Genomic DNA, 72089 nt, shown 5'->3' with positions numbered 1-72089 from the left:
ATTACCTGAACATTTTTCTGGTTAAAACAAAGTCTCCTTGTGTGTATATAACTGATTTCCATGTTTTCTTTGTGTTATAAATATAATACTTTCTCTTACCGATGATTACCTTTGTTGCTTCAAACTGTTTCCAGTGTAAAACAAAAAGTACTGTCGCAAAGCACCTTCTTCGCCAAGAAATTCTTCTACCTTAAAGTTATGAGGCATCACCTGTGTCACACTTACCAGATGTCTTGATGACCTGTGACATTCTTCCCTTTCATAAGTAACATACTTTTATTAATATGTGCTAAAGTGTTAGGCCGCTTACCTTTATTATCCCCTCCCTCCACAAGCAACCCACCCTTTTTCCACACTCCTTCCTTGTCTATCCTTCTTCCTCCCCAAATTTGCCAAACTTCTCGTTAAAGAATAACATCATACACTGTTTTGTGGTGATGTCTGGTTTACCGTGCAACGTTGACAGTTTTACCTTAAAAAAAAAAAAAGATTGATCAGGGAGGACCCTTCGATTCACTTCCAGAAAACGAACTTGGCTGAGCTGATGCAATTTATGCAACTTGTAGCCGTACATATTCGTCTGTATGTACGCAGTCTTTCCCTGTCCTGTCTAACGATTCGTGGCTCCTTCCAGCTTCCCTCCCTCTTTACATGTAATCGTGGCTTTCTGCCTTCTCTTTCCCTCGGGGCACCACTCGAATACTTTCACCTGTAACGTACGCTACCTCTATTATGCATAAATTGTGTGACAAGGAAAGCTTAACTGTAGCTTACACCGCACATTTACTCTACCACTTACACTGACACTCCACACTACATTAACACACTTGTGTTTCTTAACAGTCAGGTAGAGAGGTTTATTTCTTCTTTGTCCTTCTCTAGCTGTCAGAAGAAAATGATACTACTCGCCTAATGACCTCTTCATTGGTTACAAGATAGTTACATCAGAAGTGTGTATCTCCGAGTTTATTTTAATCCTTATTTTAAGGATTAACGTATTCTTATCTGGCCTTGAAAAGGTTGCGTGCTGGTTAATTAATGGCCTTAGTGTAGTTGATAGACTTCAACCAACCGAGAGGTATATGCTTTAATGTATATATAGCGAGAGTTTACCATTCTCGACTAGAACAATATACATTATTATTATTATAATCAAGGGGGAAGCGCTAAACCCGGAGGATTATACAGCGCCTGGGGGGGGGGGATGTGGAAGGCATTCAGGCTTAATTCGGGGAACTGGAGCACAGATCTAATTCCCTAAATCAAGAGCCCCTCACCAACATCAAGGAACCTTCCTTGAGGGGAGAACAATATACAAATATTCCTTTTAAAGGGATGAAAATATTTTTGACTAGCACTGACCAGGTAACAAGTGGCCTTAATGGCACCAGAGCCGTGTCGACAGACGTTAAACTATTTGGTTTTGTTGGGTTTCCCCAAAATTTAATCTTTCTACTTTATCAACCACTGTATTCCAATTTTAAATTATGTGCTAATCATAATGAAAGAATTAAGATAGCAGTACATAAAAGAAAGTTCTAATTTTAGCCTGAATAAAACATACTCACATTTTGGTGACTGTCGTGATGTTGGCGCCTGAGACGTGGAAAGTTCACCAGATTCTACAAATGCGCCGTAAACTAATATACGCGACAATTATCGGTCTTCTGCATGTAACGAAAGCTCGCAAGGAGGAACTAAAATCATCAGATTTACATGAAATGTTTGTCTCATATAGTATCCGTACACACTGGCATGTTTTTCATAAGCCTCTCTGCACTAAACGAACACTCCCTTATTTTTCGAATGACTGCCCTGACACACACCCCACCAGCCTTGCTCTAGAATGAGACGTTTCACAGTTAGCTCGTTAGGTTTCAAGTCAGTTGACAGCGCGTGGGGTAACGAAGCCTGCATGTCACCTGTACACTCACATTCAAGGATGATTTAATCCCTAAAAAAACTAATTATATATATACAGGATGGGGTCCACCTCTGGTGTAAATTGTGGGACCCATAGCCTCGGAGAAGTGGAAAAAAAGGCTTCAAGGAAAAATATTTGGATTTCTTCCTGAAGCCGTTTGAATATATATATATATATATATATATATATATATATATATATATATATATATATATATATATATATATATATATATATATATATATAAATATGTCGTGCCGAATATGTAAAACTGGCCAATTAGCAAGAACTCATTTAAAATTTTTTTATATTTTATTTATAACCAATACAGTATACATAAATATAAAAATAAAAGGAAACAGTATGGATCTCAATCCTGAAGGTTCGGCCATTGACATAAGAAAACCAAACACATAATAAACTAACACAAATGGATTGCACCTATATACTTGCAAGATATATCTGTATAACATACAATAATAACTAACGGCAATAACATAGCTGCAAATAAACACCGTAACAGGGTCATGAACTGACAAAAACATTCAATGACTCAAAACCTAACTTCCATATAAATTTTACATTTAACATGACATATGACGAAGACTCATACAATTGAAAATAATATATACAAGAAAATGTAACAGTTACTTCCAGCCTTCTCATTAATCAATAAACCAAAACCTAACATCATAATCCTACTAGAACATCTACATACTTATCCCTAACATTACAGCTTTACATTACCAAAATACAAATAAACATACAAAGAAAAGAGCATAGATCTCAAAACCGACTCATTACATTTACACTTAAACCCGTATACAACAATCTCAGACACAAAAGGAATGCGTCTAAAAAAATTACTTCATATAGTAAAGAACGATACCGTTGTATAATGCTATACAAAGTGCATTGAAATGACAATTGAAACAAAGTAACGAAAGGGAACATACGACAAGCATGTGTTAAATACATATAAACCTACACATCACATACACCACAGTACTATCTTTGTATAACACCTTTGAGGACAAAAGGAGAATCCAGACATACTTAGATCATGCCTTGTGTCACCTCAAACCATCAAACACACAAATACTGTGAGATGTACCCTCTCACACATTATACACACAATCATGTAGTGTAAACACCACTACTTACATATTAAATTCGATACCTTCTGAAAAACAATGTGAATAACATATCTTACACAACTACCCAGACCAAACTCACATCACAACAGAAGCTTATTTATTATATTACCAAACATACCACACACGCTAACATCTATCCACATTTCCATACTCAAAAAACTAGCCCGCCGCAACCCCTTACTTTACACTTAAATCTTTTAAATCCTTCAACCTGAATCTACGATAACCTTCAGTAAATGCTGTCTCCCATCTTCCCCCATAAAGATCCCTATTGCGGCACTTTGTTCTATACATCGTGGCCCCTAACACTCTTATCCTTTCCTCGACTCCCACCTCCCTCATTGCCCAAGATATATAAATAAAATCTGTGACCACATACGCAACCGCATTCACCACCTGCTGACTCCCCCCACCTATATCTAAACTTAACACCCGCAACACCTGTAATCCTTCCCCACCCACTAACCTAACTACTCTACTTAGCCAGACCCTCACATCTTCTAAACAAGTACAAAAGTACACAGCGTGAAATATGGTTTCCGGACATCCACACGCTTTGCACTCCCGACCTTCCCTTAATCTCCTATTAAATAACACAACCCCAGACGGCAAGATCCCATGTAAAAACCTAAACATAACCTCCCTGACACTTGATTTTACACGTAGTTGTTGAAGACATTTCCATACAGAACCCCATGCATACATAGGGTATGCCCCCTCAACTGCCGCCACCACAGACCCACCCCCCACCCTCTCAAGAACCTTCAATTTAAGCTGTTTCGGATCCCTTACCTTCAGTAAAACTCGCAACATAGCCTCCCCAAACATTAAATCCCTACCCCTCCACCACCGTTGCATATCCATGCGCAGTCTTTCAAGGCCTCCCCCCCCCACCCCCTCCCTCACAAACCCCCTTTTCAGAAACACACTCAACATACGCTTCTCAAGAGGTATAAGCCCCAGCCCCCCCTGGCTAACGGGAAGCGACACCACCCCTCTACTTAGCCAGTCACAACCCGATCCCCATATAAATCTGAATACCCGCAGTTGCAACCGTTGCACCTCACACCGTCGTAACGGATATATTGCCACCACGTGCCATAACTTGCTATACAACAGGACATTCGTGACTATAACCCTTTGATGCAACGATAATTGCTCTGCCCTCAAGCCTCCCAATCTTTTCAAAACTCCATCCACGGTGCGCCTCGAATTTGCCTCTTGTGCATCCCTATCATTCCGCATGTACACTATCCCACATATCAACAGCTGATCTACCACACGCCACCCACCCTCAACAGTCTCACCATTATGTACACTATCCCCTAGATCCAAATACTTGGACTTTACTACATTAATTTTCATCCCTGTAGCCTCACCAAAAACGTCTATCACCCTTTCTACCTTATGTAAATCCCTCACATCCCTCACCAAGACAGTCGTATCATCCACGTAACCCACTATACCCGCTTCCCCTTCACGTGCAACACCAACCCTCGCTCTCGCTATACTCCACCTAACTGCCCTATAAAAGGGTTCCTGAAGACATGCAAACAAAATTTGCGACAGAGGGCATCCCTGTCGCAAACCCCTTCCCATCTGAATGCTATCACCTAGTCGTCCATTAACCTGTATTCTCATAACTGCACCCAGATACAAAGTTTTTGCCCAAGAAACAATTTCCCTCCCGAAACCCAACCAACGCATAAAACTCCATAATGCATCCCTTTCTACGCTATCATAAGCAGCTCTCCAATCCAGAGCCAAAACACCCCCTCCCCCCTCCCCCCTATGCTCTATAAAACTCCTAATAGCTCCATGCCCTTCATACATTGATCTACCCGGTATGCCATATTGTCCTCTATCAATTACTTTACCTAAAACCTGTTTGATTCTGTTCCCTAATACCCTTGCAAATAACTTATAATCACCGCACATAAGCGATATTGCACGGTAATCTTCTACCGTGGTCTGTCCACCCTTTGGCACTAATACAACAACAGCAGTTCTTTGCTGCTCACCCATTGCCCCATCTTCCTTCATTACATTGAACAATCTCACTAAAAATCTCCTCAATACTTCCCAGTTCTTAACATAAAAATCATTAGGCAACCCGTCTACACCCGGTGCCTTACCTAAACTTGCACCTACTATAGCTCTCCAAATTTCCCCTTCTGTAATCTGTCCTTCCAAAGTCTCCCTATCTCTACCATCAAGCTCGCATTGCACATAACCACCCATTTCCCTTAAAGCATCATCTCGTATACCCACATGTTGTGCATATGACCTAAACCATGCATCAATATATCCACTCATACCTTCAGTCGACATCAATACCTGCCCTTCCCTATACCCTCCCATCCCCACTTGAACTGTTAATCCCATCATCTCCGTGGCTGCCCTCCTCTTCTGCTGTCCCCTTAACGCACACGCCGAAGGCCGATCCCCGTAGAGAACCTCCTCCAACCCTCCAGCCACACGTGCACCATCAAATCGATCATTATGCAAACCCTTAATACGTTGCTTTAAATCCTCTATTTCCTCCACAGGGTATCTCGCACCATCACCCACATAACAATTGCGTAACTGTCCTTCTAAATACCCCTGTAGCCCATATAAAAGTTGATTACTTTCCCTCCCAAGCCGAACATAGTAATCCCGAATACGTTTCTTAGCCACCACATCCCACCACCTAACCAAGTCTCTATCCCCAGGAGCCCCTGCTAACAAACCCTCCCAAAAACACTCAAAAGATTTCCTATTCTCCTCCCCTTTTAACAATTTAACATTCAATTTCCAATAACTACAACCCCTCTTAGGTAAACCCTCCCACCCTGCGTCCACAAGAACTCCTCTATGATCAGAAAACACCACATCTAAAACACGCACACTATTAACTACGATGGTGCGTGACACGTACACTCTATCAAGTCGCGCCGCATATCCACGACGTACAAAAGTATGCTCAACCTCTCCCCCCCCCACCACGTCCTTTAATCCCACCCCTGACATTAAATCTCCCAATACCCCTGAAAAGTACCCACTTCCCCGAGGTTCTACATCCTTACGCCGGATCACGCAATTCCAATCCCCGCCTACAATAGCTACTTCAGGGAGTGACCTCAAATAATAAATTAACACCTCTTTCACAAAGGTTGCTTTTACACGCCCATCATTCTCAGCTGGACCATACACACACACAAAAGCCACCTTCACCCGTCCCCATAGCCCTTCCACCCTTATTATCCTCCCCTCCCCCCCTTCACTACGTCTCACAACAAACGGGCTAGTCTCCCTGATCATGATGGCAACGCCACCTTTCAACCGAATTGCATTCTCCATGTACACATTATATCCTTCTATCCGCAATTCACTACCACATTTATTATTGTGTTCCTGTATGAACACAACGTCCACATTATTACGCACCAATAAATCACGTAACCATGCACACTTTCGTACAGTTCGTAAACCATTAATGTTTATTGTGAGGCACTTAAAATCGACAATGATGGTTTTCCTTTCGACACTGAATGTTTTTCACTAGATTTTTTGTTTCCAATTTTCCCTTCCCCTCCTTTTGAAGCACTCCTAATCATCCCCTGTGCTTTGGGTACACAGGACCCTTTCTGTGCCACATCCGCCCATGATTTCTTCCCTGATCTTTGGGCTGGCGTTAACACATCATCAGAATCTGAAAGTGTAACAGAGCGCTTTCGTGTTACACTTTCTACCTGCATTTCGTCGTCCACAGTGCAATCCTGGTGAATTTCCACCTCCACCGTTTGTTTCAGCAAGGCGTCAGTGGCGTCCACTACCAGCTGCACGTCGTGATCCACGTCCGCCGTCGCAGCCTGTCCCAAGTCTAGGGATGGTGCCGTCGCAGGACTCATGCTGTCCTCCGTAAATAATTCGTCTAACACAGAGACAATGGATGTCTCCACATCATTGGCCTGCTCTTCTCGCGAAGCCGTTTCCACCTCTGGGGCTGCATCCAAAGGAGGCGACACTTCCGGGAGTGTAGCACACACCGTGTTCAGAGACCTCTCAACCTCTTCGCTCCAAGACAATCTTGAGGGTTGCACAGGCGCTTCAGGCACATCTTGCCTTATACCTTCCTCCCCTAAATCCTTGCTCTGTTGTACAACCCTGGCACCTCGTCTCCTTTCACACTGCACCGCCAAATGATCGTATGCTCCACACAACCTACAAGTGCGGCGTTGCCCTGCATAAGTCACAAAAACTTGAGTCCTGAAGTCTTGCAGGATCACATATGAAGGGATTGGATGTCGTAATGTCATTTTTACCGAAAAAGTTCCCTCAGGTAGTCCTTCATATGGGCCATCAGGCCACCTCCCTGCTGTAGCCATGTGTATGGTGCCGTAATTACTCAGGGCAGCACGTATATCAGTCGCATCAGCCTCAAAGGGTACATTTCTCACTTTTACCCATGTATAATGGCGGGATACATCGTGTAGCTTCACAGACACAGTCTGGTTAACCACCAGATTGACCTCTTGATACTTGTCGACGACATTCTCGTAAACTTGAGCTGAGCTAAACTTTACAAAGATTCTTGTCACACCATTCATCGCTACACCGCACAAATCCTCGTTGGCGATACCATAGGTGTCTCGGATCATCGCTGGCAATAATATCGCCATTGATGGTCCAAGCACTGCCCCACGAGTTAATTCCAAACACACAGTGTTGACGCGGCGTCTGGCTGCCTGCGCCATGTTGAGAAAATGAAACTGCCACCGAACAGCTATAGAGGGCAGCAGTGTAGAACACGTCCTCTCTACTCAATGGCTGAGAGACAACTCATTTAAAATTAAGTCCTTTCTAAAATTTTCTCTTATACGTTTAAAGATATATTTTTTTCATTAATGTTGACGTAAAAATTTTTAATTTTGCACCAAAAGAATCTTAGAGAACATACCTAACCTTATTATAACAAGAACAATTTATTTTAGCATAATCCAACTAAATGTATTTTAGATTTGTTTACAATAATTTAATACTAAACAAACGCAGTGAAATATATTTTTTTCGTTAGGTTCAGAATGATTTTGGCGAAATTATTGCATACACAAATTTTCGCTTGTCCTATATGGCAAGATGAGCGTTGCTATTTAAGCCAAGATCGCAAGTTCTGCCTATTCGGCACGACATATATATATATATATATATATATATATATATATATATATATATATATATATATATATATATATATATATATATATATATATATATATATATATATATATACATACATACAGTCATAGAGTTGTCAGGAAGTAGAATAGTCTGGAGAGTAATGTAGTGGAGGCAGTATGGTAAAGCTGGATCGACACCATGCCTCACCCTTCTAGGGTAGGGTAGGTGCCTGAGCCCGAGCCTTTAGCTCATAAGACTGTCATTCCCATTTGCCCCCTTGGGGCGGGGATGGCAGACCAGAGAGGCCTAGCTTGTGGCTAGGCCTGGGGACAGTTGGTCCCAAAGATGAGGAGGTACTTGTGCCTCCTCCCATGGGAGCCTTAGGTCTCAGACACTCCCTAAAGAGGGAGCCAAGGCCGGGCTACCACTTGGACAAGGCCCGGGCCGGGAGAATACCGGCGAATCTTTAATAATAATAATAATAATAATAATAATGGTAAAGCTCATGGAGCAGGAAAAGAATGGACCTAGTACCGATTAGCGAAGATGCGGGGCCAGGAGCTATGAGTCGACCCCTATAACCACAAATAGGTAAGAACACACACTTACACATTAGTCTTCAGTGTGTCCTCTCTTTAATATAGCGTTTTCTGTGAATCAAATACTCAATGAAATGTTGTGAAGGGAAACTTCTTTATCGTGGGATATTTTCAACATCATTAGATTTACTGTATTTCAAAAATGCCTGTCATCCATCACTTGATTACTTCCTGAGGTCTGGTGTTTTCTTGCACATTAGCATTTGCAGAGAGCGATGCTGAACAGGCAGTTGCCAGAATTCTCTCACCTTCCGGACTCATATAACTGATTTAAAATCATATCTGTATTTGTCATATTTATTTCATACAAGAGTAGCTGTCTAACAGATACTCTTGACTCAGTCTGTTAGGTTTAAGGGTGTAGTCATCTAGTTCGTATCTCTCCTCCTGCTACTGATGCTTCTGGAGTCTCCGCGATTTCCTGTTTCTCTGGTCCTCTCCCCTGCTTTGCTGAAACCGGCCGCTCTCTTTCTGACAGACTTGATGAGCACAAAAGATGTCATGTTAGAGATCACAGTCATCCTATTAGTTGGTCTTATGCCGAAACTGTGTACCCTACTTCTAGCCTTCACGGAATACGTCTTGTTGAAGCATCCCTTATACACAACTTTCCTAATATAAATCTTATATCCTGGCTTTTTCTCTGTAGATGCCTTCCTTTCTCATTGCATTGTCAAATGCTCCAAACTTCAGGACACTCGTGACTTGACCTAATCTTTGTCTCCTCCTTACCTCTTGTCCTTTCTCATTTTTTTCTTTGCCTTTCCTTTAACTGTCTAGGTATGTTGTGTCGTTGAGTTTTTCCCCCTGTGTTTTCATTTCTTCCCTCATGGGCCATTAGCTCTCCTGCAGTGCTCCTTTTTCTTGTCTTTAGACTTCCTACACTACTCATACTACTTCTGCTACTATTGCCTCGCTACACTCCATTCTCTGACTCTTGTCACTATCCTTAACACTACTACTACTACTGCTACTACTACTACTACTACTACTACTACCACCACCACTACCACCACCACCACTTTCTCTACCATTACCTTCCTTTTGTTATTACTTCCTCCTTTCTTGCTCCCGTCCACGTCCTCTTCTCGTGTATTTATTGGCCACATATCTTCACACTCCTGTGTGATCAGTTAATGGTCCAAGTCAGATCGAAACGAAGTCATAAGTTTCTTTCTCTTATATGCTGGATATTTGCGTGTTAAGTCTGCTAGTCACCTACAATGCTTTAAATCCTTAAATAAGACTTATAGAATTATAGAAAGCTGTACCTATACACTGTTTGTAGGTGACTCGTAACTCAGTGATAGTCCTTTATGTCCCAACAAAAAGGTTCCTGGTTCAATTTTGGACAAGTCGATATATTTGGAAATGCCTCCTAACACCTGTTGCTCCTGTTCGTTAACAGTAAATGTGCTCCCCTCAAGACAGCTTCCTAGATGCTGGTGGGGGCTCTTGATTAATGAGATTGGATCTCCCCTCTCCTACCTTTGATCGACCCTAAATGCTCCCCAGTCTCTCAGGCGCTGTATGACCCCATACGGGCTTACCTCTCCCCATGAATATAATAACAAGTATATGCCTGGTTTTAAACTAATGTTGTGAGTCTCAGCCTAGAAGAAAGAACCGGAAAACCCCAACGAAAATAAGATACACAGTTTGGCTTTCTTCATTTATCCTGGGCTACTAACCTCTGGAATTAAAAACCAACTGTGATATATAGCCAGTGAGAGTCGTGTACATGTACTGAAAACTTCACTTTATCCATATTTTATGGATTAACGTACCCCCAGTGACAATTCCTATACATCCCCGGGGAAAGAAGGGAGAAAAATTACGGACTTCGTTGTCGAGGATATGCAGGGTGACTTCAGTTCCTCTTATCGTGGTGACCATGACATACGTAGACCAAACTAAACACTACTCTGTCGTCTACCGTACACGATGTCCCGTAAACGTTGTTTCCACTTTCCTGTAATTTAGCCTGCCCATCGAGCTGCGACCCTCAGGTGAGCAATACGCTCCTTTACTGACGGAAAGAGGTGAAATGGGAGGGTCAACGCTGGGTCTGCTGAATCAATCGGCTTATCTTGCGTTGTTCTCCACTGTCTGGTGCGGTGGTTAATATGGATAGAGGGAAGTGAGAATCAGAGTGTTGTCCTGTGTCTCTGTTGGTCACTTGCTTATACCTCTCTGCTACCCGTGGGGTCGTTTTAGTAAATGTGTAAGCCAGCACTTGTTGAACTCTCTAGAGGGTAGAGGAGTAGAGAATTGATGGTAATTATTATTATTTTATGAGTAATGTTACTGAGTCCCCTTTACCATGGAGAATCGTACTTGCTATCCTCCAAAACACTCCTCATTCTACAGTTGACAAAACTATTGCTCTTTCAGTTTTTGTTCGGGATTCTTCTCGGACTCTTCACTATAATTATAAGAAGACTCCAGGTTCGGTTTCATAACCTTTACATGAAATACCTGGCCCACAAATCTGGTAAAAAAAATTTTGTGTACGATCCTAGTGAAGTTTCGGAAGTGCTGGACGATTACAGAATCAGCCAAGCAATCTTGAGACCCTTGGGACACTTTACATGCCTAGCACGACAGAATATCTGTAGTGCGGATAAATAATGCTACTTAAATTGACAACCTAACAACATTACGAAACGTACATGAAATGGACTAGAAGCTACATGGAAAGAAGGTTTGTCTTGATTTTAGATTGTGTAAGTTTTAATGTGCCTATTTATTAATTAAATTAGTTTCTCTGAAATAGCTGGAGAATGTATCTTCTGAACAGAAATATTTCTTTTTTTACTTTATTGAATTATCTTCAGTTAAATTTACATTTATCATAGGTGTTATGTGCATATGGCATCTATTATACCTAAAGATCATTGTAAAATATTTGCATGTTATGTACCCAGAGTTTAAATAAAAATAAAAGTTATTCAATTATTTACATGCATATTTACTTTATTAAATCTTAAATGCAGGCAAATCTTAGAGAGAAGTTTTGATAGATTCTGGCCCGTGATAATGCCAGTTTGCATTTGTTTCATGTCAGGGACTGGAAACAAATGAAATACTGGTTCTCATGCAATAATTGCTGAGTATGTCATCTAGTTGGCTTCATCCTTCAACGTTGATATCTTTATAATGCAAATTCTGACCAACTTCAAACTTAATATGTTCGAGGAAACATTTTAGGATATTGGTCTCTCTGAAATAATTAGAGAGTACCTCTTCTGTCTGGCTCTAAGGCTGTTGATTTTATTAAAAGGTTTGAATTAATTTAAGGTTGTGAATGCCCTAACTTATAATTTTTGTTGAAGAATTTGAGATATTAGTGTCCATTTGATAACATGTAATCATCTCTTCTGATTTACTTCAAATATTGAAGAGAATCTGCACTATTCTTCTCGTGTGCATCGAGGTAGAGTGAGCTGGGGTTATGCAATACAGGGATACCTTTCTTGCACTGCACAGCCACAGAAATACATCTGGTTATATGTAATAAACAAAGAGAGTTCCACACAGCGCGACATTTTAATTTTAGAATGTCCAATATTTCAACTATTCAAAATTGGGTTAAAAAGCTAAAAAAAAAAAAATGGTAAGACATCCCTTTATTATTAAAATCTAAATTAATGACGCTGCATCAATATTTTACATCTACGTAAAAATAAACTATTATAACGTAAAAGAAAAGAAAATACAAAAATGTAAAGAAAATACACGATAATATGTTAAGTGTCCGACTAACTACCTTGATGTGTTCACTGAGCACTTGTAAGGTTTGGTTATTCAACACTTTGAACATATGCAGTTACTGATATGATTAATTTGATACTTTCATTATCAACTTGCTACTATCATGACCTAGCCACTGTCATCTTGTTATTATTATTATTATTATTATTATTATTATTATTATTATTATTAAAACTGCTACTGTTGTTGTTTTTATGGTTGTTGTTGCGGTTGATGTGGTTGTTGGTGTGATTGCTGATATTGTTGCTGTTGTTGTTGTTGATGTTACTGTAATTGCTGCTGGGGAAGTTATACAGTGCCTGAAGTACTGAAGCATTCAGGATTAATAAAAGGAATAGGAAAGAGACTCCAGTTCCTTTGATCAAGAGCCATTCACCGGCTAAGTACCTTCTTGAAGATTTCACTGTCATATAACATGCTAAAGAATGCAAAATTATAAGAAGGTGGACCTATTCACGTTCCACAAAATTATATCCATTATTTGTTCCAGGTCATTAGCCACAAGTCGCAGAAGATATCGATGGTGAAAATATCCCAACCATTTATGAATTTATGACAACCGAGATGATGGGTTCTTTTCTCATGGGAAGCACCCTGAAGATAACTAAATTTACAGCTAGTGAGCTCGTGACGGTCATTAAGGCTGCCTGAAACCTCGTTTTCAGAGTCAAGCACATTACAACATCTAAAGTAGAGATTAAATTAAACCCTCAGAGCAATTATACTCAGAGACAAACACCTGTCGGTGCACATCCTGTGAAATCTGTGGGAACTGTGACACACTTCACGAACATTATCCTTCATGAACACAAGTCAACCCACACCACGACACTCTGACTTTTATCACAATCTTTTTTTATATATGATATACAATACCTACAAATTCATCACCTTATATTCTTCACCACACGAATAAGGTGAGGTTTGTGACCTCGCGACAAGGGCAGACGGATGGTGGAGGTGTCGGTGGTGTTTCCTGTGTCAGGAAACATATCAAATATCTTTTGACACGTGTCTTTGTAAGACGACCCCTTGGGCTGGTTTTACACCCTTCAAAAAAGATCACTTCCTCAGAATGAGGAATACAAAGGGATATTTCCTTCCTTCCTTATAACATGCTTGTGCAGCGCACACACAGGCAATGTGAGAATGACATAGCAGCGAAACCCAAGTCTGACCCAAAGCTGTTGTACAGCCACATCAGGATGAAAACAACAGTTAAGGACCAGGTAATCAGGCTAAGGAAGGAAGGAGGAGAGATCATAAGAAGCGACAGCGAAGTATGCGAGGAGCTCAACATGAGATTCAAAGAAGTGTTCATAGAGACAGAAGGGACTCCAGAAAGGCAGAGAGGTGGGGTACACCATCAAGTGTTGGACACAATACATACAACCGAGGAAGAAGTGAAGAGGCTGTTAAGCGAGCTAGATACCTCAAAGGCAATAGGGCCGGATAACATCTCTCCATGTGTCCTGAGAGATACAGCAGAGGCGCTTTGTGTACCACTAACAACTATCTTCAAAACATCTATCGAAACAGGACAGCTACTGGAAATAAGGAAGACAGTAAATGTAGTCCCAATTTTTAAAAAAGGAGACAGACAGGAAGCATTAAATTACGGACCAGTGACACTGACGTGTATAGTATGCAAGGTCAAGGAGAAAATTATCAGGAAAAGAGTGGTGGAGAACCTAGAAAGGAATGAGCTTATCAACGACAGCCAGCACGGTTTCAGGGACGGGAAATCCTGCGTCACAAACCTACTGGAGTTCTATGACAGGGTGACGGTAGTAAGGCAAGAGAGAGAGGGGTGGGTAGACTGCACTTTCTTGGACTGTAAGAAGGCGTTTGACACAGTTCCACTCAAGAGATTAGTGCAAAAGCTGGAGGACCAGGCAGGGATAACAAGGAAGGCACTACAATGGATCAGAGAATACCTGTCAGGAAGACAACAGCGAGTCATGGTACGTGGCAAGGTGTCAGAGTGGGCGCCTGTAACGAGCGGGGTGCCACAGGGATGTTTCTGTCATTTGTGAAGGACAATACGGAAGGAATAGAATCCGAAGTGTCCCTGTTTGCAGATAATGTGAAGTTAATGAGAAGAATTCAATCGGACTAGGACCAGGCAGAACTACAAAGGGATCTGGACAGACTGTAGGCCTTGACCAGCAAATGGCTCCTGGAGTTCAACCCCACCAAGTGCAAAGTCATGAAGATTGGGGAAGGGCAAAGAAGACCACAGATGGAGCACAGTCTAGGAGGCCAGAGCCTACAAACCTCACTCAAGTAAAAGGATTTTGGGGTGAGTATAACACCAGGCACATCTCTTGAGGCGCACATCAACCAAATAACCGCTGCAGCATACGGGCGCCTGGCAAACCTAAGACCAGCATTCCGGCATCTAAATAAGGAGTCATTCAGGAGCCTGTACACTGTGTACGTTAGGCCCATATTGGAACATGCAGCGCCAGTTTGGAACCCTCACCTAGCCAAGTACACAAGGAAACTACAGAAAGTGCAAAGGTTTGCAACAACACTAGTCCCGGATTTAAGGGGTATGTCCTACGAGGAGAGGCTAAAGGAAATCGACTTGACGACACTGGAAGACAGGAGAGATATGGAGAATTTGATAACGACATATAAAATACTGAGACAGAATGTTCCAGAGATGGGACACAGAAACAAGGGGTCACAGTTGGAAGTTGAAGACTCAGATGAATCACAGGGACATCAGGAAGTATTTCTTTAGTCACAGAGTTGTCAGGAAGCGGAATAGTCTGGAAAATGATGTAGTAGAGACAGGATTCATATATAGCTTTGAGAAGAGGTATGATAAAGCGCATGGAGCAGGAAAAGTGACCCAGTAGCGACCAGTGAAGAGGCGGGGCCAGAAGCTTCCCAGACTATTCCGCTTCCTGACAACTCTGTGACTAAAGAAATACTTCCTGATGTCCCTGTGATTCATCTGAGTCTTCAACTTCCAACTGTGACCCCTTGTTGCTGTGTCCCATCTCTGGAACATTCTGTCTCAGTATTTTATGTCGTTATCAAATCCTCCATATCTCTCCTGTCTTCCAGTGTCAAGTCGATTTCCTTTAGCTTCTCCTCGTAGGATATACCCATTAAATCCGGGACTACTGTTGTTGCAAACCTTTGCAACAACACTATATATGTGTGTATATATATATATATATATATATATATATATATATATATATATATATATATATATATATATATATATATATATATATAATAATAAAAATAATAATAATAATAATAATAATAATAATAATAATAATAATAATAATAATAATAATAATGTGCCAAATAGGTAAAACTGGTCAATTAGCAAGAACTCATTTAAAATTAATTCTTTTCTAAAATTTTCTCTTATACATTATAAGATATATTTTTTTTTCATTTATGTTAATGCAAAAATTAATAATTTTCTACCAAAAGAACCTTACAAAACTTACTTAGCCTTATTATAACAAGTGCAATTTAATTTAGCCTACTCCATCTAAATATATTTTAGATAAGTTTACAACATACAGTTTACAACATATCTATCTATCTGTACATATATAATATTATTTTTTTATTATTAACACACTGGCAGATTCCCACCAAGGCAGGGTGGCCCTAAAAAGAAAACTTTCACCATCATTCACTCTATCACTGTCTTGCCAGAAGGGTGCTTTACACTACAGTTTTTAAACTGCAACATTAATATATATATATATATATATATATATATATATATATATATATATATATATATATATATATATATATATATATATATATATATATACATAACCCCTTTTCTGAATGCAAAACTATAGATATTCTCCATAAAATGTATTTTTTGTTAATATTTTTGGGTGTCTGGAATGGATTAATTGGATTTACATTTTTCTTATGGGAAATATAAACAAAAAATACATTTTATAGAGGATAACTATAGTTTTACACACAGGAAAGGGATTATGAAATTCGAGGGTCCACTGTATATATATATATATATATATATATATATATATATATATATATATATATATATATATATATATATATATATATATATATATATATATATAGATATACCTATCTCCAATACACCAGGGAGGAAGGAGGGGCAGCTGCCAGCTTCAGGGAGTCCCAAAAGTCTAGAAAATATGGAGAACTTGCCCATCATTATATGTTTGTTCCCATAGGCTCAGAGACCCTTGGCTCATGGGGAAAGAGTGCATCTAAATTCCTTAAGGAGCTGGGAAAAAGACTCATCAGGGTAACTAGGGATCCCAGGGCAGCTAGTTTTCTGTTCCAGCGGCTCAGTGCAGCTGTTCAAAGGGGTAATGCCTGCTGTATTTTGGGCACACGCCCCAGCTCTGAGGAGCTGGATGAGATTTTCGCCTTATAATCGGTGATACACACGTAACAACATGTACCTTATATGCCACCTTTATATCAACAATGTATCTCTTAAATCTTCTGTACCATATTATGTAATAAAATGTTCCTATTGGTAAAAAAATATATATACTAAAAGATGGGATGGTAGGGGAAGTGGAATATTCAAACGGCTTCAGGAAGAAATCCAAATATTCTTCCTTGAAGCCTTTTTATGCACTTCTCCGAGGCTATGGGTCCCACAATTTACACCAGAGGTGGACCCCATCTCTTATATATATATATATATATATATATATATATATATATATATATATATATATATATATATATATATATATATATATATATATATATATATATATATATATATATATATATATATATGTATATATATATATATATATATATATATATATATATATATATATATATATATATATATATATATATATATATATATATATATTCATTTTTTCCTACCTTCGGGTTGATGGCAATGATAATATTATTATAATACTTCATTAAAGTCATGGAGAGTTAAACCCGTAGGTGCTATGTGGCTAGGGAATGCGACATAATCACATTTAATCCAATTAAAAGAAGGAGTACGCCAAATCCTGGCGATACCATTTCTTTTAAACACTTTCATTCCCCTCATGTTAGGTATCTTTACGTAGGTGAGGGGCGCTTGATCCAAGAAAATAGGGCCTCCATCCCCTTCTTCAAATCGAACCTGAGATCAGTATCAGGCTCAGCTGAGCTCAGTATCAGATCCAGCTGAGCTCAGTACCAGGTTCGGTGGTTTAAAGGACTGGCTTCGGACCTCTGGAACTTTGTGTCCTGTGTGCGTGATCTTCCAGCTTTGATCACTCCAGGTACTTTGAATGATGTTCCAAAAGATTTCACGTTCTGAAACGCTGGATGCAACTTCCAAGGTTCAAACTTAAAAATCCCTGAAGTAAAAAGTTGAAGTAGTGGGTTTTCAGGGACAATGGGATTCATCCAGGAAGAATATGCTGGTGGTGGATATATTGTACTTGATGCACCGAACTTGTTACTGGGGATTGTGGATGTTAATACCGTTCCATAAACTTCGGGACCAGTTAGTTTATTGCCGGTATCGCTAATAAATTGCCCGAAACCATTACCGGACGGACCGGAACCATTACCGGACTGTCCGAAGCCGTTATTGTTAACGGGGGAGGGAGGTGATCTGCGTGTTGTGTGACCTGGACGGTTGCCAGCTCTCCAGATCCACTTGTCACCTTTATAGTAGCTCCCTACTGTGCTCGTTGACGGTGCTGATACACCTACAGAAGTGCTTGTAGCCGTGGTTGTTGACAGAGTAGTTGATACAGTTGTGGATGTAATGCCTTTAGTGGTTGATGATATGACGGGAGGTTCAAATACTGGAGTAGAGGTCATGGAATCTGGGAGAAAGAAATCAACAGGAAAAGAAATAAGCAAAAATATTAAAATGACTTCTGTGAGACATAAAGCCAATTATACATAAAGAAGCAAGACACTCTTTCCCTAGTGACGCCCCCTCCAGATGCTGTGTCTCACCTGTATCCAGTAATTTAAATCATTTCACCATGCATATGTTCTACTTTTATCATAGCTTTTGTACTGAACACATCTCTAGCAGGAGGAGATAATTACGGCAAATTCCCAAGTCACATCTTCCGTCGTTTTCTCTGAATTGAATTGATAAACCACAAAGTCACAGGTTGGTGACACCTTTCCAAAATAAAGAAACTCAAGTGCAGCACAAATTTCTCAATTATCTACTTGAAGCAGAGGGTCGGATCTACTAGGAAACTAATGAGACTCAATCTTCAGGGCCCCGTAATCCAGGAGGGGCCGCAGAAGCCTCTATAGTCCACATTGCTTTAAATTTTTGGGTGTACGGTATGAGATGCGGTTCATAAAATAGTAATAATATTATTATGATGTAATTCAATACAAAATAATAGTAAAAATTAAAAATTAAAAGGTTATTAAAGTACATAGGCTGGTCGTTGCTGGTAGTGAAGATGACCACTTAACAGTCGAAAATTTAGGGCCACAAAAATACAAAATTATACATCCGTCACTGACTTGAAGTGAGATAAAGTTAAGAATTATGAGTTGATATACAACGTAATGCACTTTATATTTCATCTAAGAAGTTAATTTTGTTCTTGAACCTAAATGTATGTTGTGATCCAGGTAATATGTCGTGCCGAATAGGTAAAATTGGTCAATTAGCGAGAACTCATTTAAAATTAAGTCCTTTCTAAAAATTTCTCTTATATGTTTAAATATATATATATATATATATATATATATATATATATATATATATATATATATATATATATATATATATATATATATATATTCATTTATCTTAATGTAAAAATTATTAATTTTGTACCAAAAGAACTTTAGAAAACATACCTAATCTTATTATAACAAGCGCAATTTAGTTTAACCTAATCCAACTAAATATATTTTAGATAAGTTTACAATAACTTAATAATAAACACACACAATGAAATATATTTTTTGTTCATTAGGTTCAGAATGATTTTTGTCTTTTATGTTCGACATATATAAAACTTTCTCTCTTATCTTCCATTTTGAACATAAACAGAATAAAATATTCCTCATGTAAAACAAAATTAAACATTTGCTTTTGACATTTAACATTAAATGTGTTAACAAGTTAGAGTTAACATTACTGAGTCATCACCTAGTACTCAGCGTCCTGTCACCTAGTACTCAATGTCCCGTCACATAGTACTCAGCGTCCTGTCACCAAGTACTCAATGTCCCGTCACCTAGTACTCAGCGTCCTGTCACCTAGTACTCAATGTCCCGTCACATAGTACTCAGCGTCCTGTCACCAAGTACTCAATGTCCCGTCACATAGTACTCAGCGTCCTGTCACCTAGTACTCAATGTCCCGTCACATAGTACTCAGCGTCCTGTCACCAAGTACTCAATGTCCCGTCACATAGTACTCAGCGTCCTGTCACCTAGTACTCAATGTCCCGTCACATAGTACTCAGCGTCCTGTCACCTAGTACTCAATGTCCCGTCACATAGTACTCAGCGTCCTGTCACCTAGTACTCAATGTCCCGTCACATAGTACTCAGCGTCCTGTCACCAAGTACTCAATGTCCCGTCACCTAGTACTCAGCGTCCTGTCACCTAGTACTCAATGTCCCGTCACATAGTACTCAGCGTCCTGTCACCAAGTACTCAATGTCCCGTCACATAGTACTCAGCGTCCTGTCACCTAGTACTCAATGTCCCGTCACATAGTACTCAGCGTCCTGTCACCAAGTACTCAATGTCCCGTCACATAGTACTCAGCGTCCTGTCACCTAGTACTCAATGTCCCGTCACATAGTACTCAGCGTCCTGTCACCTAGTACTCAATGTCCCGTCACATAGTACTCAGCGTCCTGTCACCAAGTACTCAATGTCCCGTCACATAGTACTCAGCGTCCTGTCACCTAGTACTCAATGTCCCGTCACATAGTACTCAGCGTCCTGTCACCAAGTACTCAATGTCCCGTCACATAGTACTCAGCGTCCTGTCACCTAGTACTCAATGTCCCGTCACATAGTACTCAGCGTCCTGTCACCTAGTACTCAATGTCCCGTCACATAGTACTCAGCGTCCTGTCACCAAGTACTCAATGTCCCGTCACATAGTACTCAGCGTCCTGTCACCTAGTACTCAATGTCCCGTCACATAGTACTCAGCGTCCTGTCACCAAGTACTCAATGTCCCGTCACATAGTACTCAGCGTCCTGTCACCAAGTACTCAATGTCCCGTCACCTAGTACTCAGCGTCCTGTCACCTAGTACTCAATGTCCCGTCACATAGTACTCAGTATCCTGTCACCTAGTACTCAATGTCCCGTCACATAGTACTCAGCGTCCTGTCACCAAGTACTCAATGTCCCGTCACATAGTACTCAGCGTCCTGTCACCAAGTACTCAATGTCCCGTCACCTAGTACTCAGCGTCCTGTCACCTAGTACTCAATGTCCCGTCACATAGTACTCAGTATCCTGTCACCTAGTACTCAATGTCCCGTCACATAGTACTCAGTATCCTGTCACCTAGTACTCAATGTCCCGTCACATAGTACTCAGTATCATGTCACCTAGTACTCAATGTCCCGTCACATAGTACTCAGTATCCTGTCACCTAGTACTCAGACTCCTGTCCGTGGTGCTCAGTGTCCTGTCACCTAGTACTCAGTGTCCTGTCACCTAGTACTCAATGTCCCGTCACATAGTACTCTGTGTCCTGTCACCTAGTACTCAATGTCCCGTCACATAGCACTCAGTATCCTGTCACCTAGTACTCAGAGTCCCGTCCCTGGTGCTCAGTGTCCTGTCACCTAGTACTCAGTGTCCTGTCACCTAGTACTCAATGTCCCGTCACATAGTACTCAGTATCCTGTCACCTAATACTAGAGTCCCGAATCATAGTACTCAGTGTCCTGTCACCTAGTACTTAATGTACCGTCACATAGTACACAGTATCCTGTCACCTAGTACTCAGTGTCCTGCCACCTAGTACTCAGTGCCCTGCCACCTAATATTCAGCGTCCCGCCCCTAGTACTCAGTGTCCTGTCACCTAGTACTCAGTATCCTGTCACCTAGTATTCAGTGTCGCGTCCCCTAGTACTCAGTGTTCCGTCCCCTAGTACTCAGTATCCTGTCACCTAGTAATCAGTGTCCTCTCACCTAGTACTCAGTTTCCCGTCACCAAGTACTTAGTGTCCTGTTACCTATTACTCAATGTCCCGTCACCTAGTACTCGGTGTCCTGTCACCTAGTACTCAGTGTCCCGTCCTCTAGTACCCAGTGTCTTGTTCCCTAGTACTCAGTGTCCCAACCCTTAGTACTCAGTGCCCTGTCACCTAACACTCAGTGTCCCTTCCCCTAGTACTCTGTGTCCCGTCTCCTAGTACTCAGTCTCCTGTCACCTAGTACTCTGTGTCCCGTCACCTAGTACTCAGTGTCCTGCCACCTAGTACTCAATGACCCGTCCCCTAGTACTCGGTGTCCCGTCACCTAGTATTCAGTGTCCCGTCCCGTAGTACTCAGTGTCCCGTCCCCTAGTATTCAATGTCCTGTCACCTAGTACTCTGTGTCACGTCACCTAGTTCTCAGTATCTTATCACCTAGTACTCAGTGTCCCGAATCATAGTACTCAGCATCCCGTCACCTAGCACTCAGTGTCCCAGTAGCCTAGTACTCAGTGCCTCGTCACTTAGTCCCCATCACCTAGTTGTCAATCACCTAATTGCCAGTCACCTTGTCCCTCATTACCTAGTTGCAGTCATCTAGTTGCCAGTCACCTTGTTGCCAGTCACCTAGTTGCCAGTCACCTAGTTGCCAGTCGTCTAGTTCCCAGTCACCTAGCTTCCAGTCACCTAGCTGCCAGTCACCTAGTTGCCAGTCACCTAGTTTCCAGTCACCCAGTTGCCAGTCAACTGGTTGCCAGTTACCTAGTTGCCGGTCACCTAGTTGCCGGTCACCTAGTTGCCGGTCACCTAGTTGCCGGTCACCTAGTTGCCGGTTACCTAGTTTCCAGTCACCTAGTTGCCAGTCACTTAGTTGCCAGTCACTTGGTTTCCAGTCAACTGGTTGCCAGTCACCTAGTTGCCAGTCAACTGGTTGCCAGTCACCTAGTTGCCAGTCAACTGGTTGCCAGTCACCTAGTTGCCAGTCACCTAGTTGCCAGTCAACTGGTTGCCAGTCACCTAGTTGCCAGTCACCTAATTGCCAGTCACCTAGTTACCAGTCAACTGGTTGCCAGTCACCTAATTGCCAGTCACCTAGTTGCCAGTCAACTAGTTTCCAGTCATCTAGTTGCCAGTCACCTAGCTGCCAGTTACCTAGTTGCCAGACACCTAGTTGCCAGTTACCTAGTTGCTAGTCACCTAGTTGCCAGTTACCTAGTTGCCAGTCACCTAGTTGCCAGTCACCTAGTTGCCAGTCACCTAGTTGCCAGTCAACTGGTTGCCAGTTACCTAGTTTCCAGTCACCTAGTTGCCAGCCATCTAGTTGCCAGTCACCTAGTTGCCAGTCACCTAATTGCCAATCACCTAGTTGCCAGTAAACTAGTTACCAATCACCTAGTTGCCAGTCAACTAGTTGCCAGTCACCTAGTTGCCAGTCACCTAGTTGCCAGTCACCTAGTTGCCAGTCACCTAGTTGCCAGTCAACTAGTTGCCAGTCACCTAGTTGCCAGTCAACTAGTTGCCAGTCACCTAGTTGCCAGTCACCTAGTTGCCAGTCACCTAGTTGCCAGTCACCTAGTTGCCAGTCACCTAGTTGCCAGTCACCTAGTTGCCAGCCACCTAGTTGCCAGTCACCTAGTTGCCAGTCACCTAGTTGCCAGTCACCTATTTGCCAGTCAACTAGTTGCCAGTCACCTAGTTGCCAGTCACCTAGTTGCCAGTCACCTAGTTGCCAATCAACTAGTTTCCAGTCACCTAGTTGCCAGTCACCTAGTTGCCAGTCACAGTCAACTAGTTGCCAAGTACCTAGTTGCCAGTCACCTAGTTACCAGTCAACTAGTTGCCAGTCACCTAGTTGCCAGTCAACTAGTTGCCAGTCACCTAGTTGCCAGTCAACTAGTTGCCAGTCACCTAGTTGCCAGTCAACTAGTTGCCAGTCACCTAGTTGCCAGGTACCTAGTTGCCAGTCAACTAGTTGCCAGTCACCTAGTTGCCAGTCAACTAGTTGCCAGTCACCTAGTTTCCAGGTACCTAGTTGCCAGTCACCTAGTTGCCAGTCACCTAGTTGCCAGTCACCTAGTTGCCAGTCAACTAGTTGCCAGTCACCTAGTTGCCAGGTACCTAGTTGCCAGTCAACTAGTTGCCAGTCACCTAGTTGCAAGTCAACTAGTTGCCAGTCACCTAGTTTCCAGGTACCTAGTTGCCAGTCACCTAGTTGCCAGTCACCTAGTTGCCAGTCACCTAGTTGCCAGGTACCTAGTTGCCAGTCACCTAGTTGCCAGTCACCTAGTTGCCAGTCACCTAGTTGCCAGTCACCTAGTTGCCAGGTACCTAGTTGCCAGGTACCTAGTTGCCAGTCACCTAGTTGCCAGTCACCTAGTTGCCAGTCACCTAGTTGCCAGTCACCTAGTTGCCAGGTACCTAGTTGCCAGGTACCTAGTTGCCAGTCACCTAGTTGCCAGTCACCTAGTTGCCAGTCACCTAGTTGCCAGGTACCTAGTTGCCAGTCACCTAGTTGCCAGGTACCTAGTTGCCAGGTACCTAGTTGCCAGTCACCTAGTTGCCACTCACCTAGTTGCCAATGGGAAATAAAAATAAATTATTCACCTGTTATGAATATCGTGATGAATTCTTCCGTTGTGGGTAGTGGGGTGCCACTTCCTCCTCCAGTGCCACTTCCTCCTCCAGTGCCACTTCCTCCTCCAGTGCCACTTCCTCCTTCAGTGCCACTTCCTCCTCCAGTGCCACTTCCTCCTCCAGTGCCACTTCCTCCTCCAGTGCCACTTCCTCCTCCAGTGCCACTTCCTCCTCCAGTGCCACTTCCTCCTCCAGTGCCACTTCCTCCTCCAGTGCCACTTCCTCCTCCAGTGCCACTTCCTCCTCCAGTGCCACTTCCTCCTCCAGTGCCACTTCCTCCTCCAGTGCCACTTCCTCCTCCAGTGCCACTTCCTCCTCCAGTGCCACTTCCTCCTCCAGTGCCACTTCCTCCTCCAGTGCCACTTCCTCCTCCAGTGCCACTTCCTCCTCCAGTGCCACTTCCTCCTCCAGTGCCACTTCCTCCTCCAGTGCCACTTCCTCCTCCAGTGCCACTTCCTCCTCCAGTGCCACTTCCTCCTCCAGTGCCACTTCCTCCTCCAGTGCCACTTCCTCCTCCAGTGCCACTTCCTCCTCCAGTGCCACTTCCTCCTCCAATGCCACTTCCTCCTCCAGTGCCACTTCCTCCTCCAATGCCACTTCCTCCTTCAGTGCCACTTCCTCCTCCAGTGCCACTTCCTCCCCCAGTGCCACTTCCTTTTCCAGTGCCATTTCCTCCTACAGTCCCACTTCCTCCTCCAGTGTCACCTCCACCAGTACCAGAACCACTTCCTCCTCCAGTGTCACCTCCACCAGTACCAGAACCACTTCCTCCACCAGTGCTAGTGCCACTTCCTCCTCCAATGACAGTGCCACTTCCTCCTTCAGTGACAATGCTACTTCCTCCTCCAGTGACAGTGTCAGTTCCTCCTCCAATGACAGTGCCACTTTCTCCTCCAGAAGAGCCACTTCCTCCACCAGTGCCACTGCCACTTCCTCCTTGAATGCCACTTCCTCCTCCAGTGACAGAGCCATTCCCTCCTCCAGTGAAAGAGCCACTTCCTCCACCAGTGACAGTGTCAGTTCCTCCTCCAGTGAGAGTGCCACTTCCTCCTCCAATGACAGTGCCACTTCCTCCTCCTGTGACAATGCCACTTCCTCCACCAGCGACAGTGTCACTTCCCCCAGTGATAGGGCCACTTCCTTCTCCAGTGACAGTGTCACTTCCTCCTCCAGTGACAGTGCCACTTCCTTCACCATTAATAGAGCCACTTCCTCCTCCAGTGACAAAACCACTTTCTACTCCAGCGACAGTGCCACTTCCTCCTCCAGTGACAGGGCCACTTTCTCCTCCAGTGACAGTGGCACTTCCTCCTCCAGTAATAGAGCCACTTCCTCCTGCTGTCCCAGGACCACTTCCTCCTGCCGTCCCAGGACCACTTTCTCCTGCAAACCCAGGACCACTTCCTCCTGCTGTCCCAGGACCAATTCCTCCTGCTGTCCCAGGACCACTTCCTCCTGCCGTCCCAGGACCACTTCCTCCTGCCGTCCCAGGACCACTTCCTCCTGCCGTCCCAGGACCACTTTCTCCTGCAAACCCAGGACCACTTCCTCCTGCTGTCCCAGGACCAATTCCTCCTGCTGTCCCAGGACCACTTCCTCCTGCCGTCCCAGGACCACTTCCTCCTGCCGTCCCAGGACCACTTCCTCCTGCCGTCCCAGGACCACTTCCTCCTGCCGTCCCAGGACCACTTCCTCCTGTCGTCCCAGGACCACTTCCTCCTGCCGTCTCAGGACCACTTTCTCCTGCCGTCCCAGGACCACTTCCTTCTGCCGTCCCAGGACCACTTCCTCCTGCCTTCTCTGTACTATTGGGGCCTCCATTTTCCAAAACAGTTCCTCCTCCAGTTCCTCCTCCACTTTCAGTTCCATCAGTTCTGTTTCTTCCTCCACTTACAGGTCCAGTTCCAGTTCCCACTACAGTTCCACTACCCTCCGTTTCCGTCCCACTTGCTCCACCAGTTGCAGTTCCAGTACTTCCTCCTCCCTCAGCTTCTTCACCGCCTGCTGCGTCTCCTTCAGCGCCTACATCGTACTCCTCTAAGTAGTCCCCACCACCAGCCTCTTGGTCCTGGCTCTGGGTGCCATCTAGGTTACCCCCAGCAACGCTTGAACCACCAGTAGCAACACCTGAGCCAACTCCAGCAATACTTGAGCCACCAACAACAGCACTTGAGCCACCACCAGCAACACCTGAACCACCACCAACAACACCTGAACCACCACCAACAACAATTGAGCCACCACCAGCAACACCTGAACTACCACCAACAACACTTGAGCCACCACCAGCAACACCTGAACTAGCACCAACAACACTTAAGCCACCACCAACAACACCTGAACCACCACCAGCAACACTTGAGCCACCACCAGCAACACTTGAACTACCACCAACAACACTTGAGCCACCACCAGCAACACCTGAACCACCACCAGCAACACTTGAGCCACCACCAGCAACACCTGAAATACCACCAACAACACTTGAGCCACCACCAGCAACACCTGAACCACCACCAGCAACACTTGAACTACCACCAACAATACTTGAGCCACCACCAGCAACACCTGAACCACCACCAGCAACACTTGAGCTACCACCAGCAACACTTGAACTACCACCAACAATACTTGAGCCACCACCAGCAACACCTGAACCACCACCAGCAACACTTGAGCCACCACCAGCAACACCTGAACCACCACCAGCAACACTTGAGCCACCACCAGCAACACCTGAACCACCACCAACAACACTTGAGCCACCACCAGCAACACCTGAACCGCCACCAGCAACACTTGAGCCACCACCAGCAACACCTGAACCACCACCAGCAACACTTGAGCCACCACCAGCAACACCTGAACCGCCACCAGCAACACTTGAGCCACCACCAGCAACACCTGAACCACCACCAGCAACACCTGAACCACCACCAGCAACACTTGAGCCACCACCAGCAACACCTGAACCGCCACCAGCAACACTTGAGCCACCACCAGCAACACCTGAACCAGCACCAGCAACACTTGAGCTACCACCAGCAACACTTGAACTACCACCAACAACACTTGAGCCACCACCAGCAACACTTGAACTACCACCAACAACACTTGAGCCACCACCAGCACCACTGTCAAGAGCATCACCGCCACCTCCGTTACCAGCCCCGCCACCGTCATCTCCTATTACAGCATCTTCACCATACTCATACAAGTCATAAGCAGCACCGTCACCACCGTCTGTGTCCTGGCCTCCAGCGCCGGGATCTGCCGGAACTGGAAAAAAGGAAGTATTGGGATACTAGGGAGAATGTACTATTACTGAAGAACCTCTATTTCTGGAACAATTGAAACTTTTATTTGGTATCTGCGAAGGATTACCTCTAGTGTTCGTCTGCTTTTGTTTTCTTCCAAGTATTTCGTTGATAACTTGATAGCGCCTTGTCCGAGTGACATCCAACTTTCAATTCTGGTATAGTGTAACTAGGACAGCCTTCATGCAATACATTGTCACGTGCAGGTGCCCTCTGGTTAATTTTGCGTAGATTAAACCATAACACGGGTGGGGGTTGAACTCGTGGCGAGTGTCATTACGATTTCGTGAGTCAGTTTATACATAGATTTGTTTTCTGATCAGTTTCAGTTGCTCATCACTGGTGTATCCTACTTAAAAGAAACTTATAATAATAAGCCTGAGGTTGTAGTGGGAGTGTGTACATACAATTTTGTCAGTTATATTTACAAAATGATGCAGTATTTTTTCTGTGAAATAACACGAATATGCTTCCTTCCAACTGTTTTAAGCTTCAACTTTCTTCTAAGTAAAGTAATTCAGTATTTTTGAGTTTGTAGCTGATTCTAGAAAGTTTTCAAGTTACCGCTATGAAACAAAACCTGGGAATGTCCTATACGTAACTTTGATACGAGGAGATCTCCACATGCCAGTGATTTAATGAATCGTTCCCTAGTTACAGGAAACCAGTGTTGAAAATTTGAAGCCTAACGAATTAGGCGTTCTCAAGTTATAAATGAGAAACTTGAATGAAGAAAAATTAATACAAATAATAAGAAACTTCAGGTATACACTCAAAGTATTCCTTCCGGGATACCTAATAATTGCTTATATCTATCATACGATTATCTTAAGTTATATATTATTAATCTGAAACTGTTAATGGGTGTTTCGTTAAGTCTTTCTTTGTCATTGGATATTTAAGAATAATATAAAGTTATATAACTTTGTTTTAAATTATATACACAGAAAAAAAAAATAAGTAAAAATGTTTAATTCCAAGTGATACTTTTCCTGAGTCAATGAAATTAAATATTTAGGTAGACCAGAGAAATAATAATAAATAAAAAAAAACAATTGCTAACACTAAAACGTACAAGTGCAAAAAGTTTCGTTTAATTTGACTTATAAAACGCTTTTAGAATTTCTGTAAGGTTTATGTTGACTAGCGTATGCATATGGGCTTTGTATCATTAAATTATTTTCTTAAATTACTTTAAACTTACTGTCATCATTAGAACTGTCGTAATAACTATAGTAATCTCCATCGTTCTGCCTTACTGCAGCTTCTTCGTTTGTCGCATCTCTCTGTCCTGTCCGGCTTCTCTGCCTTGCCGCCCCTCCCTGACTTTGTCCCTTGTTCGGTTCTTGCTTGCTCCATATCCACAGTTTTCTTCCAGTTTCCTGTTTTTTGCTAGCTTCTTCCTCCTCTTGACGTTGCTGGATCACATCATGCACGGTTTTCGCTGCCTCTTGCAGCATCACTCTCTCTATGAGGGTCGTGGAGTTCGTCTCTGAAGCAGTTTTTCTCGTGACTTTGTTTTCCAGTTTATTTCTGTGTTTCTGTTGAGTCGAAGCTTTAGTTTTAGTGCGGTGAAGTGAGGCTTCATTGATTCTTCGTCGCATCTGGATCTCTTGTTGTCTTTTCTGTGTTCCTTTTCTATTCATTGTCTTTCTGTTGTTGTTAGTTCCTGTAGTGTCCTGCTCCGTACGTACTCCTATCGCTTGTTTATCTCTTATCTTCAACTTACTGTTCACACTTTGTTTCGTGTTAGCATAATTTAACGTAGCGGTATCGTTTGCATCGCTTGGGTATCGTTTCAGATTTAATCTTTTGGTTCCTTTTCTTAGTTCATTCTCCTGTATTTTCACATTCATCCCTTTAGTCTTCCTCAAGGAGTCGCCAGTGATCAACAGGGTCGTCTGCGTCGCCGGTGGTGACTCCGTCTGGTGCCAGGGGGACGCGGCTGAACCTTCCCACAACACTCTGGCTTCCTCATCATCCTTAACCTCTGAAAGATATGATAAAAAAAAATTGAGTATGTGGTATCACTCTTATGTCAACAAAATAAATATTTATTTTGGGTAACATGACGCTGTGACCGCGTCAGCCTTTCCCAGGCTTAAAGTTATTCATGTGTTAAGTAAATTAAGATATTTTATGATTTATGTATTTTTAGCGAGAATAGCTCAGGTTGCAAGAACAGTTTTAGTGTAGAAATTAAAATGGCAAATAGTATGTCGTAACTATAGTAAACCGCTTTCTCTCAGGAGAAAGAAGGGGAGGAGAGGGGAGGGGAGGTGATGGGAGGGGAAGGGAGGTGATGCGAGGGGAGGGGAGGGGAGGGGAAGGGAGAGGAGGGGAGGGGAGGGGAGGGGGAGAGGGGAGAATGTAACTACGTCATATTTCAACTGTTCAAGGGATCCTCAAAAGCCACCAATTTGACTGTTTCTCACAACAGTACCATGTTTTCTGTGGTTAAGAGGACGAGCTGCGTTGGGAGTGTTGTCAGAATCTCTCAAATTATATATATGCTCATACCCTCAAAGCCATATAGTTTATACACTCAAGAAAAGTTGGTATGAACGACTCTCAATAAACAGAAGAATAAAGATGTACTAGGAAAGTTTCTGGGGCTGCGGGAGGGAGACAGAAGGATCACAGTTGCTGTCGCTGATACAACTGTACCGAAGTGACAGTTGTGCTGGATGCAAATTCTATCTCTTATGAGCCTCGTAGCTCAGTGGTACAGCACTGGACCTGCTATTGCCAAGACCATGAGTCGAGTCCCTCGTTCTCGTCCACCCTTCTGTTTATTCATATATATATCTTGATGCCCATGATGCTCTGTATCTCCCCACAAGGTGTCTTACTATGCCAAGACTCACTTACTTCCTGAGGTGTGCACCTTCTTTTGACAACCCAACACTCAACGAATATGACGCACACCTGAGATCAACCTTTAAGAAGGCACTGAACCTGTCACTAGAGGATCAGCAATGGGATCAGGCAACCCTGCCAGTGCGACTGGGAGGTATAGGGGTGCGCAAAGCAACGAATGTTGCTTTACCTGCTTTTCTGTCTTCGTGTTTGGCTTCCAGTGCATAAGTCAAGAAGATTGTCCCCAAACGCTTGAGAGACGTGGTAGGAGCTCAAGACCCCAGGTTTACTGAAGCAGTGATTCGGTGGGACACCCTTGCAGACTCCTCCAGTAGACCAGCTCCTTCAAAAGAACACAAACAGTCCCACTGGGACAAACCGATCATGGAAAAAATCGCCAACACAATGCTCACCAACGCTTCAGGAAAGGACAAAGCTCGTCTCCTGGCAGTGAAGGCACCACACTCAGGAGATTTCCTTTTAGCTGTTCTCAGTTCCTCCCTGGGCACTCGACTCGATCCACAGCTATTCGGATTGGTGTTGCTCTTCGCCTAGCCGCCCCCATCCTCACCGAACATAGGTGTATTTGCGGCAGGGCGATGGCTGATCAATTCGGACTTCATGGTCTCGTGTGTCACACAGCAGAAGGGAAGTATGCCAGACATGAGGAGGCTAATGACATCATAAAGAGAAGCCTCGCCACAGCCCGTTGCCCAGCTCAACGGGAACCCCAAGTGCAGAGATCTGACGGAAGTCAAAAGCGTCCTGATGGAGCCACTATGCTACCCTGAAAGGATGGAAAGCAGATTGCCTGGGACTACACCTGTACTGCCACATTGGCAGACACCTACCTGCCATACTCCCAAGATGAAGGGGGTGGAGCTGCCAGCCACAGGGTGACCCAGAAGATCCGCAAATATGAAGACCTTCCCCCATGTTTTAACTTCATCCCAATAGGGTCGGAGACCCTTGGAGCAAGAGGCAAGTGTGCTCTAAAGATTCTCAGAGCTGGGTGAGAAGCTCGTCATAGAAACCAAGGACTACAGAGCGACCAGCTTCCTCTTTCAGAGACTCAGTGTTGCGATCCAGAGAGGAAATGCCTGCAGCATTCTGGGCACGCGGCCCACCGCCGGGGAGCTGGACGAAGTATTCGAGATGTTGCTCTGAGTTGTTATTTATATTGTTTTAAGAACATAAGAACATAAGAAAGAAGGAACACTGTAACAGGCCTACCGACCCATGCGGGGCAGGTCCATGTCCCCAATGACTCACCCAGTCTGGTCACCTCCACTCAAGGAAGGAACACGGCACCAGACCCAGCAGCACAAGCTAGTCAGGTCTAACTAACACCCACCCACACCCACTCATGTATTTATCTAATCTATTTTTGAAACTACACAACATTTTAGCCTCAATAATTGTACTCAGGAGTTTGTTTCACTCATCCACGATTCTATTACCAAACCAGTGATTTCCTATATCTTTCCTGAATCTGAATTTTTCCAACTTGAAACCATTGCTGCGAGTCCTGTCTTGGCTGGAAATTTTCAGCACGCTGTTTACATCACTTTTATTTATTCCTGTTTTCCATTTATACACCACGATAATATCTTCCCTAATTCTATGCTTTTCGAGAGAGTGCAGATTCAGGGCTCTCAGTCTATCCTCATAGGGAAGATTTCTGATACATGGGATCATCTTTGTCACCCTCCTCTGTACGTTTTCCAGAGCATTTATATCCATTCTGTAATACGGTGACCAGAACTGAGCAGCGTAGTCTAAATGAGGCCTAACCAAGGATATATAGAGTTGAAGAACAACCTGAGGACTACTATTATTTATACTTCTAGATATGAAGCCAAGAATTCTGTTAGCTTTATTGCGAAAACTAATGCACTGTTGTCTTGGTTTTAGATTACTGCTAACCAGAACTCCTAAATCCTTTTCGCAATCAGTAGTATTAAGATCTACATTATTTAGTTTATATGTCACATGGTTATCTTCCTGTCCAACATTTAGAACTTTGCATTTGTCTATATTAAACTGCATCTGCCACTTCTCCGACCTTTGCGTCAGTCTATTCCAATCATCCTGGAGTGCTCTAGTGTCCTCATTAGAATGAATTGGACGGCCTATTTTGGCGTCATCAGCAAATTTGCTTATGTCGCTATTTATTCCCTCATCTATGTCGTTTATGTAAATTGTGAACAACAACGGGCCCAACACTGACCCCTGAGGAGCACCGTTTGTGACGTGCCTCCATTCTGATTTCTCCCCATTTATGCAAACTCTCTGCTGCCTATTTGTCAGCCATGCCTCTACCCAGGAAAAAATTTCTCCTTCTATTCTGTGTGCCTTAAGTTTCCTCAGTAGCCTCTTATGTGGAACTCTATCGAAAGATTTACTGAAGTCCATATACACAATATCATATTCATTACCATGATATACCTCTTCAAACACCTTAGTGAAAAATGTTAGTAAATTCGTAAGACAGGAACGCCCCTTTGTAAAACTGTGTTGAGATTCATTAATCAATCTGTGCCTATCACAATGGCTACGAATTGCTTCGGCAATTATTGATTCCATAAATTTTCCCACTATGGAGGTAAGGCTTACTGGTCTATAGTTCGAAGCCAAGGACCTGTCACCTGCCTTGCAAATAGGTATTACATTTGCCATTTTCCACTTATCAAGCACTATGCCAGTTTGTAGTGATACGTTAAAAAATTAGCCAAAGGTATGTTAAGTTCCTCTTTACATTCCTGTAACACCCTTGCAAACAGTTCATCAGGACCTGGGGATTTGTTAGGTTTTAGTTTCTCTATTTGTCTGAGGACCATGTCACTAGTTACCGCAATCGTACATAGTTTATTATCGTCCTGTTCTACATAATCTATTATGTCAGGAATATTGCTAGTATTTTCCCGTGTGAAAACTGAGAGGAAGTAGGTATTGAGAATTTCACAAATATCCCTATCACTGTCAGTGATCTGACCAGAGTGAATGTTTTGTCAGTGTATTTTGTCTTTAAATAAAATATCTATAAAATATAGGGGGTGGTAGGAGAAAACAATTTTCAAACAACTTTAGGGAGAACCTTGAGTTATCGCTTAAGTAAGTTTATTCTTTTCTCTGAGGATGAGGGTCCCCAGGACAGTTCTAGAGGTGGTACCTCCCTATATTATATATATATATATATATATATATATATATATATATATATATATATATATATATATATATATATATATATATATATATATACAGTATATATATATATATATATATATATATATATATATATATATATATATATATATATATATATATATATATATATATATATATATAAATATAAACACATCGGCCGTTTCCCATCAAGGCAGGGTGGCCTAAAGAAGAGAAACTTTCATCATTCACTCCATCACTGTCTTGCCAGAAGGGTGCTTTACACTACAGTTATAAAACTGCAACATTAACACCCCTTCTTCAGAGTACAGACACAGTACTTCCCATCTCCAGGAATCAAGTCCGGCTTGCCGGTTTCCCTGAATCCCTTCATAAATCTTACCTTGCTTACACTCCAACAGCATGTCAAGTCCTAAAAATCATTTGTCTCTATTTGCTCCTACCTAATACGCTCACACACGCTTGCTGGAAGTCCAAGCCCCTAGCACTCAAAACCTCCTTTACTCCCTCCCTCCAACCTTTCCTAGGCCCATCTCTACCCTGCCTTCTCTCCACTACTACATATATAGTATATATATATATATATATATATATATATATATATATATATATATATATATATATATATATACATGTTATTATGCACCCAGGTAAGAAAAGCCTGTTATCCTGTCTTTTAATTATATTTTTCCTTCACCAAGAATGATTATAGGTAATTACACATATGTACACTATGCACAAGTTTGTAAAATAAGTGTATCTTGGTGATCAAGAGGCAATACAGCCAGAGACAGAGACCACTGCTTTCAAACAGCAGTTTTGTAGATGAATGGTTCAGAGAACCGACATGTTGATAAATTAGACACATGTGCAACTCTTGGGTATCTTTATTGAGGAAACGTTTCCTCAATAAAGATACCCAAGAGTTGCACATGTGTCTAATTTACAAACAGCAGTTGTATGAATCTGACTAGAGGTAACCGTGAGTGTTCCACTTCACCTTAGCAATTGTCCAACCCACATTTTGACTGGCTGAACCAAGGTACTGATTTAATAATGGGGCCCCCTTAATCGTTAAACCCTTAGCACCTGGTTCGCTGGTTGGGAGGTAGCCTATTTGGGAGTGTGTACATGCGCCAAATAAATGTAGCGTACTCTTTGCATGCCACACATGTCATTATTCAATATCCAACACTGAGAGATCTGTGTGTACTGTATTCATGTTTATCTTTCACTTGTGTATCTGGCCCTGTCTCCATGTTGGTTATTAATGAGCATAGAAATATACGTATACTAAAGTGTACTCGCGTACATAAAAACATATACATACATATACATACCCACGCGAATACAAATTTTTTTATAATGTGGCATTAAATTTAATCAGTTCCCTACACTATTTTATGCGAGCATTATACGATACAAGGATCCATTTATACAAGGATAAAAGAATAAAAGAATACAAGGGTACCAGAATACCAGGATACAAGGACACAAGGATACATGGATACCAGAATACAATGATACAAGACCACAAGGATACAAGGATACTGGAATACCATGATAAATGGACACAGGGATACAAGAAGACACAAGGATACCAGAAGGCACAAGGATACAAGGATACCAGAATACCGGGATACAAGGACACAAGGATACCAGAATACCAGGACACAAGGATACATGGATATGAGAGGATGAATTGTAAAGGACCTGCCTAGTATGGGCCAACAGGCCTCCTGCAGTGTGCCTCCTTTCTTATGTTCTTATGTTAATACCAGGATACAAGGACGTAAGGATACAAAGATACCAGAACACCAGGAAACAAGGACACAAGGATACATGGATACCATAATACCAAGATACAAGGACAAAATGATACATGGATCCATGAATACCAGGATACAAGGACGTAAGGATACAAAGATACCAGAACACCAGGATACAAGGACACAAGGATACATGGCTACCAGAATACCAAGATACAAGGACACTAGGATATCATTCTCATATCGTGCAGCAACAGTAAACACATCTAATTATTTAAAAAAACTAAAGAATACATATCTTTACTGAGTAATTAATATTACTCTCTCTTCAAGGATGAATGCCTTGAAGATAATCAAGAACACTTGTATTAAACAAGATTAGATCTTGTTTCCCTGATGCTCCATGATCCTTACGGGTTTAGCGCAAAACCATGATTATAATCATTCTGGCCACAGTTATGTACTGTGTGGTGTACACACATATTCCACTTTCAACAGTTATAATTAATGGTGTGTATTTAGTACAGGCGGAAGCGGCGGCTTCCGCCTGTAGAGTTGGGAAGTGGATGTGCATGCGAGGCTTGGGTGTGTGGTGAAGCCAGGGTGTGTGGTGAAGCCAGGGTGTGTGGTGAAGCCAGGGTGTGTGGTGAAGCCAGGATGTGTGGTGAAGCCAGGGTGTGTGGTGAAGCCAGGGTGTGTGGTGAAGCCAGGGTGTGTGGTGAAACCAGGGTGTGTGGTGAAGCCAGGGTGTGTGGTGAAGCCAGGGTGTGTGGTGAAGCCAGGATGTGTGGTGAAGCCAGGGTGTGTGGTGAAGCCTGGGTGTGTGGTGAAGCCAGGGTGTGTGGTGAAGCCAGGGTGTGTGGTGAAGCCAGGGTGTGTGGTGAAGCCAGGGTGTGTGGTGAAGCCAGGGTGTGTGGTGAAGCCTGGGTGTGTGTGGTGAAGCCAGGGTGTGTGGTGAAGCCAGGGTGTGTGGTGAAGCCAGGGTGTGTGGTGAAGCCTGGGTGTGTGGTGAAGCCAGTGTGTGTGTGGTGAAGCCAGGGTGTGTGGTGAAGCCAGGGTGAGTGGTGAAGCCAGGGTGTGTGGTGAAGCCAGGGTGTGTGGTGAACCCAGGGTGTGTGGTGAAGCCAGGGTGTGTGTGGTGAAGCCAGGGTGTGTGGTGAAGCCAGGGTGTGTGGTGAAGTCAGGGTGTGTGGTGAAGCCAGGGTGTGTGGTGAAGCCAGGGTGTGTGGTGAGTCCAGTGTGTTGTGCGGTGAGGCCAGGGTGTGTAGTGAGTCCAGTGTGTTGTGTGGTGAGGCCAGGGTGTGTGGTGAGTCCAGTGTGTTGTGTGGTGAGGCCAGGGTGTGTGGTGAGTCCAGTGTGTTGTGTGGTGAAGCCAGGGTGTGTGGTGAGTCCAGTGTGTTGTGTGGTGAGGCCAGGGTGTGTAGTGAGTCCAGTATGTTGTGTGGTGAGGCCAGGGTGTGTAGTGAGTCCAGTATGTTGTGTGGCGAGGCCAGGGTGTGTGGTAAGTCCAGTGTGTTGTGTGGTGAGGCCAGGGTGTGTGGTGAGTCCAGTGTGTTATGTGGTTAAGCCAGGGTGTATGGTGAGTCCAGTGTGTTGTGTGGTGAGGCCAGGGTGTGTAGTGAGTCCAGTGTGTTGTGTTTTGGGGGAAGAGTGTGTAGTGAGTCCAGAATGTTGTGTGGTGAGGCCAGGGTGTGTAGTGAGTCCAGTGTGCTGTGTGGTGAGGCCAGGGTGTGTGGTGAGTTCAGTGTGTTGTGTGGTGAGACCAGGGTGTGTGGTGAGTCCAGTGTGTTGTGTGGTGAAGCCAGGGTGTGTGGTGAGTCCAGTGTGTTGTGTGGTGAAGCCAGGGTGTGTGGTGAGTCCAACGTGTTGTGTGGCGAGGCCAGGGTGTGTGGTGAGTCCAGTGTGTTGTGTGGTGAGGCCAGGGTGTGTAGTGAGTCCAGTATGTTGTGTGGTGAGGCCAGGGTGTGTAGTGAGTCCAGTATGTTGTGTGGTGAGGCCAGGGTGTGTAGTGAGTCCAGTGTGTTGTGTGGTGAGGCCAGGGTGTGTGGTGAAGCCAGGGTGTGTGGTGAAGCCAGGGTGTGTGGTGAAGCCAGGGTGTGTGGTGAAGCCAGGGTGTGTGGTGAAACCAGGGTGTGTGGTGAAGCCAGGGTGTGTGGTGAAGCCAGGGTGTGTGGTGAAGCCAGGATGTGTGGTGAAGCCAGGGTGTGTGGTGAAGCCTGGGTGTGTGGTGAAGCCAGGGTGTGTGGTGAAGCCAGGGTGTGTGGTGAAGCCAGGGTGTGTGGTGAAGCCAGGGTGTGTGGTGAAGCCAGGGTGTGTGGTGAAGCCAGGGTGTGTGTGGTGAAGCCAGGGTGTGTGGTGAAGCCAGGGTGTGTGGTGAAGCCAGGGTGTGTGGTGAAGCCAGGGTGTGTGGTGAAGCCAGGGTGTGTGGTGAAGCCAGGGTGTGTGTGGTGAAGCCAGGGTGTGTGGTGAAGCCAGGGTGAGTGGTGAAGCCGGGGTGTGTGGTGAAACCAGGGTGTGTGGTGAACCCAGGGTGTGTGGTGAAGCCAGGGTGTGTGTGGTGAAGCCAGGGTGTGTGGTGAAGCCAGGGTGTGTGGTGAAGTCAGGGTGTGTGGTGAAGCCAGGGTGTGTGGTGAAGCCAGGGTGTGTGGTGAGTCCAGTGTGTTGTGCGTTGAGGCCAGGGTGTGTAGTGAGGCCAGTGTGTTGTGTGGTGAGGCCAGTGTTGTGTGGTGAGGCCAGTGTTGTGTGGTGAGGCCAGTGTTGTGTGGTGAGGCCAGTGTTGTGTGGTGAGGCCAGTGTTGTGTGGTGAGGCCAGTGTTGTGTGGTGAGGCCAGTGTTGTGTGGTGAGGCCAGTGTTGTGTGGTGAGGCCAGCGTGTGTAGTGAGTCCAGTATGTTGTGTGGCGAGGCCAGGGTGTGTGGTAAGTCCAGTGTGTTGTGTGGTGAGGCCAGGGTGTGTGGTGAGTCCAGTGTGTTATGTGGTTAAGCCAGGGTGTATGGTGAGTCCAGTGTGTTGTGTGGTGAGGCCAGGGTGTGTAGTGAGTCCAGTGTGTTGTGTTTTGGGGGAAGAGTGTGTAGTGAGTCCAGAATGTTGTGTGGTGAGGCCAGGGTGTGTAGTGAGTCCAGTGTGCTGTGTGGTGAGGCCAGGGTGTGTGGTGAGTTCAGTGTGATGTGTGGTGAGACCAGGGTGTGTGGTGAGTCCAGTGTGTTGTGTGGTGAAGCCAGGGTGTGTGGTGAGTCCAGTGTGTTGTGTGGTGAAGCCAGGGTGTGTGGTGAGTCCAACGTGTTGTGTGGCGAGGCCAGGGTGTGTGGTGAGTCCAGTGTGTTGTGTGGTGAGGCCAGGGTGTGTAGTGAGTCCAGTATGTTGTGTGGTGAGGCCAGGGTGTGTAGTGAGTCCAGTATGTTGTGTGGTGAGGCCAGGGTGTGTAGTGAGTCCAGTGTGTTGTGTGGTGAGGCCAGGGTGTGTGGTGAAGCCAGGGTGTGTGGTGAAGCCAGGGTGTGTGGTGAAGCCAGGGTGTGTGGTGAAGCCAGGGTGTGTGGTGAAACCAGGGTGTGTGGTGAAGCCAGGGTGTGTGGTGAAGCCAGGGTGTGTAGTGAAGCCAGGATGTGTGGTGAAGCCAGGGTGTGTGGTGAAGCCTGGGTGTGTGGTGAAGCCAGGGTGTGTGGTGAAGCCAGGGTGTGTGGTGAAGCCAGGGTGTGTGGTGAAGCCAGGGTGTGTGGTGAAGCCAGGGTGTGTGGTGAAGCCAGGGAGTGTGTGGTGAAGCCAGGGTGTGTGGTGAAGCCAGGGGGTGTGAAGCCAGGGTGTGTGGTGAAGCCAGGGTGTGTGGCGAAGCCAGGGTGTGTGTGGTGAAGCCAGGGTGTGTGGTGAAGCCAGGGTGAGTGGTGAAGCCAGGGTGTGTGGTGAAGCCAGGGTGTGTGGTGAACCCAGGGTGTGTGGTGAAGCCAGGGTGTGTGGTGAAGCCAGGGTGTGTGGTGAAGTCAGGGTGTGTGGTGAAGCCAGGGTGTGTGGTGAAGCCAGGGTGTGTGGTGAAGCCAGGGTGTGTGGTGAGTCCAGTGTGTTGTGCGGTGAAGCCAGGGTGTGTAGTGAGTCCAGTGTGTTGTGTGGTGAGACCAGTGTTTTGTGGTAAGGCCAGTGTTGTGTGGTGAGGCCAGGGTGTGTGGTGAGTCCAGTGTGTTGTGTGGTGAAGCCAGGGTGTGTGGTGAGTCCAGTGTGTTGTGTGGTGAGGCCAGGGTGTGTAGTGAGTCCAGTATGTTGTGTGGCGAGGCCAGGGTGTGTAGTGAGTCCAGTATGTTGTGTGGCGAGGCCAGGGTGTGTGGTAAGTCCAGTGTGTTGTGTGGTGAGGCCAGGGTGTGTGGTGAGTCCAGTATGTTATGTGGTTAAGCCAGGGTGTATGGTGAGTCCAGTGTGTTGTGTGGTGAGACCAGGGTGTGTGGTGAGTCCAGTGTGTTGTGTTTTGGGGGAAGAGTGTGTAGTGAGTCCAGAATGTTGTGTGGTGAGGCCAGGGTGTGTAGTGAGTCCAGTGTGTTGTGTGGTGAGGCCAGGGTGTGTGGTGAGTTCAGTGTGTTGTGTGGTGAGACCAGGGTGTGTGGTGAGTCCAGTGTGTTGTGTGGTGAAGACAGGGTGTGTGGTGAGTCCAGTGTGTTGTGTGGTGAAGCCAGGGTGTGTGGTGAGTCCAACGTGTTGTGTGGCGAGGCCAGGGTGTGTGCTGAGTCCAGTGTGTTGTGTGGTGAGGCCAGGGTGTGTAGTGAGTCCAGTGTGTTGTGTGGTGAGGCCAGGGTGTGTAGTGAGTCCAGTATGTTGTGTGGCGAGGCCAGGGTGTGTAGTGAGTCCAGTGTGTTGTGTGGTGAGGCCAGGGTGTGTGGTGAGTTCAGTGTGTTGTGTGGTGAGAATAGGGTGTGTGGTGAGTCCAGTGTGTTGTGTGGTGAAGCCAGGGTGTGTGGTGAGTCCAATGTGTTGTGTGGTGAGGCCAGGGTGTGTGGTGAGTCCAGTGTGTTTTGTGGTGAAGCCAGGGTGTGTGGTGAGGCCAGGGTGTGTGGTGAGTCCAGTGTGTTGTGTGGTGAGGCCAGTGTTGTGTGGTGAGGCCAGTGTTGTGTGGTAAGGCCAGTGTTGTGTGGTGAGGCCAGTGTTGTATGGTGAGGCCAGGGTTGTGTGGTGAGTCCAGTGTGTTGTGTGTTGAGGCCAGGGTGTGTGGTGAGTCCAGTGTGTTTGTGGTGAGGCCAGGGTGTGTGGTGAGTCCAGTGTGTTGTGTGGTGAAGCCAGGGTGTGTAGTGAGTCCAGTATGTTGTGTGGTGAGGCCAGGGTGTTTAGTGAGTCCAGTGTGTTGTGTGGTGAGGCCAGGGTGTGTGGTGAGCCCAGTGTGTTGTGTGGTGAAGCCAGGGTGTGTGGTGAGTCCAGTGTGTTGTGTGGTGAATCCAGGGTGTGTGGTGAGTCCAGTGTGTTGTGTGGTGATGCCAGGGTGTGTGGTGAGTCCAGTGTGTTGTGTGGTGAAACCAGGGTGTGTGGTGAGTCCAGTGTGTTGTGTGGTGAGGCCAGGGTGTGTGGTGAGTCCAGTGTGTTGTGTGGTGAGGCCAGGGTGTGTGGTGAGTCCAGTGTGTTGTGTGGTGAGACCAGGGTGTGTGGTGAGTCCAGTGTGTTGTGTGGTGAGGCCAGGGTGTGTGGAGAGTCCAGTGTGTTGTGTGGTGAGGCCAGGGTGTGTGGTGAGTCCAGTGTGTTGTGTGGTGACACCAGGGTGTGTGGTGAGTCCAGTGTGTTGTGTGGTGAGGCCAGGGTGTGTGGAGAGTCTTGTGTGTTGTGTGGTGAGGCCAGGGTGTGTGGTGAGTCCAGTGTGTTGTGTGGTGAGGGCAGGGTGTGTGGTGAGGCCAGTGTGTGTGGTGAGTCCAGTGTGTTGTGTGGTGAGTGCAGGGTGTGTGGTGAGGCTAGGGTTGGTTGTATTGTGAGGCTTTCGTGGGTTGTATGGTGAGGCTAGGGTAAGCTGTATGCTGGGGCTAGGGTGGGTTGTATGGTTTGGTTAGGCTGGGCTGTATGGTGAGGCTAGGGTAAGCTGTATGCTGGGGCTAGGGTGGGTTGTATGGTGAGGCTAGGGTGGGTTGTATGGTGATGCTAGGGTGGGTTGAATGGTGAGGCTAGAGTGGGTTGTATGGTGAGGCTAGGGTAGGTTGTATGGTGAGGCTAGGGTGGGTTGTATCGTGAGGTTAGGCTGGGTTGTATGGTGAGGCTAGGGTGAGCTGTATGGTGGGGCTAGGGTAGGTTGTATGGTAAGGCTAGAGTGGGTTGTATGGTGAGGCTAGGGTGGGTTGTATGGTGAGGCTAGGGTATGTTGTATGGTGAGGCTAGTGTGGGTTGTATCGTGAGGTTAGGCTGGGCTGTATGGTGAAGCTAGGGTGGGTTGTATGGTAAGGCTAGGGTGAGTTGTATGGTGAAGCTAGGGTGGGTTGTATGGTGAGGCTAGGGTTGGTTGTATGATGAGGCTAGGGTGGGTTGTATGGTGAGGCTAGGGTGAGTTGTATGGTGAGGCTAGGGTGGGTTGTATGGTGAGGCTAGGGTGGGTTGTATGGTGAGGCTAGGGTTGGTTGTATGGTGAGGCTTGGGTGGGTTGTATGTTGAGGCTAGGGTGGGTTGTATGTTGAGGCTAGGGTGGGTTGTATGGTGAGGCTAGGGTGAGCTGTATGGTGAGGCTAGGGTGGGTTATATAATCAGGCTAGGGTGAGTTGTATGGTGAGGCTAGGGTGGGTTGTATGGTGAGGCTAGGGTGGGTTATATGGTCAGGCTTGGGTGAGTTGTATGGTGAAGCTAGGGCGGGTTGTATGGTGAGGCTAGGGTGGGTTGTATGGTGAGGCTAGGGTGGGTTGTATGGTGAGGCTAGGGTGGGTTGTATGGTGAGGCTAGGGTGGGTTGTATGGTGAGGCTAGGGTGTATTGTATGGTGAGGCTAGGGTGGGTTATATGGTCAGGCTAGGGTGAGTTGTATGGTTATGCTAGGGTGGGTTGTATGGTGAGGCTAGGGTGGGTTGTATGGTGAGGCTAGGGTGGATTGTATGGTGAGGCTAGGGTGGGTTGTATGGTGAGGGTAGGGTGAGTTGTATGGTGAAGCTAGGGTGGGTTGTATGGTGAGGCTAGGGTGGGTTGTATGGTGAGGCTAGGGTGGGTTGTATGGTGAGGCTAGGGTGGGTTATATGGTCAGGCTAGGGTGAGTTGTATGGTGAGGCTAGGGTGGGTTGTATGGTGAGGCTAGGGTGGGTTGTATGGTGAGGCTAGGGTGGGTTGTATGGTGAGGCTAGGGTGAGTTGTATGGTGAGGCTAGGGTGGGTTGTATGGTGAGGCTAGGGTGGGTTGTATGGTGAGGCTAGGGTGAATTGTATGGTAAGGCTAGGATGGGTTGTATGGTGAGGCTAGGGTGGGTTGTATGGTGAGGCTAGGGTGAGTTGTATGGTGAGGCTAGGGTGGGTTGTATGGTGAGGCTAGGGTGGGTTGTATGGTGAGGTTAGGGTGGATTGTATGGTGAGGCTAGGGTGGGTTGTATGGTGAGGCTAGGGTGGGTTGTATGGTGAGGCTAGGGTGGATTGTATGGTGATTCTAGTGTGAGCTGTATGGTGAGGCTAGGGTGGGTTATATGGTCAGGCTAGGGTGAGTTGTATGGTGAGGCTAGGGTGGGTTGTATTGTGAGGCTAGGGTGGGTTGTATGGTGAGGCTAGGGTGGGTTGGATGGTGAGGCTAGGGTGGGTTGTATGGTGAGGCTAGGGTGGGTTGTATGGTGAGGCTTGGGTTGGTTATATGGTCAGGCTAGGGTGAGTTGTATGGTGAGGCTAGGGTGGGTTGTATGGTGAGGCTAGGGTGGGTTGTATGGTGAGGCTAGGGTGGGTTGTATGGTGAGGCTAGGGTGGGTTGTATGGTGAGGCTAGGGTGGGTTGTATGGTGAGGCTAGGGTGGGTTGTATGGTGAGGCTAGGGTGGGTTGTATGGTGAGGCTAGGGTGGGTTGTATGGTGAGGCTAGGGTGGGTTGTATGGTGAGGCTAGGGTGGGTTGTATGGTGAGGCTAGGGTGGGTTGTATGGTGAGGCTAGGGTGGGTTGTATGGTGAGGCTAGGGTGGGTTGTATGGTGAGGCTAGGGTGGGTTGTATGGTGAGGCTAGGGTGGGTTGTATGGTGAGGCTAGGGTGGGTTGTATGGTGAGGTCAGTGTGGTTGTTTGGTGAAGTCAATTCGGGTTGCATAATGAGGTCTTTGTGGGTTATTTGGTAATGTCAACGAGGATTGCATGGTGAGGTCAATGTGGTTTGTATGGTGAGGTCTGGTTTGGTTATTTAGTGATGTCAGGGTGGCTGGTATTGTGAGGTCAGGATGGGTTGTATTGTGAGGTTAGGGTGGTTTTATTGGTGAGGACAAATGAGAGCTATGTGGCGAGGCCAGGAGTGATCCTGTAATGAGGCAGAGGGTGGATGTTGAGACCAGGGAGAGAACTGTGTGGTGAGACCAGAGAAGTTGTGTGGTGAGACCAGAGAAGTTGTGTGGTGAGACCAGAGAAGTTGTGTGGTGAGACCAGAGAAGTTGTGTGCTGAGACCAGAGAAGTTGTGTGGTGAGACCAGAGAAGTTGTGTGGTGAGACCAGAGAAACTGTATGGTGAGACCAGAGAAATTGTGTAGTAAGACCAGAGAAATTGTGTGGTGTAGCAAGGAAAGGAGGATGTTGTATGGATGGAACTTGAGTAGGGTTGTGTGGTGAAGCCAGGGTGGGTTGAGTGATAAGGGCAAGGTGGGTTGCGAGAGGTCTACCTACCTGCCTGGAGTCTACCTGGAGGGTATTCCGGGGATTAAAGCCCCCGCGGCCCGATCCACGACCAGGCCTCCCGGTGGATCAGTGTCTGTTCAACTAGGCTGTTACTGCTGGCCGCACATAGTCCAATGTACGAACCATGCAGATCATAGTATCGTCTGCAAAGGATGATACGGTTCTATGGTTAACTTCTCTGTCTATATCTGATATGAGGATGAGGAACAGGATGGGGGTGAGTACTGTGCCTTGTGAAACATAGCTCTTCACTATGGTAGCTTCCGATTAGCTCTGTTTACCACTACTCTTTGTGTTCAGTTGGTTAGAAAGTTGAAGCTTCATCTGCCCACTGTACGGGTTATCCCTTTAGCAAGCATTTTGTGCGCTGTTATACCGTGGTCGCACTTCTCAAAGGCTTTTGCAAAATCTGTGTATACTACATTTGAATTCGGTTTGTCTTCCAGTGGTTCAGTAGTTGCGAGAGGCAGGAGCGACCAGCTCTGAACCCAAGTTGTCCAGGGAAAACTGCAGTCATTCATTCATTTATTAGAAGTCATCATTTCTCTCTAGTGGACTGGTCCTTCGATTATATAACTAGTGTCATGGGGCAAAAACTATCTAGGGTACTGAGAATCTAGTCCCACGTAGCTACAATTGGAGGAAGTGAGTGGAGAGTTTAGGGGATACCAGTGGGGCTCCTAACTTCACCAAAATAAGTTGGTCAGTATAGCCGAAATCAGATATCTAAAATAAGAGGTTCAGCTTAAAGCCTGATCAGAACGATGCAATCTGTCCAAGTTAGAAATTTCTTCAGTCTCACGGCAAGAAATACATACACAATATTGCTGGTAAGAAATTATTGCTACTTACAAAAGATATGGTCTTCTCCGAACTCCTGGAAAGTGCTTGTGGTCGGACCTGGTAGAATGCATGCACCCGAGTCATTTATTAGACTATGGTATGTATTATAGAGATATTAATGTCTGGTACTGTGAAGAAATTCTTCATGCTGCTCTTTCTTATGTGTAGGAAACATGCTTGATGAAAAGTTCTGGCCAAAGGCCCTTAAAGGGCCGAGGAGCTTGTGATTTCTCAACAGGGTTGATTAATCACTGGAAACTGCGAACGTCTTCCCTAGGGGCAGACTATGTAATGTTATCTGAACATTCCAGTGATAATAATGCATATAGCTGTTATAGCAGAAGGATAGAGAAATTGGTTGTTACATCTTTATGCAGTGAAAAGAATAATGTCAAATAATTTTCCAGTGGACCATTAGAATTATGCCCTATACACCACATGGCATAGTACTGAATTAGTGAATAATTTGCCTGAAGATATAAAAGCCATTTTTGAACTAGAACATCATATGTCTTGTCCACAAACCAGGAAAGTTCAACGGTGCGTGGGCAGATAAGTAAGTTTAGAATGCAAACTTATGTAATATATTTTAAAACAAAGTGTGGGCTTGTTGGACTCTCACTGAGTTTTCTGTAACCCTGTGCACCACCCTGTGCACCACCCTGTGCACCACCCTGTGCACCACCCTGTGCACCACCCTGTGCACCACCCTGTGCACCACCCTGTGAACCACCCTGTGCACCATCTCTCCAATTTATTGCATACGTTGTATAATATGGAAACCGGAGATTATTTATGGCCCGCACAAATATTAGAAAGGAAAACAAACTATATTGATTGGGAAGAAATATGGAAATGAAATTGCTCTTCATTCTTAATAGATTGAAACCTGCCAATGAAACAATCAATGTAAGTGACGCAGTTGAAATTAAGAACAAATTAGCAGGAAAATTCATGAGCAACGTGAAGATTTTTTTTTTTTATATTAAAGACCACGAAGACGAGTATTAAAGTAAGGGACAAGTTATTGTATGACGTGAAAAAAGAAAACTGTACAGTCGCTTCATTATCATTGGATTGTAGAGGATTGTTTACTGTGGATTGTGATGTAGGTCCACTGAGGTCACAGGCTGACCTCACCAACCAGTGTAAATTGTCACAGCAATTGCCTTGCCAGAAGGGTGTTAGAAATATGGAAGAATCCCTGCGCCTGTCGTCTCAATCAATCAGTCAATCCATCAAGTTTATTCTCTATAAGGATTACAATGCGAGGTTTACATATTTTGGATATTGTGTGGTTTACATGTTATAAAATACTAATTACAGAGGGGGCCACTAGGACACCTAGCATGGCTAGGCATTTCGGGCAGACTTAGATTAATTCTTAACTCTAAATTATTACAAATTATGGCTTGTCCCTCAAGTCTCAGTGTTCGAAAAGTCTACCCTTTGTGTGATAATTGTAGACATCAGGTTTTAACACACGTGGTGTATGCCTCGTTGAGGGGGGGGGGTGAACTCCTAAACCTGGAGTTTAGAGGGGTGCTTTAAGGATCATATAAGTTCTGGGAAATAGGTTGAGAGGAGATTCTGGCGGAGCTCTGGCCTGTGTGCAGAGCTCTGAAGACTGCTGGGTGTCAGCAGTTTGACTATATGACAGAAGAACATAAGAACATGTAAAGTAAAAGGACACAAGTGCAACTAATGTGACATTTTATTGTGGCAACGTTTCGCTCTCCAGGAGCGAAACTTTACATATTATCGGTAATTCTACCAACATTACTACAACATAAGAACATATGAAAGAAGGAACCCTGCAACAGGCCTAGCCTATGCGAGGCAGTTCCAATTCTCCCACCGGTTTAAGCCAGTCCCTTGACCTAGTGAGGTCAGACACGTCATATAAGGGAGCAGCAGTGCATCCGACCTAGTAGCACAAACTAGTCAGGTCCAACTCACACCCACCCAAACCTACTCATGTATTTATCCAACCTATTTTTAAGACTACACAACGTCTTAGCGTCAATGACGGTACTCGGGAGTTTGTTCCACTCATCCACAACTCTATTACCAAACCAGTGCTTTCCTATATCCTTCCTGAATCTGAATTTTTCCAGTTTAAAGCCATTTCTGCGAGTCCTGTCTATGTTAGATATTTTTAGCACGCTATTAACAACCCTTTATTAATTCCTGTTTTCCATTTATACACATCAGTCATAACCCCCCTAATTCTTCGCCTTTCTAGAGAATGCAGGTTCTGGGCCCTCAGTCTATCCTCATAGGGAAGATTTCTGATACATGGGATCAACGTTGTCATCCCCTTTTGTACGTTTTCCAGTGCACTTATAACCATTCTGTAATACGGTGACCAAAACTGTGCAGTATAATCTAAATGAGGCCTAACCAAATATACATAGAGTTGAAGAACAACCTGAGGACTTCTATTATTTATACTTCTTACTATGAAACCAAGGATTCTGTTAGCTTTTTTGCGAACACTAATGCACTGATGTCTTGGTTTTAGATTACTACTAACCAGAACTCGTAAATCCTTTTCGCAATCCGTAATATTAAGATCTGCATGTGGCATGGTTGTTTTCCTGTCCAACATTTAGAACTTTGCATTTGTCTATATTAAACTGCCTCTACCACTTCTCCGATCACTGCATGAGTCTATTCAAATCATCGTGGAGTGCTCTAATGTCCTCATTAGAATGAATTGAATTCCCTAATTTGGTGTCATCAGCAAATTTGCTTATGTCGCTATTTATTCCCTCATCTATATCGTTAATGTAGTTTGTGAACAATAAGGGGCCCAACACTGACCCTTTTGGAACACCGCTTTTGACGTGCCCCCATTCTGATTTCTCCCCATTTATGCAAACTCTGTACTGCCTATTCGTCAACCATGCCTCAACCAGGGAAAAAAATTCTCCTCCTATTCCGTGTGCCTTAAGTTTCCTCAATAGCCTCTGATGTGGAACTCTATCGAAAGCCATACTGAAGTCCATATACACAATATCATATTCAATACCATCAATCAATCAATCAATCAATCAAGTTTATTCTCTATAAGGATTACAATGCGGAGTTTACAGATTTTGGATATTGTGTTGTTTACATGTTTTAAAATACTAATTACAGAGGGGGTGTTACAAAAAACGCAATATCTAATAAGCATAGAGATCTCCAGTGAATACTAGAAAGGACTGCCCTTCTAGCATCCAGCCTGTTACTGGGTTTTCGTAACAAGTAGTCAGTATCCTGGTCCAATTATCCATTAGAATTCAATAACATTCAATAGTGCTTCAGGATTACAACTGGTAGGCTACTAACTAGAGAAATTAAAATTTAATAAATTTATTAATAACAGTCTAGAGGTATATTATCAAATTAAATTAATGTAATAAACAATCAAAATAATCACTTCTCTCGTGTACAGTAGTATTGTGCTGAAGGCACGTATCACATTTTTATATCTTAAGTACCGTCTGGTACATTAACATTTAATAAGATATTACAAATATGTACAAGTAAGTTTGTGTGTATGTATGTAAGTGCTCTAAGTAGTTCGCTATGTCTCAAGACTCGACTAGACAGTGACTGACAAAGTCCTCACATCAACTAACTTCTTGACCAACTGGCAATCAGAACATCTTGCTTGAACAATAAAACGACTGTTAAGCCCAATAGCAATATAACAAGCAACTGCGACACAGAATTAGGAACAAGGAGATAATATAACGACACTAAGTAGGGACCATCAGCAGATCCTCCACAAAAGTCACCAAACTCCCATACTACTGAATCTAAGTTCAGCATAAGAAAATCCCCGACTGTGACAGTACACAGATACCAGTACAAATTAGGTCAGAAGCTACAGCTCAGGACCTGAGTTGCTCAGAGTGTCTATGAGACACACAACCTCAGTACAACGTCGAAAATCACTAAGTCTAGACAATGTTCTGTGAACAGAGTTCCACAGAACCTACAACAATAAAGCGACAGAGACGATCTTCCAACAAGGGCCAATAAGGGAGAGTTAGGCACGTCTTGTCAGGAATATGCCCAACCACCAAGAGAGTCTAGCCCAGACTCACTACTTCAGGCGAGGTGTGAACCCCCCCTCGATCACGTGATAGCTCCATGGACAGTTGCTGCCCAGCAACACCGAGAAGCTGGCAGAGTAACGAGCCACGAGCGATAATTACAGTAGTTAGACAATCAAGACTTGAACTATGAGCACATAATAATAATATATGAATGTTACATCCTACCTAACAATATAACTAAGTCAAATAATAATATAAAGCAATATATTTACGATTTAGCTATTATCGCAAATATAAGCAATATAAAATTATATGAAAAGGTAATATACATTATATACAGTGTGACCCATTCAGGGGTTGCAACAGGGGGTCACTAGGACACCTAGCATGGCTTGGCATTTCGTGCAGACTTAGATTAATTCTTAACTTTAAATTATTACAGATTATGGTATTAAGACTAAGTGACTACATTATAGTTTGTGAGTTTAGCAATGTGAATGCTTTTGTTTTGGCACAATGCATAGTGTCTGTATTGGAGTATAATAGGCAAATTTATGACTAGTTAGGATTCATTATTTTAAGATTAAGATTTGTATTTCTGTGTTTATAGTCAATGGGTGAGTGAGTGTAAGTGTAAACCACCAGGTGGTTTTCATGTAGTTAGTTGACGGGGTGTATCAGGGAGATAAGATGTTTTCTAGCTGTAGTTTTGAAGGTAATGAATGTGTCTGCAGCTCTAGAGTTTTCAGGTAAGGTGTTCCAGATTTTAGGCCCTTTGATACACATTAAATTTTTGTAAAGGTTTAGTCGGACACGGGGAATGTCATAGAGATGTTTGTGTCTGGTGTTATGCCTGTGGATCCTGTCACAACTATCAAGAAAGCGTTTTAGGTCAAGGTTATTATTGGAATTTAAGGTCCTGTAGATATAGATTGCACAGTAGTAAATGTGGATGTTCTGAACAGGGAGTAAGTTTAGATCTATGAAGAGTTGGGGGGGGTGTTGCCAGGGATGGGATTTAGTGATTATTCTTACTGCGGCTTTTTGTTGGGTTATTATTGGCTTTAGGTGTGTTGCTGCAGTTGATCCCCAAGCATAAATAGCATAGGTGAGGTATGGATAAATGAGTGAATGGTATAGTGTGAGAAGGGCAGTTTGCGGCACATAATGTCGTATCTTGGAGAGGATCCCCACCGTTTGGATACTTTTTTTGTTATGTGTTGAATGTGGGTGCTGAAATTTAGGTTGTTGTCGAGGTATAGACCTAGGAATTTACCCTCATTATGTCTGGCAATTAGAGTGTTGTCGATCTTAATGTTAAGTTGCGCAACACCTGGTCTGCTACCAAACATAATGTAGTAGGTTTTGTCAGTGTTAAGTGTAAGTTTATTGGCTGTCATCCAAGTCGATATTTTGAGCAGCTCCTCGTTGACAATGGTTTTGAGGGTGGCAAGATTAGGGTGGGAGATGATGAAAGTCAGCACAGAGAATGGGTTTTAGGTGTTGGGATACGTTAGGAAGATCATTAATGTAAATGAGGAAGAGCAGGGGACCAAGGACACTTCCCTGCAGAACTCCAGTATCAAGTGGCCGTGTTGATGAGGCTGTGTCTTTAATGGTGACATACTGATACCTATTAGTAAGGTAGGATTTGAAATATGTAAGCGCATGGCCTCTTATACCTTAATGATCAAGTTTGTGGAGTAGGATGCCGTGGTCTACTGTGTCAAACGCTTTTCTTAGGTCAATAAAAATTCCTAGTGGATATTCCTTATTTTCCAATGCTGTGTAAAGCAGATCAAGCATTTTTACAATTACATCATTAGTGCTTTTATTTTTCCTGAATCCAAATTGGCAGGGTTGAGTATGTTTTGTGCCGTTATAAATGAATATAGTCTCCTGTGCACGAGTTTCTCGAAGATTTTGGATAGCAATGGTAAGTTTGATATTGGCCTATAGTTGTTTACATCTGTAGGGTCACCACCTTTATGTATTGGTGTAACCCTTGCTGTCTTGAGTAGTGTCGGGAAAGTGCTAGTTTCTAGTGACTTGTTAAAAAGTAATGTAATAGCATGCGAAAGGACATGGGCCGCTCGCTTGTACAATAATGGTGGGACGTGAGACAGATTCCCTGAGTTATTTTTGAGTGGCTTTATAATTATTATAATTATTATTATAATCAAGGGGAAGCGCTAAACCCGGAGGATTATACAGCGCCTGGGGGGGGATGTGGAAGGCATTCAGGCTTAATTCGGGGAACTGGAGCACAGATCCAATTTCCTAAATCAAGAGCCCCTCACCAACATCAAGGAACCTTCCTTGAGGGGACTTTATAATTGCGGTGACTTCCGTGGGCTCAGTTGGTACAAGATAGAAGGAATTTGGAAAATTCCCATCTAGGTAGTCCCCGGCACGGGCGTTGGTACGTGGGATTTTACTGGCGAGATTAGATCCTATGTTTGAGAAGAAGTCGTTTATCTTGTTAGCTGTATCAGTGGGATGCAGTGGTGTTTCATTAGGTTTAGTTAGGACAATATTCTTGTTTTTTTTCAGTTTGTGGGTCCCCAGAATCTGGGAAAGTGTTTTCCAGGTCTTTTTTATATCTCCTCTTGTGTCAGTGAATCTGCTAGAGTAGTACAGTTGTTTGGCTTTCTTTATTAATTTGGTGAGAACTGATGAATATTGTTTAAGAATATCTTTGTGTATTAAGCCCTGTCTATATTGCTTTTCATATTGGTGTTTCTTATCAATTGATTTCAGAATGCTGCTGGTTAGCCATGGGCAACCGAGCCGTTTATTCGTGATCTGTTTCGTTTTTTATAGGACAATGTTTGTTGTATAGTATAAGTATTTTGTTGAGAAAAATGTCTGTCCAATCGTCAATACCATTGGCATTGGAGAATTCTGTAGGCCAGTCAACAGTCTCTAGGTCTGCTGTGAAGTTCCTTATTGAAGCCTCGTCATGAAGTCTAAATGAAACTTTGTTGTATTCGAGTGGTGGTTTACTAATGTTTGTTAAGAGGAAGGTTGGGTAGTGGTCTGTAGTGCTGTCTGTGATTATCCCTGATTTAAGGGGGGCTAGTATATTGGTCCATATGTGGTCTATTATGGTTGCACTTGTCTCTGTCATCCTGGTTGGTTTAGTTATTGTCGGTATGAGAAGTGTGTTGTTCATATTGTTGATGAAATCAGTTACAGGCTGATCATCTGGTAAGCCAAGGTTGATATTGAAGTCTCCAGCTAAGAGAAGGTGGTGCTTGTTCATTTGTCTGTTTGTTATTAGTGCCTTTAGATTCTCACTGAAGTTTGGGATGTTTGTGTGGGGTATCCGGTAAATGGTACCTATTGTTATAGGCGTCTTAAGTTTTTTTACAGTAAAATTAGCAAAAATGTATTCCCCATATTCATCACTAAAGCAATTGGTGCTAATACAAGATAGTTGGTTAGAGTAGTAGATTGCAATACCACCCCCAACTTGGTATGGTCTGCAGTTGTAGATTGCTATGTATCCTGGTAGTGGATAGATATCTGTTGTGTCCTGCTTAAGCCAGGTCTCAGTAAGAATAATACAGGAGAAGGGTGTCTTTATCGACTCAAGGAGCGCCAGGAGATCATAGTGTTTGATTAAGGACCTGTTGTTGTAGTTAAGAACTGATAGACCTTGAGCAATGTTTAGGATAGTGCTGGCTTGTGATTCTGTGTAATAAAGGCAGGTACTTTCCAATAAGTTTTGATTGTGTGTTAGATTACGGAGGTTTAGATCAGGGTCAACGTGATCATTCATCTTTTAGGTTTAAATAGTGGTTATTTATATCCTGTATTGTGCGGTGAGTTCTAATACTGATATCTCTAGTAGTGGGAAGTTTGGACAAGTATATAGCTAAAACATTTTGGTCATATAGAGTATAGTCACTAATAAACATAATGAAGTTGATATTGTCTATGTGTTGTGCTAGAATGAGCTAAAGTACAACTAGATATAAACTAATACTATAAAAATACAAATTACAAATAGCACCAGACTCACTCATGTAATTGCACTAAGGTCTAATACAATGAATTTGGTGTTGTCTATGTACTGAGCTAGAATGAGCTGAAGTACAACTAGGTATAAACTAATAATATAAAAATACAAATTAAAATGGTACAAGACTCTCACTTGCAATTGCACTAAGGTCTAATATAAGTTGTTAATTAACAAGAACAAGAGTATAACTAGATTGAAATTGACAAGAATAAAATAAAAAAATAAAAATGGCAATGACTTGGTCATTGCCATGATAGTAAGATGCTACAAAGGATAATATAAAGGTTGGAGTTGAAAATACAAACTTGAAAATTTGGCAACAAAAGGTTAAGAAAAGTATAAAATAATGATTAATGTACAAAAGTAAAATTGACTGGTAGTAAATACGGTGTTTAATAAAATTTTAGTAAGTAATAATGATTACAAAAAATATTAATTAATAAAAATAAAATGAAAAAAGAAATGTTTATTTCAAGTACTAAATTTTAAGAACAGTTATTTGGATTCAGTATTGTAGTGGAAGTTATACTAGAGGTTAACTGGCAGTAAAAGGTATTTAAGAGTAAGGAACTACTCTAAGATAGTAAATGTGGTATTAAAACAGGTTATGGTAATTAAACAAGTAATGGTAATTAAAATAATGTCAAAAATTTTAAGAGTAAATTGTACTGATAGTAAAAATGGTATATGATAATAAATTTGGTAAGTAATAGCAATTAATAGTATTTAAAGAAATATGAGGTTGTAATATGGACAGAGAAAGTATTAATTAAGCAAATATTTAAGCAAACAATAATAATTAAGAAAATTATATAACATAAGGTGACTTATGCTTACTAGTAAAATCACATTACTGAGGTAGTTGATTTTTTGATTACTAAGAGATTGTACTGTGAAATTTGTACAATAATGGAGCAAAACATGCACTACACGTCACGTAGGCTTTTAGGTTGGACATTGTTTAGTTATTCTCTGTAAGATTAATATCCCTGAGAAATCGTGATAGATCATTCTCGTTCATGATTGTGTAGAGTTGACCTACATTTGCTTTCCTAACTAGAATGTTCCCATCCCGTGTGAAGCATTGGTGGATTGTGTCATTATTCTCCCACTTAAGTTTTCTGACTATACAGAGGTTCTGACGTTTTTTGGCGAGACAGTCGTTTATGTATACCTCTTTCTTTACTTTAATAGATGCAATAATTTAGGAGGGGTGTTAATGTTGCAGTTTAAAAACTGTAGTGTAAAGCACCCTTCTGGCAAGACAGTGATGGAGTGAATGATGGTGAAAGTTTTTCCTGGAGTTTACCTGGAGAGAGTTCCGGGGTAACCTGGCTCAACGCCCCCTTAATTACCTGCGGCCCGGTCTGTGACCAGGCCTCCTGGTGGATCAGAGCCTGATCAACCAGGCTGTTGCTGCTGGCTGCACGCAAACCAACGTACGAGCCACAGCCCGGCTGGTCAGGAACCGACTTTAGGTGCTTGTCCAGTGCCAGCTTGAAGACTGCCAGGGGTCTGTTGGTAATCCCCCTTATGTATGCTGGGAGGCAGTTGAACAGTCTCGGGCCCCTGACACTTATTGTATGGTCTCTTAACGTGCTAGTGACACCCCTGCTTTTCATTGGGGGGATGTTGCATCGTCTGCCAAGTCTTTTGCTTTCGTAGTGAGTGATTTTCGTGTGCAAGTTCGGTACTAGTCCCTCTAGGATTTTCCAGGTGTATATAATCATGTATCTCTCCCGCCTGCGTTCCAGGGAATACAGTTTTAGGAACCTCAAGCGCTCCCAGTAATTGAGGTGTTTTATCTCCGTTATGCGCGCCGTGAAGGTTCTCTGTACATTTTCTAGGTCAGCAATTTCACCTGCCTTGAAAGGTGCTGTTAGTGTGCAGCAATATTCCAGCCTAGATAGAACAAGTGACCTGAAGAGTGTCATCATGGGCTTGGCCTCCCTAGTTTTGAAGGTTCTCATTATCCATCCTGTCATTTTTCTAGCAGATGCGATTGATACAATGTTATGGTCCTTGAAGGTGAGATCCTCCGACATGATCACTCCCAGGTCTTTGACGTTGGTGTTTCGCTCTATTTTGTGGCCAGAATTTGTTTTGTACTCTGATGAAGATTTAATTTCCTCGTGTTTACCATATCTGAGTAATTGAAATTTCTCATCGTTGAACTTCATATTGTTTTCTGCAGCCCACTGAAAGATTCGGTTGATGTCCGCCTGGAGCCTTGCAGTGTCTGCAATGGAAGACACTGTCATGCAGATTCGGGTGTCATCTGCAAAGGAAGACACGGTGCTGTGGCTGACATCCTTGTCTATGTCGGATATGAGGATGAGGAACAAGATGGGAGCGAGTACTGTGCCTTGTGGAACAGAGCTTTTCACCGTAGCTGCCTCGGACTTTACTCTGTTGACGACTACTCTCTGTGTTCTGTTAGTGAGGAAATTATAGATCCATCGACCGACTTTTCCTGTTATTCCTTTAGCACGCATTTTGTGCGCTATTACGCCATGGTCACACTTGTCGAAGGCTTTTGCAAAGTCTGTATATATTACATCTGCATTCTTTTTATCTTCTAGTGCATTTAGGACCTTGTCGTAGTGATCCAATAGTTGAGACAGACAGGAGCGACCTGTTCTAAACCCATGTTGCCCTGGGTTGTGTAACTGATGGGTTTCTAGATGGGTGGTGATCTTGCTTCTTAGGACCCTTTCAAAGATTTTTATGATATGGGATGTTAGTGCTATCGGTCTGTAGTTCTTTGCTGTTGCTTTACTGCCCCCTTTGTGGAGTGGGGCTATGTCTGTTGTTTTTAGTAACTGTGGGACGACCCCCGTGTCCATGCTCCCTCTCCATAGGATGGAAAAGGCTCGTGATAGGGGCTTCTTGCAGTTCTTGATGAACACGGAGTTCCATGAGTCTGGCCCTGGGGCAGAGTGCATGGGCATGTCATTTATCGCCTGTTCGAAGTCATTTGGCGTCAGGATAACATCGGATAGGCTTGTGTTAACCAAATTTTGTGGCTCTCTCATAAAAAATTCATTTTGATCTTCGACTCTCAGTCTGGTTAGCGGCTTGCTAAAAACTGAGTCATATTGGGACTTGAGTAGCTCACTCATTTCCTTGCTGTCATCTGTGTAGGACCCATCTTGTTTAAGTAGGGGCCCAATACTGGACGTTGTTCTCGACTTTGATTTGGCATAGGAGAAGAAATACTTTGGGTTTCTTTCGATTTCATTTATGGCTTTTAGTTCTTCCCGCGATTCCTGACTCCTATAAGATTCCTTTAGCTTAAGTTCGATGCTTGCTATTTCTCTGACCAGTGTCTCCCTACGCATTTCAGATATATTGACCTCTTTTAGCCGCTCTGTTATTCTTTTCCGTCGCCTGTAAAGGGAGCGCCTGTCTCTTTCTATTTTACATCTACTCCTCCTTTTTCTTAGAGGAATAAGCCTTGTGCATACATCGAGTGCCACCAAGTTAATCTGTTCTAGGCATAAGTTGGGGTCTGTGTTGCTTAGTATATCTTCCCAGCTTATATCGGTTAGGACTTGGTTTACTTGGTCCCACTTTATGTTTTTGTTATTGAAGTTGAATTTGGTGAATGCTCCCTCGTGACTAGTCTCATTATGTCGGTCTGGGGCTCCACGCATACATGTCTGAACCTCAATTATGTTGTGATCTGAGTATATTGTTTTTGATATGGTGACATTTCTTATCAGATCATCATTGTTAGTGAAGATGAGGTCTAGTGTATTCTCCAGTCTAGTAGGCTCTATTATTTGCTGGTTTAAATTGAATTTTGTGCAGAGATTTAAAAGCTCGTGTGAGTGTGAGTTTTCATCAGAGCTGCCTCCTGGTGTTATTACTGCAACAATATTATTTGCTATATTCCTCCATTTTAGGTGCCTTAAGTTGAAATCCCCCAGGAGCAAGATGTTGGGTGCAGGAGCTGGAAGATTTTCCAGACAGTGGTCAATTTTTAACAGCTGTTCCTGGAATTGCTGGGATGTTGCATCCGGAGGCTTGTAGACTACCACAATGACTAGGTTTTGGTTCTCGACCTTTACTGCTAAAACTTCCACTACATCATTTGAGGCATTTAGCAGTTCTGTGCAAACAAGTGACTCTGCAATGTACAGGCCAACCCCCCCCCCCCCTTTTGCCTGTTCACTCTGTCACATCTGTATAGGTTGTAACCTGGGATCCATATTTCGTTGTCCAAGTGATCCTTTATGTGGGTCTCAGTGAAAGCCGCGAACATTGCCTTTGCCTCTGCAAGCAGTCCACGGATGAAAGGTATTTTGTTGTTTGTTGCTGGCTTTAGACCCTGTATATTTGCAAAGAAGAATGTCATCGGACTGGTGGTATTGTTGGTACTGGGGGGGGATTTTTTTTCCGGCATTAGTATCTGTATCTGTTGGTTTGGAGTGGAGGCCATCGACTGTGGTTCCACTCCAGGAATGACTGGATTTGGTGTACGATTTCTGCCATTTCCTGCCAGTTTTTTTTCCTTCCTGGCACTAAAAAACCTCTCCCTCTTGAGTGGCTGTGGCTACCCAGGTTTTCCCATGGCCTGGATGTTTTGTATCTTTTTGTACCCTTTAGATGGTGTGCCTGGCAATTTAAGTTATAGCACAGTCTTTCCTGTACTGAAGAGGTACACATTTCAGGGTGAAAAAGCTTACAGGAAGGGAGTTTGCATTTTCCTGTTGTCATATGGGCATGGCATTTTCTAGGGTGGTCATAGTTGCACGTCCCGTCTGTTTTTCCAGATTTCCCATGTCTGCAGATACCAAGTGCATAGTATGTGCACAGGCTTGGTTTCCGTTTGCCTTGGGTTTCTGTGACTGTATTCCCTGTTGGTGCATGTTTCCCTGTCTTATTCCTATCCTCCCTAGCACCAACAATGGAGCTCCCACCAGTTGTTTTTGGTAATATATCCTCACTATTGCTAGTGGAGTCCTCTTGTTTGCTATTTCCTGTGGTATTTCTAGTTTGCAATATTGGTTTTATCTTATCTTTGACTACACTTGTTTCCCCACTACGGCTCCTGTCCCCTATGAGGTCATTGATATGTATTCCTTCCTGCTTATAATTCCCGACTACCTGGACAAAATCTCCAGCTTCACCATTACTGTCTCCCAGGACAGCACCTCCAGCTTCACCATTACTGTCTCCCAGGACAGCACCTCCAGCTTCACCATTACTGTCTCCCAGGACAGCACCTCCAGCTTCACCATTACTGTCTCCCAGGACAGCACCTTCAGCTTCACCATTACTGTCTCCCACATTTACTGACTACCAGGACATCACCTCCAGCCTTACAGTTTCTGACTACATGGCCAGTATCAAGGGCAGTACCATTCAGCCCAGACTTTTTATGTTCCCATCTGTTGTAGAAAGCTTCCAGGTTGTCTATGAAAGCAGCTTTGATGTTATCCTCTTTTAATACCCTTGTGATTTTAGTCCACAGATTTTCCTCATTTGGGCATACCCAAAAACACTTCCCTGTTTTAATACTGCTTGTAGCTAGTTCTTGGATATCTGCACAAGGGGCGTGACACCAATTTCCACAAAAATGACAATTTATCCATGTGGAAGCCCGTTTGTTTGATTGACTGCAGACTATACAGAGCTTCATAATGATTTGAATGGTTGATTTACTGTAATTCTACTAGCAACCTCTTGAATACTCTATTAATAACCTCCTTAAATGAAGCTCTAGCTATTTGTATTTCTATTTCTAACTGTACTTGTATATTGGACAGCTTACCGTGTACGTTCCTGATTTATATTTATTGTTTGTGTTTGATAAGGGCGCCTACAACCCCATCCGTTTACAGTCTGCTTTATTGTCCAACGAATCCGTTTGAAACCAGTCAAGGGTTCGGACCATCAAGGGTTCGGACCAGTCGAGGGTTCGGACCAGTCGATCTGATCTGATCAGTGGGTCACTTATTTAAAACATACTAGTCGGTGATTTGGGCTAACACATGAAGGATCTACTTGAAATTATCTACCCGAGTAATATGTGATTTGATTGATACAAAAGTATAACTTGCGTGTTGAAGAGCCGGTGATTTCTGGCAGCTCCTACAATGACGAACGGTCGAGCCTCAACCCTTGTTTATCAATCGCTGTATCTAGCTTTTCTAGTTTTTTTTCGTCTCCACCACAATAAATGCTATATTATCACTATAGTTGACTGGTTTTTGAAGGACGCTTTTTCTGTAGTAATAATTGCTTCTCGTTGTGTATATTGCGACCGCTGGTAACTACAGGTTATATGAAATTCACAGTAGGAAAGAAAAAAGACTAATGCACTTTTACCATTATAATACTGTTAGTTGCTACTACAACACTGTATTCTGCTATTGCTTCTACACTAGCAGGCCAGGAAGATTTAAAACAGCTGACCACTATATTGCGACCGCTGGTAACTACAGGTTATATGAAATTCACAGTATACGTCTGGTATTTCAAGAAAAAAGAAACTAATGAAAGTCACTCCACTCCACTAAGTACCATTATAATACTGGTTAGTTGCTACTACAACACTGTATTCTGCTATTCACTGGTATCACTAGATTATATGCGAGTACACTAGCAGGCCAGGAAGATTATTAAAACAGCTGACCACTGTGGTAAGTTTCTGGCGACTTCTGGCACCTGCCTCTATAGGCTTATCACTTCATTTACAAATTCACCTGTTTTCAAATGACACTTTAGCCTTTATCATCTATATACTAGGGAGCCACTGTAGTATACACTATACACTATGTATACACAATGTTATCAGGGAGACTTTCTTTCCTCTGACAAAGAAAAGTTCTATTATTATTATTTTGCACACGGAACACAGGCCTATGATTCCCCTCTGGCAGTAAACTCTGCTAGGTACTGCACACTAATTCTCCTTTTTTGACTCAGTATATAATGTTTTCCGCCCAAGATTGGTTCCAGGCACGCTAGAGGGATGTATCGAAGAGTATAGGATTGATGGCACAAATTAAAGTTCTAGCACGTAAGAGCGACCGTGTCTGTAAACACCTGGTGTTGAGAAAAGGATTTTGTTCTCCGGAGCACAACGAGGCACGCTGACACGCTGAGGGACTACTTGGTAGGTTGAATCCGGAGAAGAGAGAGGTGGTAGAGGTGGAGGCAGCCATGTTTGGTGTTATTGTTGTGGTGTCGCCCTGGGCGGTAGTGAGAAGGGTAGTAGCTGAGCCCTCGTCGTCCTGGGGACCATGATCTACTTCCTCAAATACCTTAGTGAAGAAAGTTAGTAAACTCGTAAGACAGGAACGCCCCTTTGTAAAACCGTGTTGAGATTCATTAATAAATTTATGCCTTTCGAGATGGCTACGAATTGCTTTGGCAATTATTGATTCCATAAATTTTCCCACTATGGTCTTATTGGTCTATAGTTCGAAGCTAAGGATTTGTCATCTTCTTTGTAAATAGGCATCGACACCATGCCCAGCCCTTCTAGGGTAGGGTAGGTGCCTGAGCCCGAGCTTACAGCTCACAAGACTGTCATTCCCATTTTCCCCCTTGGGGCGGGGATGGCAGACCAGAGAGGCCTAGCTTGTGGCTAGGCCTGGGGACAGTTGGTCCCAAAGTTGAGGAGGTACTTGTGCCTCCTCCCATGGGAGACTTAGGTCTCAGACACTCCCTAGAGAGGGAGCCAAGGCCGGGCCACCACTTGGAAAAGGCCCGGGCCGGGAGAATACCGGCGAATCTTTAATAATAATAATAATAATTGTAAATAGGTATTACATTTGCCATTTTCCACTTATAAGGCACTATGCCAGTTTGTAGTGATTTGTTGAAAAGATTAGCCAAAGGTATGCTAAGTTTCTCTTTACATTCGTTTAACACCCTTGCAAACAATTCATCAGGGCTTGGGGATCTGTTAGCTTTTAATTTCTCTATTTGTCTGAGGATCATGTCACTAATTACCGCAATCGTGCATAGTTTATTATCGTCCTGTTCTACATAATCTATTATTTCTAATCACTGTCAGTGATCTGACCTGACTTACTCTTAAGTGGGCCTATCTTGTCCCTAATCTTACTTCTGTATACATGAAAGAACCCTTTTGGGTTAGTCTTCGAATACCTTGCAACCTTAGCCTCATAATCCCTTTTTGCTTTTCTTATTCCTTTTTTTTATTTCTCTCTTTAATCGAATATATTGATTTCTTAACTGCCCCTCTCCTCTTTTGATACGCCTATGTATGCCTCTTTTTTGACCATTGAGATGTTTTAATCTATTGTTCATCCATTTGGGATCATTTTTTGTTAGATCTAATTTCCCTACTCAGAACAAAAGTTGTCTGGGCATCTAGAACTATGCTCTGAAAAACGTCATACTCTCAACCAAGACCATCTACCTGACCCATAGTCAGGACATCCCAATTTAGCTCACCCAGGTAATTTTTCAGTCACATGAAATCGGCCAAGTGAAAGTCTGGGACAGAGATTTGATTGCAGTTGTCCGGGTAATTCCATGATATATTGAAACTAAGTGATTTGTGATCACTTTTCCCTAGCTCATCATTAACCTCAAGATTATTAACTAGTGATTCTTTGTTGGCAAGAACCAAGTCAAGCAGACTGTTTCCTCTAGTTGATTCTGTCACAAACTGTTTTAAAAAGCAATCCTGAACTGTATCAAGAAAGTCACTAGACTCAAGATTTCCTGTCACATAGTTCCAATCAATTTGTCTACAGTTAAAATCTCTCATTAACACAACATTTTCATATCTAAATGCCTTATGAATTTCGTCCCATATCAGCTTACTGCACTCTCTATCAAGGTTTGGTGGCCTATAAATCACACCCAAAATTAACTTTTCATGACCCTCGAGAAACTGTAGCCAAACAGATCCTCTGTCCGATGTTTCTAATCTTATATCTTGTCTAACACAACAATTTAATTTATCTCTGACATACATCGCCACTCCACCACCCTTTCTGTTGACCCTATAAGTATGGAATAGTTTATAACCCTGTATGTTGCTTTCAGATGGCATTTCTCCATCTTTCAAGTTGAACCAGATCTCTTTTATAGCAATAATATCTATATTACCTGCACTTGCAAGGAATCTTAGCTCATCTATCTTATTTCTTAGACTCCTACTATTTGTATAGTAAGTCTTAAGGGAGCTAGTCACTCGTTGCCCTCTACTATCTCTCTTTGTTTGTTGATCAATTGATTTGCCTTTATTAGCAACTTTATTTTGAATATTGTCTTTTAAACATATTCCTGAGGTATCCTGGTTATATCTGCTGTTTTCAACCCTAGTACTGCAGCCTGATTGTTTCCCACAAACACCCATACCTCTATAATCTATCAGTTTAAAGTCTTAGACAAGTCATCAATGACCTCGTCAATCGAATTGGTTAATGTAACCACTCCAGCCACAGAGAGATGAACTTGCATACATATCGTGCTTGCCATAGAATATGTCCCAGTTATCAATGAATGGGATTGCAAGTTCCTTGCAGTTCCTGTCTAGCCAGCAATTTATACCAATTGCCCTAGACATCCATTCATTGCCCACTCCTCTTCTAGGCAAGATGGTACATATGACTGGAATCCCTCCCTTAGACTTGACTACATCTATGGCTGACCTATACTTATCCAGCAGCTCCTGTCTCCTGCCATTCCCGATGTCATTTCCACCAGGACTAAGACAGATAATGGGCTTGTTCCCATTGCCTGACATAATATTATCCAATCTACTGACTATGTCACCAACACCAGCTCCTGGGAGACACTCCCTCTGTCTGACCTTTCTATCTCTGTTACAAAAGCACAGTCCATGTATCTTACCTGAGAATCTCCCACAATCAGAATACTCTCACCTTGATAAGCAGGGGAGTCAGTGGTACCTTTAATCTCACTAACCACTGAAGTACACTCGTCCTGGAGTACAGAGAATCGATTTCCTACCTTCACATCTTCTCTATTAACCTTCCTTATCATCTTTCTTCGTGAATTGTGAACCACTTGCCACTTAAAGCGGCTGCCACTCTCCAAATCACTGCTGGTAACTTTTTCCTCCTCACTAACTACCACCATCCCACATTCACTCCCAAACCCATCTAGACGAAGCTTCAGCCTCCTATTTTCCTCCTGAAGAAGTAGAATCTCCTTCTTCAACACTTTAACCTGAGATTTTGTAACACTACAACAAGCCATGGTGCTAGGTAACACCCCACGCTAATCCCAGACAGCTCTGGACAGGTATAACCACACGTGACCACTGACCTCAGCGTACTGACAAGGAAGCTGCAAAGCTGAGGGTGTGTATCTCCGTGTGGTACTATTAAAAATTTACTCTAAACCTAAATTTTAAGGGATATAAAGTAATCTTGATTTTAGTGTACAGGTGATTTGCATCATTAAAATCCCACGCACAGTCAACAGGTGTTAAACCTAATAATCTAAAGAAAGAAAAGGATTACACTGGTCTACAAATTTTGAGCAATTTTGTGCTTTGGAGAGAAAATATTTCATTTTACGGCTTGTGGGAAGCTGAAAACGATTATAACCATGATAACAATCGACTAGTTAAAATAAATTGTATGTGTTTTTTAAACTATTACACAATGTGAGTTTCAATCGAGAGTCTTTTCCTTGTAAAGTTTGCATACCTCCTCCCTTCCCAAGTTAAGGAAACCGCAACCAGTCTGAATCCACAACTTTAGAAATAAAACCAGTTTTCAATTTTAGGCATCATTTCTGTATTCAGTGACCAAAAATTTTTAAATAATGATTAATTTCCGAAGCTTTTTTTTATTTTACTGTAGAGTAGTGTTATTAACGCGAGCAAGTCAAGCAGTGTGGCTTAGTTTCTTTGGCATCCAACGGTCCTCTTCTCCGGGATGTCACTCACAACAGTCCACTAACTTCTAAGTAACTATTTACTGCTACGAGAGCAAAAGCAGCAAGTATACGGAGACCTGCTGGAATATGAATAACAGAAACATCCAGTTGGATCAAACTAACCATGTCCTAAACGAAACAGGCTGGGAAGTTAACTTAAATGACAAGGATCTGAACCTGAGTCTAGAAAGAATTAACTCTGTGACACTTGAGGAATGCTGAAAGCACAGAGAGGACGTAAATTAGAATGAGAGAGAGACACTTCCTCTACAGGCGAAGGAGAAGAATCACAGAACTGCTCCAGGGGGCCAGTCTATCTAAAATAATGAAGGAGGCACTGGCTAGAGAAATAGAAAACATCGAACTTATGCTTAAGGAATCATACTGGAGCCAGGAAACACACACACACACACAAAAAAAAAAATAAACGAAATTGAAAGAAACAAAATATTTCTTTTCTTCTGCCAAATCTAGAGCAAAAAGAAAAAAAAACTATATCCAATATTTGACCCTTGCTAAAAAGAAAGGACTTACACAGATGACAACAAAGAAATGAGTGAGATACTGAAGTCCCAATATGACTCAGCATTTTGTGAGCCGTTAATCAGACTAAGGGTGGATAATGTAAGTGATTTTTCGTGACCGAGACCCAAAATTTAGTTAATTCCAAAATTTCTGACAGGACTCTGAAAAATGAATTAATTACATGCCCATACACTCTTCCCCATGCCCAATGCCGTGGAACTCCGTATTCATCAAGACAAGAAAGAAACCCTTTCGCTAAAGCAATCGCAAAGAATAAGAGACCAATGACACTAACGTCTCACATCATGAAAATCTTCGAAAGGGCTCCGAGAAACAAGATCGCCAACCGCTTGAATACCCAACATTGCACAATCTAGGGCAGCATGAAAGAAAACCAATAAATCCCTACCGGAATGAGCCACATTTGCTAGGCTTTCTTTGGTTATTCTCGGTTAATATCCCTTGGGACTCGTAATCAAAAGAAAGCCTTCTCATCCTCATCTCCAGTAGAAGATGAGGATGAGAAGCTTCTCGGCTGAATTGTTATACTGAGTCATAGCAGTCAGAGAGCCTTGAACAGAAATAATGAATAAGTTTTAATGGGTTATAATTATAATCATAATTTTTAAAGGGGTGGACCTGTAAGCCAGCGGAAGTCCTCGGTCAGATGACCGAAAGCTCCAGCGGCAGGTCATCATATGACCAAGACCCGCGTCAGGAAACACTTGTCCTGTTTCGTGACGAGTCTTACCTAACCTAGACAAAACAAGGAAGAAGACGATGCATCACCTGGACCTCCTGCCAGAGCCTGGCGAGGATGTCTGTGCTGGAGACTGTTTGAGGCTGACACCTTCTCTGTGTCACGTCCAGAGCCAGTGACGGTACCCATGCCACGACCCTCTGTCACTACTCTTCCACCTTGTTCAATCTCAGCTATATTCGCCACCAAAATCACTACCAACACCTTCACCGCATGAGTGAATGCCATTGCTCATATGTCAATATTAGATTTGTCTGTTTTGTTAGTTCCACGGTATAAGCATTTCCACTGAAGGTAATGACACGAGGCTATAACGCAGGGTGATGTGATATTATATTTGCACGATCGCCCACACACTCAGCTGCCAAAGTATACGCACGTTATGAACATCACACCCGTTATTTACTGAGTGCTGGGTGGGAGGGATGCAGTAAAATGGGCGTGCCGGCGGATGCTGGGAGAAGGGGTGGAGGTAGCAGGGGAAAATATTGTGGGGGATGAGGGGTGGGGGGTGACAGAGAAACTAGAAAGGCACTGGAAGAGGGGCGATTATGATGATTTCCGGAAGGGGCTTAGAGGGAGGAGTATGATGTGGCACGGTATTGTATACTGATGTTGGGGATATTGGAGGAATAGTTAGCCTCGTTGTTTTGTAAAGCAAGGCAGTTGTTGTGTGGAATGACGGGGAATGTACAGTTCAGTCACCATTTTTTTTCCTGCTAACTTCGAGTTACGACGACGACGACGACGATGATTGGCTGCAGGGTTAAACTTTATTCAGCCTATGGTAGAGCAGGCATTGTGGAACATGGTGACTGGTGAGGGGCTCTTGATATAAAGAACTGGACCTGCGCTCCACTTCCTTGAATCAAGCCCGAATGAATTTCATTCCCCAGGCGCTGTATGACCCCTACGGGTTAAGCGCTTCCTTATAAATTTAATAATAATAATATCTAGAAGTGCCTCATATTCCATAAGCCCCGCCTCCTCTACCTCATTACATGCAAAAGGAATATTGGAGGGTGGTCATGAAACTTCAGTGCAGCAAAACGCAAACATATGTATATGTACGTGTAAGTGTATGCGTATGGATTCATATACATATTTGCATCTTCAAATGTATTCAGTACGTGTTTTTATGTATTTCTGCAAGTAAAAATGCTTGTGTACTTGTGACTTTACAAATGTAATTTTTTTAATGTATGTTAGTACAGATGTATATTTAAGCATAAGTATGTACTCACTTAATTGTGGTTGCGACCAGTGAAGAGGCCCCGCCTCTTCACTGATCGTTACTAGGTCCACTCTCCCCCTGCTCTACGAGCTTCATCAAACCTAATCTTCAAACTACGTATGGATCCTGATTCCACTACGTCACTTTCCAGACTATTCTACTTCCTGACAACTCTACGCCTGAAAAAATACTTAGAAGCATCCCTTTGACTTATCTGAGTTTTCAACTTCCAATTGTGACTCCTTGTTGCTGTGTCCCATCTCTGGAACATCCTGTCTTTGTCCAACTCGTCAATTCCTCGCAGTATATGTCGTTATCATGTCTCCCCTATCCCTCCTGTTCTCCAGTGTCGTCAGGCAGATTTCCTTTAACCATTCTTCGTAGGACATTCCCCTTAGTTCAAGGACTAGTCATATTGCAAATCTTTGCACTTACTCTAATTTCTCGACGTGCTTGACCAGGTGTGGGTTCCAAACTGGTGCTGCATGATCCAGTATGAGCCTGAAGTACACTGTGTACAGAGTTTTGAACGATTCCTTTCCTAGGTGTTTGGACGCAATTCATAGGTTTCCAGGCGAGCATATGCTACAGCAATTACCTGGTTGATGTGCGCCTCAGATGTGCTCGGTATTATGCTCACCCAAAGATCCTTTTACTTGAGTGAGGTTTGCAGTCTTTGGCCCCCTAGCCTGTACTCTGTATGCGGTCTTCTTTGCATTTGGCGAGGTTAAATTCTAGGAACCAGTTGTTGGACTAGGCTTGCAGCCCGTGCATATATATATATATATATATATATATATATATATATATATATATATATATATATATATATATATATATATATATATATATATATATTGTTATACCCAGGGCCGGATTAAGAAGTCTCCGGGCCCTAGGCTATTCAGATTGGCGGGGCCCCTTTGAGTTACGGGTAAGCGAAGCGACCCCTTCCAGCTTGGGGGTGAGGGGGGGGGATCGGTGTGAGCCTGTTTAAGGTCTAATTAAATACATTCTGGCTATTTAGATTAAATTTAATAGGGAAAGTACATCAAGACAACCAAAACCATTTACCAACAGCCATTATAACTATCTTGTTAAATCATGCATTTTAAAGAGAATAAACTCAACACAGCGTAGTATTACTAGATTAGGCTATTAAAGTAGTGACATCATGTACCTATTATATTCAGCATAACCATTACAGCACTATTATTCCCTTTATAAATCACTGACCATTATTGTTATCATTGCATCATGCATAAGACTATCAAATCATATAAACTCAAGAAAGTAAAGAATTGTTTATATTCACAGGCACTTCTTAAATAAATTTTTTTCTGGATTTCATATTGGCAAAATCATCAATTATATTCTGAAAATCAATATTTCTTGTTAGATCAGACTCAATGGTCAACAAGGCTAGGTTACACAATTTGTCTTGGCTCATTGTTGAACGGAGCTGGTTTTTCAATCTTTTCAAAACAGAAAATGAACGTTCTCCTTCACAGTTAGTAGCTGGAAGTGTTAGGTAAAGGCGATACACTATGTCAACATTAGGGAAGGTTTCTGAGATACCTGCATTTCTTAAATGTTTCAAAGCAGCTGTGGGCGCACATTTTTCAGGTGGAGCTTTAATCTGATTCATATACCCAGAAAAATGAACTATTTCTTCAACAAATGTGTCCTGAACATCTGCTGAAAGGTGTTGTTGCAACTTTAATGCAGCTTCTCTCAATTCTGCATCTGGCATAGTAGTAATTTTGAACAGAAATCCAAACTTGTCATTGAGATTCTGGTAGATTTCTTTTCTTTTCACCAATTCTGTAATCAGTGAATCCAGAATGACGAAGTAAGTAGCTGTCTTACATTTCTGCCTTGGTAGCAACACAATTTCATTGTCTGGCTCTTCAAAATTGCGTTTCCTCTTCCTTGACCGCTGATGATCAGCCCGGTAACTGTAGTCTTTCACCAGCAGTTTAGCTTTCTCTTCAAACATTTCAAAAACTTCATCATTGCGAAGTGAGCTTACAAATTCCACTAAGCCTGCATAGAGGTTAGCACAAGTAGCCATTTCAATTTCAATTTTCTGAAGTGTCTTGTTCGTGGCATTTAACCGTTCCAGTATACAATCCCAAAGCACACAGAGTAAGGCCAATTCAAAATCTTCCAATTTTGATGCTAAGCTGGCTGCTTCGCTTCTTTAGTTGCTGTCTGGTCTTCATCCTCTGCTATTTGGATCAAAGCAGAACGTATTTCAGCAAAGCCGTCTTTCAAAGCATGTGTTGCATCATGCTGCGCTGACCACCTTGTTGTTGATAATGATTTGATGACGTCTCCATGAATGGTTGACTTGAGTATACTCCACCGATGCGTTGAAGCAGAGAAAAAATTAAAGAGTGCTTGCAAAAGTCCATGATCTTTTCCCAGTTTCTGAATTTGCAAGCTTCCTATAAAACATAGATGACTTTAAACAACGACGACTTCCATCATCATAAATCCTTGCTGATTTCCTAAAGTCAATGTTCAGAGTTTGACTGAAGCTTTCTGCAATGAAAGCATTACGTAGAGAATCTTGGATTACATTTGGCCATGAGGCAGGATCTTTTAAGACAAATCCTGTGGATGAAATGTCCGTTGAGACATTGAGAGGAGACACAAAAGAAGTAGATGCTGGCTGAGAAATAATGGAGGGAGGGCTTCCTGTATGATCTGACGTATCTGCAGATTCAACTGTACTGGTAACATCAGAAACTGTTTTCGTGAGCATGTCTGTGATCTTTCTGCAGCTTCCTACATCTTTCTTTTTGTTCTTCTTCTTGAATTTTCTTCTTTCTTTTCTGTGACCCACTCGCATAAGAACGTCCAACATCACGTTCACGAGATGCCATAATGAGGATGTATCACTGTCTGTAATCATGCAAATACAAATTTTTCATTATCAATTATTATTAATTTTTTAATTATTAATTTTTTTTTCTGTCAACTGGGGGGATATGGCCCTTGTAGCCCCCTATCCTCTGGCTGCGCATCTAAAAATTCAAAACGTTACCAGAAAGGAGTCATATACAGAACTTTTACCATAGATTAGGTTAGTGATTTGGGCTACGAATATTTTACTAATTCATCCTCCTTGATCTCCAATTTACTTAAACAGAAATCATACTGAGCCCAAGAACAATGCACAATGGTATTTATATTACCATTTTCATAACTAAACTAATCATTATGTGTAATTACTACAGAAAATTGGAGAGGAATCTCCTATACTCACCCATTAGCGGGAAAACACAGCTGTTCTGATGTAAACAAAGGCGTGTTGAGTGTTGCCATCTATGGTTAGGTTTATTTATTTTTATTTTATTTTATTTCATTATTTATTTTTGTTTTGATTAATTTTTAAAAATCAATTTTACTCTCCAAACACTTGAACTTTTTAGATAGGGACCCCTTTGCACTTGCACCACATGCGCAGTCTTGGATGAGCCCCTGAACCCCTTGGACCGCGGGGCCCCCAAATGCGCGGGGCCCTAGGCAAATGCCTAGTTTGCCTATGCGGTAATCCGGCCCTGGTTATACCCACGAACGAGTGGTAATGATCAGTAACAACACTGCGATTAGCTAAGGAGTCGAGCCCATGCTCCTTTGGCCCTCCTCATGGTGAGTGAAAACACATGATCCTCTAGTCCATGGAGCCACACAATCCTCAGGAATGACGCACCCAACCAAGCTAGGTGCTGTACTCGTCATCCGAGAACATACGGTGGTGTTGATGCTTCTGAGCTAAATTCATTCTAGGTAGGGCTCTGGTGGCCTGGTGGCTAATGCTCTTGTTTCACACAGCAAGGGCCTGGGTTCGATTCCCAGCCAGAGTAGAAACATTGGGCGTGTTTCTTTCCACCTGTTGTCTATGCTCCCCATCAGTAAAATGGGTACCTGGGTGTTAGTCGACTGGTGTGGGTCGCATCCTGGGACACTGACCTAATTTGCCCGACATGCTGAGCATAACAAGGGGCTTTCTATATAGTAGTGTATCATTGATGTCAGCTAGGCCTGTATACCATGTACTTGTAGTAAATATATTATATTATTATTATTATTATATCATTATTACTAGGCCAACGAGCAGTATTTTACATTATTGTACCCACAAAAGAGTGGCATTGATAAATAACAACACTGCGACTAGCCAAGGAGTCGAACCCATGCTGCTTTGGCCCACCTCATGGTGAGTGAAAACTCATGATGCTCTAGTCTATGGAACCACACAATCCTCAAGAATGACGCACCCAGCCAAGCTAGGTGTTGTACCGGTCATCCGAGGACATACGGTGGTGTGGATGCTTCTGAGCTAATTTCATTCTACTCCCTGTTTGGTATATATATATATATATATATATATATATATATATATATATATATATATATATATATATATATATATATATATATATATATATATAATTTTTTATTAACATATCGGCCGATCCCCACCAATGCAGGGTGGCCCGAAGAATAAAAACTTTCATCATCATTCACTCCATCACTGTCCTGCCAGAGGCGTACTTATACTACAGTTATAAAACTGCAACATTAACACCCGTTCCTTAGAGTGAAGACAATGTACTTCCCATCTCCAGGACTCATGTCCGGCCTGCCGGTTTCCCTGAATCCCTTCATAAATGTTACTTTGCTCACACTCCAACAGCACATCAAGTATTAAAAAGCTTGCTGGAAGTCCAAGCCCCTCACACACGAAATTTCCTTTAACCCCTCCCTCCAACCTTCCCTTCCTCCACCTTCTCTTCCTCCGCCTTCTCTCCACTAGAGATTTATACACTCTCGAAGTCATTCTATTTTGTTCCAATTCTCTACATGTCCAAACCACAGCAACAACCCCTCCCCAGCCCTCTGGATAATAGTTTTGGTAATCCCGCACATCCTTCTAATTTCCAAACTACGAATTCTCTGCATTATATTCACCGCACATAGCCCTCATACATGACATTACTGCCTCCAGCGTTCTCCTTGCAATATTCACCACTCCATGCTTCACACCCATATAAGAGCATTTGTATAACAATACTCTCATACATTTCCCTCTTTGCTACCAATGTTATTGGTATTAATTTTTATGCTGTAACATTTGATAGGCACGACTTTCTTTGTGGGTGGGATAGTGTGTGTGGGTCTCGGAGAAGAGGCATGGTGCAGTCTAGTGTCTCTAAAATCCCACCTGGCTCTGAGGTACAACTAGCATTGGTAAATACAATAAATTGTTGCTTAATTGTGTCCCCCCCTCAGGAATGTAGCAGTGAACCTCATCCCGATAATTTCCCCACAGAAAACATCAGTGTATATGATAGTATGATTTGTATGGAAAATTTTATAGGGTGATTACC

At 43.3% G+C, this 72089-nt stretch overlaps 1 protein-coding gene and 1 long non-coding RNA gene across 3 annotated transcripts in view; both read right to left on the bottom strand.

Moving 5' to 3' along the window:
- LOC128691421 (uncharacterized) overlaps window positions 1-1830 on the bottom strand; it is a 175827-nt gene extending 173997 nt beyond the window's left edge. For both annotated transcript variants that reach the window (XR_008407426.2, XR_008407427.2), the window contains exon 1: window positions 1569-1830. This is a non-coding gene — a long non-coding RNA (uncharacterized lncRNA). The remainder of the gene's footprint in view (window positions 1-1568) is intronic.
- Window positions 1831-17819: 15989 nt separating this feature from the next.
- On the bottom strand, window positions 17820-65817 carry LOC128691422 (uncharacterized PE-PGRS family protein PE_PGRS10-like). The gene is made up of 4 exons (XM_053780291.2): window positions 65483-65817; window positions 28954-29739; window positions 24958-27711; window positions 17820-18466 (listed from the first exon to the last, which is right to left on the bottom strand). Exons 1-4 carry the CDS (start codon window positions 65679-65681, stop codon window positions 17820-17822), a joined length of 4386 nt encoding a protein of 1461 aa, XP_053636266.2. The 5' UTR covers window positions 65682-65817.
- Window positions 65818-72089: the final 6272 nt, after the last annotated feature.

Source organism: Cherax quadricarinatus, chromosome 36 (genome assembly GCF_038502225.1).
Source record: "Cherax quadricarinatus isolate ZL_2023a chromosome 36, ASM3850222v1, whole genome shotgun sequence".
Taxonomy (NCBI): domain Eukaryota; kingdom Metazoa; phylum Arthropoda; class Malacostraca; order Decapoda; family Parastacidae; genus Cherax; species Cherax quadricarinatus.
This window is presented reverse-complemented; position numbering and strand designations above follow the sequence as displayed.

Bases quoted from the DNA above. Each gene is read 5' to 3' on its own strand.
- LOC128691422 (XM_053780291.2), bottom strand. From the start codon at position 65,681: ATGGCATTCACTCATGCGGTGAAGGTGTTGGTAGTGATTTTGGTGGCG. The intron at 29,740-65,482 runs GTGATGCATCGT...CATATCTTTCAG, and splicing joins GGCTCTGGCAGGAGGTCCAG to AGGTTAAGGATGATGAGGAA. The intron at 27,712-28,953 runs GTAAGTTTAAAG...CCTTTTTTCCAG, and splicing joins CGACAGTTCTAATGATGACA to TTCCGGCAGATCCCGGCGCT.